Source organism: Melanerpes formicivorus, unplaced genomic scaffold (genome assembly GCF_026170545.1).
Source record: "Melanerpes formicivorus ecotype bairdi unplaced genomic scaffold, bMelFor1.0.p_v2 SCAF_316, whole genome shotgun sequence".
Lineage (NCBI taxonomy): Eukaryota > Metazoa > Chordata > Aves > Piciformes > Picidae > Melanerpes > Melanerpes formicivorus.
The window spans coordinates 26,294-92,174 of NW_027142668.1; the positions used below are offsets into that span (position 1 = coordinate 26,294).

At 60.3% G+C, this 65,881-nt stretch overlaps 1 protein-coding gene across 1 annotated transcript; it reads left to right on the forward strand.

The window, feature by feature from the left end:
* The first annotated feature begins 38,427 nt into the window (after window positions 1-38,427).
* Window positions 38,428-60,727, forward strand: LOC137459073 (uro-adherence factor A-like). Its single transcript, XM_068170300.1, has 3 exons — window positions 38,428-38,533; window positions 57,491-59,964; window positions 60,689-60,727. Exons 1-3 carry the CDS (start codon window positions 38,428-38,430, stop codon window positions 60,725-60,727), a joined length of 2,619 nt encoding a protein of 872 aa, XP_068026401.1.
* Window positions 60,728-65,881: the final 5,154 nt, after the last annotated feature.

The window sequence follows — 65,881 nt, forward strand, 5'->3', positions numbered from 1 at the left end:
AGCCCTGACCTCAGCCCAGCCCCACGCCTGGACCCAGCCCCAACCCTGCCCCGAACCCAGCCCATGCCCAGCCCCAGACCTGCCCCAGCTCCGGCCCTAGCCCTGTCCCCAGCCCTGGACCCGTCCCCAGCCCCATTCCTGCCCCATCCCCGCCCCCAGCCCCAGCCCTGTCCCCAGCCCAGCCCCAGCCCTGCCCCAGTCCCAGCCACAGCCCCAGCCCCAGCCACCACACAGCCCCAGCCCCAGCCACCACACAGCCCCAGCCCCATCCCTGCCCCCAGATCCAGCCCCAGCCCCACCCGTGGCCCCAGCCCCGGCCCCAGCCCTGCCCCAGCCCTGCACCAAACCCAGCCCCAGCCCAGCCCCAGCCCTGCCCCAGCTCGAGCCCCAGCCCTGTCCCAGCCCCAGTCCTGCCCCAGCCCGGGCCCCAGCCCTAGCCCCAGCCCTGCCCAAGACTTGGTTCCAGCCCCAGCCCCAGCCCTGCCCCCAGCCCAGCCCCAGCCCCGGCCTCAACCTCAGATCCAGCCCTGCTCCCAGCCCCGGCCCCAGCCCCGGCTCCATCCCTACCCCAGCCTTGCCCCAGCCTCGAGTCCATCCCTCTCCCAGGCCCAGCCCAGAACCCAGCCCAGCCTCAGCCCTGGCCCCAGCCCTGCCCCAGCCCCAGCCCTAGCCTAGCCCTGCCCTCAGCCCAGCCTCAGCCCTTCTCCAGCCCCAGCCCTAGCCAGGCCCTGCCCTCAGCCCAGCCCCAGGCCTGGACCCAGCCCCAGCCCTGCCACGAACCCAGCCCCAGCCCGGCCCCAGCCCTGCCCCAGCTCCGGCCCTAGCCCTGTCCCCAACCCCAGCCCAGCCTGAGCCGTGCCACAGCCCTGCCGCAGCCTCGAGCCCAGCCCTGTCCCAGGCCCAGCCCAGAACCCAGCCCAGCCTCAGCCCCGGCCACAGCCCAGCCCCAGCCCCACCCCAAGCCTAGCCCTGCCCTAAGCCCAGCCCCAGCCCTGCCACAGCCCCAGCCCCAGCCCTAGCCCAGCCCTGCCCTCATCCCCAGCCCCAGCCCTGCACCAGCCCAGCCCCAACCACAGCCCAGCCCCAGCCCTGAACCCAGCCCAGCCCAGCCCCAACCCCGGCCCCAGCCCTGCCCCAGCCCCACCCCTAGCCTAGACCTACCCTCAGCCTAGCCCTAGCCATGCCCCAGCCCCAGCCCCAGCCCTAGCCCAGCCCTGCCCTCATCCCCAGCCCCAGACCAGCCCAGCCCCAGCCCCAGCCCTGCACCAGCCCAGCCCCAACCACAGCCCTGCCCCGAACCCAGACCCAGCCCGGACCCAGCCCTGCCACAGGTCCTGCCCTAGCCCTGTCGCCATCCCTGGCCCCTGCCCCAGCCCCAGTCCTGCCCATCTCCGCCCCAAACCCCAGCCCTGCGCCAGCCCTGCCCTCAGCCCAGCCCCAGCCCCAGCCCTGCCCCAGCCCCACCCTCGTCCCCAGCCCAGCCCCTGCCCCAGCCCTACCCCAGCCCAGTCCCGGTCCCAGCCCAGGCCCCAGCCCTGCCCCAGCCCAAGCCCCAGCCCCATCCCCATCCGTTCCCCCAGCCCAGCCCATCCCCATCCCCATCCCTGCCCCCAGCCCAACCCCAGCCCCAGCCCTACTCCAGCCCTGCCCCTGCCTCAGGCCCAGCCCTGCCCCAGGCCCAGCCCAGACCCCAGCCCACCTCCTGCCACCACCCAGCCCCAGCCCTGGACCCAGCCCCAGCCCCAGCCCTGGCCCCAGCCCAGCCCTAGCCCAGCCCAGCTCCAGCCCCAGCCCTGGACCCAGACCCAGCCCCAGCCCAGCCCCAGCCCCAGCCCTGCACCGACCCCAGCCCCAGCCTGGCCCCAGTCCTGCCCCAGCTCGGGCCCCAGCCCTGTCCCCAGCCCCGTCCGATGCACCAGCCCTAGTCCTGCCCCATCCCAGCCCAGCCCCAGCCCTGGACCCAGCCCCAGCCCCAGCCCCACACCAGTCCTCAGCCCCGGCCCCAGCCCAGCCCCAGCCCCAGCCCTGCCCCAGCCCTGGACCCAGCCCCAGCCCCAGCCCCAACCCCGGCCTCAGCCCCGGCCCCAGCCCAGCCCCAGCCCCAGCCCCAGCCCCAGCCCCAGCCCTACTCCAGCCCTGCCCCAGCCTAAGGCCCAGCCCTGCCCCAGGCCCAGCCCCGGCCCCAGCCCAGCCCCAGCCCCACCCCTAGCCTAGCCCTGCCCTCAGCCCAGCCACAGCCCTGCCACAGCCCCAGTCCCAGTCCTAGCCCAGCCCTGCCCTCATCCCCAGCCCCAGCCCAGCCCTAACCACAGCCCAGGCCCGGCCCTGGACCCAGCCCAGCCCAGCCCCAACCCCGGGCCCCAGCCCTGCCCCAGCCCCACCCCTAGCCTAGCCCTGCCCTCAGCCTAGCCCTAGCCCCAGCCCTGCCCCAGCCCTGCCTTAGCCCCGGCCCCAGCCCTGTCCCCAGCCCCAGCCCCAGCCCCAGTCCCAGCCCCATTCCACCCTCAGCCCCGGCCCCAGCCCTGCCCCAGCCACAGCCCTAGCCCAGCCCTGCTCTTAGCCCAGCCCCAGCCCGCCCCCAGCCCTGTCCCCAGCCCCAGACCCAGCCCCTGCCCCAGCCCCACCCTCGTCCCCAGCCCAGCCCCTGCACCAGCCCTAGTCCTGCCCCATCCCTGCCCCATCCCCATCCCTGGACCGAGCCCCAGCCCCAGCCCCACCCCCAGACTCAGCCCCGGACCTAGCCCAGCCCCAGCCCTAGCCCAGCCCTGCCCTCAGCCCAGCCCCACGCCTGGACCCAGCCCCAACCCTGCCCCGAACCCAGCCCATGCCCAGCCCCAGACCTGCCCCAGCTCTGGCCCTAGACCTGTCCCCAGCCCTGGACCCGTCCCCAGCCCCAGTCCTGCCCCATCCCAGCCCCAGCCCTGCCCCAGTCCCAGCCACAGCCCCGGCCCCAGCCCCAGCCCAGCCCCAGCCCTATCCCTGCCCACAGCCCAGCCGCAGCCCCAGCCCTGCCCCAGCCCACGCCTAGCCCCAGACCAGCCCCTGCCTGGGACGAGCCCCAGCCCCACCCCAGCCTCACCCCCAGCCCTAGCCCCGCCCCAGCACCACCCTCGGCCCCAGCCCAGCCCCAGCCCCAGCCCTGGACCCAGCCCCAGCCCCAGCCCAGCCCCGGCCCCAGCCCTGCCCATGCCCAGCCCCAGCCCCAGCCCCAGCCCCAGCCCAGCCCCAACCCCAGCCCCAGTCATGCCCCTGCCCCACCCCTAGCCTAGCCCTGCCCTCCACCCAGCCCCAGCCCTGTCCCTGCCCCAGCCCAGCCCAAGCCACAGCCCAGCCCTGCCCTGAACCCAGACCCAGCCCGGACCCAGCCCTGCCACAGGTCCTGCCCTAGCCCTGTCGCCATCCCTGGCCCCTGCCCCAGCCCCAGTCCTGCCCATCTCCGCCCCAAACCCCAGCCCCGCGACAGCCCTGCCCTCAGCCCTGCCCCAGCCCCAGCCCTGCCCCAGCCCCACCCTTGTCCCCAGCCCAGCCCCTGCCCAAGCCCTACCTCAGGCCAGTCCCGGTCCCAGCCCAGGCCCCAGCCCTGCCCCAGCCCCAGCCCCAGCCCCAGCCCCATCCCTGCCCCCAGCCCAGCCCCAGACCCAGCCCTACTCCAGCCCTGCCCCAGCCTCAGGCCCAGCCCTGCCCCAGACCCAGCCCAGACCCCAGCCCACCCCCTGCCACCGCCCAGCCCCAGCCCTGGCACCAGCCCAGGCCTAGCTCAGCCCAGCCCCAGCCCCAGCCCTAGACCCAGCCCCAGCCCCCGCCATGCCCCAGCCCCAGCCCTGCACCGAACCCAGCCCCAGCCTGGCCCCAGCCCTGCCCCAGCTCGGGCCCCAGCCCTGTCCCTAACCGCAGCCCCTGCCCCAGCCCCAGTCCTGACCCATCCCAGCCCCAGACCCACCCCTGCCCCATCCCGGCCCCAGCCCCAGTCCTGCCCCAGCCCTGGCCCCAGCCCTGTCCCCAGCCCAGCCCTGCCCCTGCCCCAATCCCAGCCCCGGTCCCAGCCCCAGCCCCGGCCCCAGGCCAGCCCTAACCTAGCCCTGCCTCATCCCCAGCCCTAGCTCATCCCTGCCGTCAGCCCAGCCCCAGCCCTGGACCCAGCCCCAGTGTTAGTCCCAGCCCTACCATTAGTCCCAGCCCTGCCCCAGCCCTACCCCAGCCCAGGCCCCAGCCCAAGCAACAGCCTCATCCCTGCTCCCAGCCCAGCCCTAGCCCAGCCCTGCCCTCAGCCCAGCCCCAGCCCCGGCCCCAGCCCAGGCGCAGCCCTGCCCCTGCCCCAGCCCCAGTCCTGCCCATCTCCGCCCCAAACCCCAGCCCTGCGACAGCCCTGCCCCAGTCCCACCCTCGTCCCCAGCCCAGCCCCTGCCCAAGCCCTACCCCAGCCCAGTCCCGGTCCCAGCCCAGGCCCCAGCCCTGCCCCAGCCCAAGCCCCAGCCCCAGCCCCATCCGTTCCCCCAGCCCAGCCCATCCCAATCCCCATCCCTGCCCCCAGCCCAGCCCCAGCCCCAGCCCTGCCCCAGCCCTGCCTCAGCCCCGGCCCCAGCCCTGTCCCCAGCCCCAGCCACAGCCCAGCCCCAACCCTACCCCAGGCCAAGCCCCAGCCCCAGCCCCATCCCTGCCCAAGCCTTGGTTCCAGCCCCGGCCCCAGCACAGCCCCAGCCCTACCCCTAACTCAGCCCTAGGCCCAGCCCTGGCCAAACCCCGCAGCCCCAGCCCCAGCCCTGGACCCAGCCCCAGCCCCAGCCCAGCCCCGGCCCCAGCCCTGCCCATGCCCAGCCCCAGCCCCAGCTCCAGCCCCAGCCCCAGCCCCAGCCCCAGCCCTGCCCCTGCCCAGCCCAAGCCACAGCCCAGCCCCAGCCCTGGACCCAGCCCCAGCCCAGCCCCGGCCCCAGCCCTGCCCATGCCCAGCCCCAGCCTCAGCCCCAGCCCAGCCCCAGCCCTTGACCCAGCCCCAGCCCCAGCCCAAGCCCTGCCCCTGCCCAGCCCAAGCCACAGCCCAGCCCCAGCCCTGGACCCAGCCCCAGCCCGAGCCCTGCCTCAGCCCAGCCCAAGCCACAGCCCAGCCCTGCCCCGAACCCAGACCCAGCCCGGACCCAGCCCTGCCACAGGTCCTGCCCTAGCCCTGTCGCCATCCCTGGCCCCTGCCCCAGCCCCAGTCCTGCCCATCTCCGCCCCAAACCCCAGCCCTGCGCCAGCCCTGCCCCAGCCCCACCCTCGTCCCCAACCCTGCCCCAGCCCCAGCCCTGGACCCAGACCCAGACCCAGCCCCACCCCAGCCTCAGCCCCAGCCCTGGACCCAGACCCAGCCCCAGACCCAGCCCCAGCCCTGCCCCAGTCCCAGCTCCAGTCCCAGTCCCAGCCCCAGCCCTGGCCCCAGGCCAGCCCTAACCTAGCCCTGCCCCAGCCCAAGCCCCAGCCCCAGCCCCATCCGTTCCCCCAGCCCAGCCCATCCCCATCCCCATCCCCATCCCTGCCCCCAGCCCCAGCCCCAGCCCCTGCCCTACTCCAGCCCTGCCCCAGCCTCGGGCCCAGCCCCAGCCCCGGACCCAGCCCCAGCCCCAGCCCCACACCCAGCCTCAGCCCCGGCCCCAGCTCAGCCCCGTTCCCAGCCCTGCCCCAGCCCTGGACCCAGCCCCAACCCCACCCCCGGACTCAGCCCCGGCCCCAGCCCAGCCCCAACCCCATCCCTGCCCCCAGCCCAGCCCTAGCCCAGCCCACACCCAGCCCCAGCCCTACCCCGAACCCAGCCCCAGCCCGGCCACAGCCCCGGCCCTAGCTCTGTCCCCAGCCCTGGCCCCTGCCCCAGCCCCAGTCCTGCCCCATCCCAGCCCCCAGCCCCAGCCCTGTCCCCAGCCCAGCCCCAGCCCTGCCCCAGTCCCAGCCACAGCCCCAGCCCCAGCCACCACACAGCCCCAGCCCCATCCCTGCCCCCAGATCCAGCCCCAGCCCCACCCGTGGCCCCAGCCCCGGCCCCAGCCCTGCCCCAGCCCTGCACCAAACCCAGCCCCAGCCCAGCCCCAGCCCTGCCCCAGCTCGAGCCCCAGCCCTGTCCCAGCCCCAGTCCTGCCCCAGCCCGGGCCCCAGCCCTAGCCCCAGCCCTGCCCAAGACTTGGTTCCAGCCCCAGCCCCAGCCCTGCCCCCAGCCCAGCCCCAGCCCCGGCCTCAACCTCAGATCCAGCCCTGCTCCCAGCCCCGGCCCCAGCCCCGGCTCCATCCCTACCCCAGCCTTGCCCCAGCCTCGAGTCCATCCCTCTCCCAGGCCCAGCCCAGAACCCAGCCCAGCCTCAGCCCTGGCCCCAGCCCTGCCCCAGCCCCAGCCCTAGCCTAGCCCTGCCCTCAGCCCAGCCTCAGCCCTTCTCCAGCCCCAGCCCTAGCCAGGGCCTGCTCTCAGCCCAGCCCCAGGCCTGGACCCAGCCCCAGCCCTGCCACGAACCCAGCCCCAGCCCGGCCCCAGCCCTGCCCCAGCTCCGGCCCTAGCCCTGTCCCCAACCCCAGCCCGGCCCGAGCCGTGACACAGCCCTGCCGCAGCCTCAAGCCCAGCCCTGTCCCAGGCCCAGCCCAGAACCCAGCCCAGCCTCAGCCCCGGCCACAGCCCAGCCCCAGCCCCACCCCAAGCCTAGCCCTGCCCTAAGCCCAGCCCCAGACCTGCCACAGCCCCAGCCCCAGCCCTAGCCCAGCCCTGCCCTCATCCCCAGCCCCAGCCCTGCACCAGCCCAGCCCCAACCACAGCCCAGCCCCAGCCCTGAACCCAGCCCAGCCCAGCCCCAACCCCGGCCCCAGCCCTGCCCCAGCCCCACCCCTAGCCTAGACCTACCCTCAGCCTAGCCCTAGCCATGCCCCAGCCCCAGCCCCAGCCCTAGCCCAGCCCTGCCCTCATCCCCAGCCCCAGACCAGCCCAGCCCCAGCCCCAGCCCTGCACCAGCCCAGCCCCAACCACAGCCCTGCCCCGAACCCAGACCCAGCCCGGACCCAGCCCTGCCACAGGTCCTGCCCTAGCCCTGTCGCCATCCCTGGCCCCTGCCCCAGCCCCAGTCCTGCCCATCTCCGCCCCAAACCCCAGCCCTGCGCCAGCCCTGCCCTCAGCCCAGCCCCAGTCCCAGCCCTGCCCCAGCCCCACCCTCGTCCCCAGCCCAGGCCCTGCCCAAGCCCTACCCCAGCCCAGTCCCGGTCCCAGCCCAGGCCCCAGCCCTGCCCCAGCCCAAGCCCCAGCCCCAGCCCCATCCGTTCCCCCAGCCCAGCCCATCCCCATCCCCATCCCTGCCCCCAGCCCAACCCCAGCCCCAGCCCTATTCCAGCCCTGCCCCTGCCTCAGGCCCAGCCCTGCCCCAGGCCCAGCCCAGACCCCAGCCCACCCCCTGCCACCACCCAGCCCCAGCCCTGGACCCAGCCCCAGCTCCAGCCCTGGCCCCAGCCCAGCCCTAGCCCAGCCCAGCTCCAGCCCCAGCCCTGGACCCAGACCCAGCCCCAGCCCAGCCCCAGCCCCAGCCCTGCACCGACCCCAGCCCCAGCCTGGCCCCAGTCCTGCCCCAGCTCGGGCCCCAGCCCTGTCCCCAGCCCCGTCCGATGCACCAGCCCTAGTCCTGCCCCATCCCAGCCCAGCCCCAGCCCTGGACCCAGCCCCAGCCCCAGCCCCACACCAGTCCTCAGCCCCGGCCCCAGCCCAGCCCCAGCCCCAGCCCTGCCCCAGCCCTGGACCCAGCCCCAGCCCCAGCCCCACCCCCGGCCTCAGCCCCGGCCCCAGCCCAGCCCCAGCCCCAGCCCCAGCCCTACTCCAGCCCTGCCCCAGCCTAAGGCCCAGCCCTGCCCCAGGCCCAGCCCCGGCCCCAGCCCAGCCCCAGCCCCACCCCTAGCCTAGCCCTGCCCTCAGCCCAGCCACAGCCCCAGTCCCAGTCCTAGCCCAGCCCTGCCCTCATCCCCAGCCCCAGCCCAGCCGCAGCCCAGCCCTAACCACAGCCCAGGCCCGGCCCTGGACCCAGCCCAGCCCAGCCCCAACCCTGGCCCCAGCCCTGCCCCAGCCCCACCCCTAGCCTAGCCCTGCCCTCAGCCTAGCCCCAGCCCCAGCCCTGCCCCAGCCCTGCCTTAGCCCCGGCCCCAGCCCTATCCACAGCCCCAGCCCCAGCCCCAGCCCCACCCTCGGCACCAGCCAAGCCCCAGACTCGGCTCCAACCCAGCCCCAGCCCTAGCCCTGCCCCAGTCCCCACCCCAGTCCCAGCCCCATTCCACCCTCAGCCCCGGCCCCAGCCCTGTCCCAGCCACAGCCCTAGCCCAGCCCTGCTCTTAGCCCAGCCCCAGCCCGCCCCCAGCCCTGTCCCCAGCCCCAGACCCAGCCCCTGCCCCAGCCCCACCCTCGTCCCCAGCCCAGCCCCTGCACCAGCCCTAGTCCTGCCCCATCCCTGCCCCATCCCCATCCCTGGACCGAGCCCCAGCCCCAGCCCCACCCCCAGACTCAGCCCCGGACCTAGCCCAGCCCCAGCCCCATCCATGCCCCCAGCCCCAGCCCTAGCCCAGCCCTGACCTCAGCCCAGCCCCACGCCTGGACCCAGCCCCAACCCTGCCCCGAACCCAGCCCATGCCCAGCCCCAGACCTGCCCCAGCTCCGGCCCTAGCCCTGTCCCCAGCCCTGGACCCGTCCCCAGCCCCATTCCTGCCCCATCCCCGCCCCCAGCCCCAGCCCTGTCCCCAGCCCAGCCCCAGCCCTGCCCCAGTCCCAGCCACAGCCCCAGCCCCAGCCACCACACAGCCCCAGCCCCAGCCACCACACAGCCCCAGCCCCATCCCTGCCCCCAGATCCAGCCCCAGCCCCACCCGTGGCCCCAGCCCCGGCCCCAGCCCTGCCCCAGCCCTGCACCAAACCCAGCCCCAGCCCAGCCCCAGCCCTGCCCCAGCTCGAGCCCCAGCCCTGTCCCAGCCCCAGTCCTGCCCCAGCCCGGGCCCCAGCCCTAGCCCCAGCCCTGCCCAAGACTTGGTTCCAGCCCCAGCCCCAGCCCTGCCCCCAGCCCAGCCCCAGCCCCGGCCTCAACCTCAGATCCAGCCCTGCTCCCAGCCCCGGCCCCAGCCCCGGCTCCATCCCTACCCCAGCCTTGCCCCAGCCTCGAGTCCATCCCTCTCCCAGGCCCAGCCCAGAACCCAGCCCAGCCTCAGCCCTGGCCCCAGCCCTGCCCCAGCCCCAGCCCTAGCCTAGCCCTGCCCTCAGCCCAGCCTCAGCCCTTCTCCAGCCCCAGCCCTAGCCAGGCCCTGCCCTCAGCCCAGCCCCAGGCCTGGACCCAGCCCCAGCCCTGCCACGAACCCAGCCCCAGCCCGGCCCCAGCCCTGCCCCAGCTCCGGCCCTAGCCCTGTCCCCAACCCCAGCCCAGCCTGAGCCGTGCCACAGCCCTGCCGCAGCCTCGAGCCCAGCCCTGTCCCAGGCCCAGCCCAGAACCCAGCCCAGCCTCAGCCCCGGCCACAGCCCAGCCCCAGCCCCACCCCAAGCCTAGCCCTGCCCTAAGCCCAGCCCCAGCCCTGCCACAGCCCCAGCCCCAGCCCTAGCCCAGCCCTGCCCTCATCCCCAGCCCCAGCCCTGCACCAGCCCAGCCCCAACCACAGCCCAGCCCCAGCCCTGAACCCAGCCCAGCCCAGCCCCAACCCCGGCCCCAGCCCTGCCCCAGCCCCACCCCTAGCCTAGACCTACCCTCAGCCTAGCCCTAGCCATGCCCCAGCCCCAGCCCCAGCCCTAGCCCAGCCCTGCCCTCATCCCCAGCCCCAGACCAGCCCAGCCCCAGCCCCAGCCCTGCACCAGCCCAGCCCCAACCACAGCCCTGCCCCGAACCCAGACCCAGCCCGGACCCAGCCCTGCCACAGGTCCTGCCCTAGCCCTGTCGCCATCCCTGGCCCCTGCCCCAGCCCCAGTCCTGCCCATCTCCGCCCCAAACCCCAGCCCTGCGCCAGCCCTGCCCTCAGCCCAGCCCCAGCCCCAGCCCTGCCCCAGCCCCACCCTCGTCCCCAGCCCAGCCCCTGCCCCAGCCCTACCCCAGCCCAGTCCCGGTCCCAGCCCAGGCCCCAGCCCTGCCCCAGCCCAAGCCCCAGCCCCATCCCCATCCGTTCCCCCAGCCCAGCCCATCCCCATCCCCATCCCTGCCCCCAGCCCAACCCCAGCCCCAGCCCTACTCCAGCCCTGCCCCTGCCTCAGGCCCAGCCCTGCCCCAGGCCCAGCCCAGACCCCAGCCCACCTCCTGCCACCACCCAGCCCCAGCCCTGGACCCAGCCCCAGCCCCAGCCCTGGCCCCAGCCCAGCCCTAGCCCAGCCCAGCTCCAGCCCCAGCCCTGGACCCAGACCCAGCCCCAGCCCAGCCCCAGCCCCAGCCCTGCACCGACCCCAGCCCCAGCCTGGCCCCAGTCCTGCCCCAGCTCGGGCCCCAGCCCTGTCCCCAGCCCCGTCCGATGCACCAGCCCTAGTCCTGCCCCATCCCAGCCCAGCCCCAGCCCTGGACCCAGCCCCAGCCCCAGCCCCACACCAGTCCTCAGCCCCGGCCCCAGCCCAGCCCCAGCCCCAGCCCTGCCCCAGCCCTGGACCCAGCCCCAGCCCCAGCCCCAACCCCCGGCCTCAGCCCCGGCCCCAGCCCAGCCCCAGCCCCAGCCCCAGCCCCAGCCCCAGCCCTACTCCAGCCCTGCCCCAGCCTAAGGCCCAGCCCTGCCCCAGGCCCAGCCCCGGCCCCAGCCCAGCCCCAGCCCCACCCCTAGCCTAGCCCTGCCCTCAGCCCAGCCACAGCCCTGCCACAGCCCCAGTCCCAGTCCTAGCCCAGCCCTGCCCTCATCCCCAGCCCCAGCCCAGCCGCAGCCCAGCCCTAACCACAGCCCAGGCCCGGCCCTGGACCCAGCCCAGCCCAGCCCCAACCCCGGGCCCCAGCCCTGCCCCAGCCCCACCCCTAGCCTAGCCCTGCCCTCAGCCTAGCCCTAGCCCCAGCCCTGCCCCAGCCCTGCCTTAGCCCCGGCCCCAGCCCTGTCCCCAGCCCCAGCCCCAGCCCCAGTCCCAGCCCCATTCCACCCTCAGCCCCCGGCCCCAGCCCTGCCCCAGCCACAGCCCTAGCCCAGCCCTGCTCTTAGCCCAGCCCCAGCCCGCCCCCAGCCCTGTCCCCAGCCCCAGACCCAGCCCCTGCCCCAGCCCCACCCTCGTCCCCAGCCCAGCCCCTGCACCAGCCCTAGTCCTGCCCCATCCCTGCCCCATCCCCATCCCTGGACCGAGCCCCAGCCCCAGCCCCACCCCCAGACTCAGCCCCGGACCTAGCCCAGCCCCAGCCCTAGCCCAGCCCTGCCCTCAGCCCAGCCCCACGCCTGGACCCAGCCCCAACCCTGCCCCGAACCCAGCCCATGCCCAGCCCCAGACCTGCCCCAGCTCTGGCCCTAGACCTGTCCCCAGCCCTGGACCCGTCCCCAGCCCCAGTCCTGCCCCATCCCAGCCCCAGCCCTGCCCCAGTCCCAGCCACAGCCCCCGGCCCCAGCCCCAGCCCAGCCCCAGCCCTATCCCTGCCCACAGCCCAGCCGCAGCCCCAGCCCTGCCCCAGCCCACGCCTAGCCCCAGACCAGCCCCTGCCTGGGACGAGCCCCAGCCCCACCCCAGCCTCACCCCCAGCCCTAGCCCCGCCCCAGCACCACCCTCGGCCCCAGCCCAGCCCCAGCCCCAGCCCTGGACCCCAGCCCCAGCCCCAGCCCAGCCCCGGCCCCAGCCCTGCCCCATGCCCAGCCCCAGCCCCCAGCCCCAGCCCCAGCCCAGCCCCAACCCCAGCCCCAGTCATGCCCCTGCCCCACCCCTAGCCTAGCCCTGCCCTCCACCCAGCCCCAGCCCTGTCCCTGCCCCAGCCCAGCCCAAGCCACAGCCCAGCCCTGCCCTGAACCCAGACCCAGCCCGGACCCAGCCCTGCCACAGGTCCTGCCCTAGCCCTGTCGCCATCCCTGGCCCCTGCCCCAGCCCCAGTCCTGCCCATCTCCGCCCCAAACCCCAGCCCCGCGACAGCCCTGCCCTCAGCCCTGCCCCAGCCCCAGCCCTGCCCCAGCCCCACCCTTGTCCCCAGCCCAGCCCCTGCCCAAGCCCTACCTCAGGCCAGTCCCGGTCCCAGCCCAGGCCCCAGCCCTGCCCCAGCCCCAGCCCCAGCCCCAGCCCCATCCCTGCCCCCAGCCCAGCCCCAGACCCAGCCCTACTCCAGCCCTGCCCCAGCCTCAGGCCCAGCCCTGCCCCAGACCCAGCCCAGACCCCAGCCCACCCCCTGCCACCCGCCCAGCCCCCAGCCCTGGCACCAGCCCAGGCCTAGCTCAGCCCAGCCCCAGCCCCAGCCCTAGACCCAGCCCAGCCCCCCGCCATGCCCCAGCCCCAGCCCTGCACCGAACCCAGCCCCAGCCTGGCCCCAGCCCTGCCCCAGCTCGGGCCCCAGCCCTGTCCCTAACCGCAGCCCCTGCCCCAGCCCCAGTCCTGACCCATCCCAGCCCCAGACCCACCCCTGCCCCCATCCCGGCCCCAGCCCCAGTCCTGCCCCAGCCCTGGCCCCAGCCCTGTCCCCAGCCCAGCCCTGCCCCTGCCCCAATCCCAGCCCCGGTCCCAGCCCCAGCCCCGGCCCCAGGCCAGCCCTAACCTAGCCCTGCCTCATCCCCAGCCCTAGCTCATCCCTGCCGTCAGCCCAGCCCCAGCCCTGGACCCAGCCCCCAGTGTTAGTCCCAGCCCTACCATTAGTCCCAGCCCTGCCCCAGCCCTACCCCAGCCCAGGCCCCAGCCCAAGCAACAGCCTCATCCCTGCTCCCAGCCCAGCCCTAGCCCAGCCCTGCCCTCAGCCCAGCCCCAGCCCCGGCCCCAGCCCAGGCGCAGCCCTGCCCCTGCCCCAGCCCCAGTCCTGCCCATCTCCGCCCCAAACCCCAGCCCTGCGACAGCCCTGCCCCAGTCCCACCCTCGTCCCCAGCCCAGCCCCTGCCCAAGCCCTACCCCAGCCCAGTCCCCGGTCCCAGCCCAGGCCCCAGCCCTGCCCCAGCCCAAGCCCCAGCCCCAGCCCCATCCGTTCCCCCAGCCCAGCCCATCCCAATCCCCCATCCCTGCCCCCAACCCAGCCCCAGCCCCAGCCCTGGCCCCAGCCCAGCCCTAGCCCAGCCGAGCCCCAGCCCCAGCCCTGGACCCATACCCAGCCCCAGCCCAGCCCCAACCCCAGTCCTGCACCGACCCCAGCCCCGGCCTGGCCGCAGCCCTGCCCCCAGCTTGGGCCCCAGCCCTGGACCCAGCCCCAGCCCCAGCCCCATCCGTTCCCACAGCCCAGCCCATCCCCATCCCCATCCCTGCCCCCAGCCCAGCCCCAGCCACTGCCCAGCCCCAGCCCTGGACCCAGCCCCAGCCCCAGCCCTGGCCCCAGCCCAGCCCTAGCCCAGTCCAGCCCCAGCCCCAGCCCTGGACCCCAGCCCCAGCCCTAGCCCCGGCCCCTGCCCCAGCCCCAGTCCTGCCCCATCCCAGCCCCCATCCCCAGCCCTGCCCCATCCCCAGCCCCCAGCCCCAGCCCTGGCCCCAGCCCATCCCTAGCCCAGCCACCGCCCAGCCCCAGCCCTGGACCCAGCCCCAGCACCAGCCCCTGCCATGCCCCAGCCCCAGCCCCTGCACCGAACCCAGCCTCATCCCTGCCCCCAGCCCAGCCCTAGTCCAACCCTGACCCAGCCCCAGCCCTGCCCCAGCCCCAGCCCTAGCCCAGCCCTGCTCTCAGCCCAGCCCCAGGCCTGGACCCAGCCCCAGGCCTGCCCCGAACCCAGCCCCAGCCCGGACCCAGCCCAGCCCCAGCTCCGGCCCTAGCCCTGTCCCTAGCCCTGGCCCCGGCCCCGGCCCCAGTCCTGCCCCATCCCAGCCCCCAGCCCCAGCCCCTGCCCCAGCCCCAGCCCTGTCCCCCAGCCCAGTCCTGCCCCTGCCCCTGTCCCAGCCCCCAGCCCCAGCCACAAGCCCCAGCCACAGCACAGCCCCCGCCCCATCCCTGCCCCCAGCCCCGCCCCTGCCCCAAGCCCAGCCCCAGCCCCGGCCCCAGGCCGGCCCTGGTCCCAGCCCCAGCCCCGGCCCCAGGCCGGCCCCTACCCTAGCCCTGCCTCATCCCCAGCCCTAGCTCATCCCTGCCGTCAGCCCAGCCTCAGCCCGGGACCCAGCCCCAGCAACAGCCTCATCCCTGCTCCCAACCCAGCCCTAGCCCAGCCCTGCCCCAGCCCCAGCCCTAGCCCAGCCCTGCCCCAGCTCCGGCCCTAGCCCTGTCCCCAGCCCCGGCCCCTGCCCCAGCCGCAACCCAGCCCTGCACCGAACCCTGCCACAGCCCTGCTGCAGCCTCGAGCCCAGCCCTGTCCCAGGCCCAGCCCAGAACCAAGCCCAGCCCCAGCACCAACCCTAGCCTAGCCCTGCCCTCAGCCCAGCCCCAGCCCTGCCCCAGCCCAGCCCCAGCCACTGACCAGCCCCGGCACTGGACCCAGCCCCAGCCCCCAGCCCCTGGCCCCAGCCCAGCCCTAGCCCAGCCCAGCCCCAGCCCCAGCCGTAGACCCAGCCCCAGCCCCAGCCCAGCCCCAGCCCCAGCTCTGCACCGACCCCAGCCCCAGCCTGGACGCAGCCCTGCCCCAGCTCGGGCCCCAGCCCTGTCCCCAGCCCCGGCCGCTGCCCCCAGCCCTAGTCCTGCCCCATCCCAGCCCAGCCCCAGCCCTGGTCCCAGCCCCAGCCCCAGCCCCACACCCGGCCTCAGCCCCGGCCCCAGCCCAGCCCCGGCCACAGCCCAGCCCCAGCCCTGGACCCAGCCCAGCCCCAGCCCTGCCCCCAGCTCGGGCCCCCAGCCCTGTCCCCAGCCCCGCCACCTGCCCCAGCCCCAGTCCTGCCCCATCCCAGCCCCCATCCCCAGCCCCTTCCCAAGCCCTGCCCTCAGCCCAGCCCCAGCCCCAGCCCAGCCCCAACCCTGCCCCAGCACCAGCCCCAGGCACGGCACCAACCCTGCCGCAGCCCCGGCCCCAGCCCCAGCCCTGCCCACAGCCCTTGGTTCCAGCCCCCGGCCCCAGCACAGCCCCAGCCCTACCCCTAACTCAGCCCTAGCCCCAGCCCTGTCTGCAGCCCCAGCCCCAGCCGCAGCCCCACCCTCGGCACCAGCCCAGCCGCAGCCCCAGCCACAACCTTGGCCCCAGCCCAGCCCCAGTTCCATCCCTGCCCCAGCCCTGCCCCAGCCCCGGCCCCAGCCCAGCCCCAGCCCTGCCCCCAGCTCCGGCCCTAGCCCTGTCCCCAGCCCCAGCCCGGCCCGAGCCCTGCCACAGCCCTACCGCAGCCTCGAGCCCAGCCCTGTCCCAGGCCCAGCCCATAACCCAGCCCAGCCTCAGCCCCGGCCACAGCCCAGCCCCAGCCCCACCCCAAGCCTAGGCCCTGCTCTCAGCCCAGCCCCCAGCCATGCCACAGCCCCAGTCCCAGCCCTAGCCCAGCCCTGCCCTCATCCCCAGCCCCAGCCCAGCCCAAGCCCAGCCCCAACCACAGCCCAGCCCCAGCCCTGGACCCAGCCCTGCCCAACCCCAGCCCCGGCCCCAGCCATGCTCCAGCCCTACCCCTAGCCTAGCCCTACCCTCAGCCTAGCCCTAGCCCTGCCCCAGCCCCAGCCCCTAGCCCAGCCCTGCCCTCATCCCCAGCCCCAGCCCAGCCCCAGCCCCAGCCCCAACCACAGCCCAGCCCCAGCCCTGGACCCAGCCCAGCCCAGCCCCAGCCCAAGCCCCAGCCACAGCCCAGCCCCAGCCCTGGACCCAGCCCAGCCCTGGACCCAGCCCAGCCCTGCCCCAAGTCCAGCCCCAGCTCTGTCCCAGTCCCAGCCCCGGTCCCAGCCCCAGCCCCCAGCCCCAGGCCGGCCCTAACCTAGCCCTGCCCCATCCCCAGCCCTAGCTCATCCCTGCCGTCAGCCCAGCCCCAGCCCTGGACCCAGCCCCAGTGTTAGTCCCAGCCCTAGCATTAGTCCCAGCCCTGCCCCAGCCCTACCCCAGCCCAGGGCCCCAGCCCCAGCAACAGCCTCATCCCTGCTCCCAGCCCCAGCCCTAGCCCAGACCCTGCCCAGCCCAAGCCACAGCCCAGCCCCAGCCCTGGACCCAGCCCCAGCTCCAGCCCTGCCCCAGCCCAGACCAAGCCACAGCCCAGCCCTGCCCCGAACCCAGCCCCAGCCCGGCCCCCAGCCCTGTCACAGCTCTGGCCCTAGCCCTGTCCCCAGCCCCAGACCCTGCCCCAGCCCGAGCCCTGCCCCAGTCCCAGCCACAGCCCCGGCCACAGCCACAGCACAGCCCCTGCCCCATCCCTGCCCCAGCCCAGCCCCACCCCCAGCCCAGCCCCAGCCCTGCCCCAGGCCCAGCCCCCAATCCCAGCCCCAGCCCTGGCACCAGGCCAGCCCTAACCTAGCCAGGCCCCAGCCCCAGGCCTAGCCCAGCCCTGCCCTCAGCCCAGCCCCAGCCCTGGAACCAGGTCCAGCCCTGCCCCGAACCTAGCCCCAGCCGGACCCAGCCCTGCCACAGCTCGGGCCCCAGCCCTGTCCCTAGCCCCGGCCCCTGCCCCAGCCCCAGCCCCAGTCCTGCCCCATCCCAGCCCCCCATCCCCCAGCCCTGCCCCAGCCTCGGGCCCAGCCCCAGTCCTGGACCCAGCCCAGACCCAGCCCAGTCCTAGCCACCGCCCAGACCCTGCCCTGGACCCAGCCCCAGGCACCAGCCCCTGCCATGCCCCAGCCCCAGCCCTGCACAGAACCCAGCCCCATCCCTGCCCCCAGCCAAGCCCTACCCCAGCCCTGCTCTCAGCCCAGCCCCAGCCCAGCCCGAGCCCTGCCACAGCCCTGCCGCAGCCTCGAGCCCAGCCCTGTCCCAGGCCCAGCCCAGAACCCAGCCCAGCCTGAGCCCCAGCCCCCGCCCTGCCCCAGCCCCTGCTCTAGCCCAGCCCTGCTCTCAGCCCAGCCCCAGGCCTGGACCCATCCCCAGCCCTGACCCGAACCCAGCCCCAGCCTGGACCCAGCCCTGCCCCAGCTCCGGCCCTAGCCCTGTCCCTAGCCCCTGTCCCCAGCCCAGCCCCCAGCCCTGCCCCTGTCCCAGCCACAGTCCCAGCCACAGCCACAGCACAGCCCCCACCCCATCCCTGCCCCCAGCCCAGCCCCAGCCCCAAGCCCAGCCCCAGCTCTGCCCCAGTCCCAGCCCCGGTCCCAGCCCCAGCCCCGGCCCCCAGGCCGGCCCTAACCTAGCCCTGCCCCATCCCCAGCCCTAGCTCATCCCTGCCGTCAGCCCAGCCCCAGCCCTGGACCCAGCCCCAGTGTTAGTCCCAGCCCTAGCATTAGTCCCAGCCCTGCCCCAGCCCTATCCCCCAGCCCAGGCCCCAGCCCCAGCAACAGCCTCATCCCTGCTCCCAGCCCCAGCCCAGCCATAGCCCAGCCCTGCCCCAGCCCCAGGCCTAGCCCAGCCCTGCCCTCAGCCCAGCCCCAGCCCTGGAACCAGCCCCAGCCCTGCCGCAACCTCGAGGCCAGCCCTAGCATTAGTCCCAGGACTGCCCCAGGCCTACCCCAGCCCCAGGCCCCAGCCCCAGTTTCAGCTCTGGCCCAGCTCGGGCCCCAGCCCGGTCCCCAGCCCTGCCCCCTGCCCCAGCCCCAGTCCTGCCCCAGCCCAGCCCCCATCCCCAGCCCTGCCCCAGCCTCGGGCCAGAACCAGCCCTGGACCCAGCCCCAGCCCCAGCCCCTGCCATGCCCCAGCCCCAGCCCTGCCCCCCAGCCCAGCCCTAGCCCAGCCCCTGCCCTAGCCCAGCCCCAGCCCCAGCCCCAGCCCCGGACCCAGCCCCAGCCCTGCCCCAAACCCAGCCCCAGCCCGGACCCAGCCCTGCCCCAGGCCCAGCCCCAATCCCAGCCCCAGCCCTGGCACCAGGCCAGCCCTAACCTAGCCAGGCCCCAGCCCCAGGCCTAGCCCAGCCCTGCCCTCAGCCCAGCCCCAGCCCTGGAACCAGGTCCAGCCCTGCCCCGAACCTAGCCCCAGCCGGACCCAGCCCTGCCACAGCTCGGGCCCCAGCCCTGTCCCTAGCCCCGGCCCCTGCCCCCAGCCCAGTCCTGCCCCATCCCAGCCCCCATCCCCAGCCCTGCCCCAGCCTCGGGCCCAGCCCCAGTCCTGGACCCAGCCCAGACCCAGCCCAGTCCTAGCCACCGCCCAGACCCAGCCCTGGACCCAGCCCCAGCCCCAGCCCCAGCCTTGCCCCAGCCCAGCCCAAGCCACAGCTTAGCCCCAGCCCTGGACCCAGCCCCAGGCCCAGCCCTGCCCCAGCCCAGACCAAGCCACAGCCCAGCCCTGCACCGAACCCAGCCCCAGTCCGGCCCCAGCTTTGCCACAGCTCCGGCCCTGGCCCTGTCCCCAGCCCCAAACCCCAGCCCTGCTCAGCCCTGCCCTCAGCCCAGCCCCAGTCCCAGACTTGCCCCAGTCCCACCCTCAGCCTCGTCCCCAGCCCCAGCCCCCTGCCCCAGGCCTACCCCAGCCCAGTCCCCGGTCCCTGCTCAGGCCCAGCCCTGCCCCAGCCCCAGCCCCAGCCCCATCCGTTCCCCCCAGCTCGGCCCATTCCCCATCCCCATCCCTGCCCCCAGCCGAGCCCCAGCCCCAGCCCTACCCCAGCCCTGCCTCAGCCTCGGGCCCAGCCCCAGCCCTGGACCCAGCCCAGACCCAGCCCAGGCCCAGCCACCGCCCAGACCCAGCCCTGGACCCAGCCCCAGCCCCAGCCCCAGCCCAGGCCCCAGCCCAGCCCTAGCCCAGCCCAGCCCAGCCCCAACCCCAGCCCTGGACCCAGCCCCAGCCCCAGCCCCCACCATGCCCCAGGCCTGCACCAAACCCAGCCCCATCCCTGCCCCCAGCCCAGCCTTAGTCCAGCCCTGCCCCATCCCCCGCCCTGCCCCAGCCCCAGCCCTAGCCCAGCCCTGCTCTCAGCCCAGCCCCACGCCTGGACCCAGCCCCAGCCCTGCCCCAAACCCAGCCCCAGCCCGGACCCAGCCCTGCCCCAGCTCCGGCCCTAGCCCTGTCCCCAGCCCCGGCCCCTCCCCCAGCCCCAGTCCTGCCCCATCCCAGCCCCAAACCCCAGCCCGGCCCCAGCCCGGCCCTCAGCCCAGCCCCAGCCCCAGCCCTGCTCCAGTCCCAGCCCCAGCCCCGGCCACAGCCACAGCCCAGCCCTGCCCCAATCCCAGCCCCAGTCCCAGCCCCAACCCTGGCCCCAGGCCAGCCCTAACCTAGCCCGGCCCCAGCCCAGGCCCTAGCCCAGCCCTGCCCTCAGCCCAGACCGAGCCATGGAACCAGGCCCAACCCTGCCCCGAACCGAGCCCCAGCCCGGCCCCAGCCCTGTCACAGCTCTGGCCCTAGCCCTGTCCCCAGCCCCGGCCCCTGCCCCAGCCCCAGCCCTGCCCTCAGCCCAGCCCCAGCCCTGCCCCAGGCCCAGCCCCAATCCCAGCCCCAGCCCTGGCCCCACGCCAGCCCGAACCTAGCCAGGCCCCAGCCCCAGGCCTAGCCCAGCCCTGCCCTCAGCCCAGCCCCAGCCCTGGAACCAGGTCCAGCCCTGCCCCGAACCTAGCCCCAGCCCAGACACAGCCCTGCCCCAGCCCAGACCAAGCCACAGCCCACCCCTGCCCCGAACCCAGCCCCAGCCCGGCCCCAGCCCTGTCACAGCTCCGGCCCTAGCCCTGTCCCCAGCCCCGGCCCCTGCCCCAGCCCCAGCCCTGCCCTCAGCCCAGCCCCAGCCCTGCCCCAGGCCCAGCCCCAATCCCAGCCCCAGCCCTGGCCCCACGCCAGCCCGAACCTAGCCAGGCCCCAGCCCCAGGCCTAGCCCAGCCCTGCCCTCAGCCCAGCCCCAGCCCTGGAACCAGGTCCAGCCCTGCCCCGAACCTAGCCCCAGCCCAGACCCAGCCCTGCCCCAGTTCCGGCCCTAGCCCTTTCCCTAGCCCTGGCCCCGGCCCCAGCCCCAGTCCTGCCCCATCCCAGCCCCCAGCCCCAGCCCTGTCCCCAGACCAACCCCAGCCCTGCCCCAGTCCCAGCCACAGCCTCGTCCTCAGCCCAGCCCCTGCCCCAGCCCTACCCCAGCCCAATCCCGGTCCCTGCTCAGGCCCAGCCCTGCCCCAGCCCAAGCCCCAGCCCCAGCCCCATCCGTTCCCCCAGCTCGGCCCATCCCCATCCCCATCCCTGCCCCCAGCCGAGCCCCAGCCCCAGCCCTACCCCAGCCCTGCGCCAGCCTCGGGCCCAGCCCCACCCCTGGACCCAGCCCAGACCCAGCCCAGGCCCCAGCCACCGCCCAGACCCAGCCCTGGACCCAGCCCCAGCCCCAGCCCTGGCCCCAGCCCAGCCCTAGCCCAGCCCAGCCCAGCCCCAACCCCAGCCCTGGACCCAGCCCCAGCCCCAGCCCCTGCCATGCCCCAGCCCCAGGCCTGCACCAAACCCAGCCCCATCCCTGCCCCCAGCCCAGCCTTAGTCCAGCCCTGCCCCATCCCCCCGCCCTGCCCCAGCCCCAGCCCTAGCCCAGCCCTGCTCTCAGCCCAGCCCCACGCCTGGACCCAGCCCCAGCCCTGCCCCAAACCCAGCCCCAGCCCGGACCCAGCCCTGCCCCAGCTCCGGCCCTAGCCCTGTCCCCAGCCCCGGCCCCTCCCCCAGCCCCAGTCCTGCCCCATCCCAGCCCCAAACCCCAGCCCGGCCCCAGCCCGGCCCTCAGCCCAGCCCCAGCCCCAGCCCTGCTCCAGTCCCAGCCCCAGCCCCGGCCACAGCCACAGCCCAGCCCTGCCCCAGTCCCAGCCCCAGTCCCAGCCCCAACCCTGGCCCCAGGCCAGCCCTAACCTAGCCCGGCCCCAGCCCAGGCCCTAGCCCAGCCCTGCCCTCAGCCCAGACCGAGCCATGGAACCAGGCCCAACCCTGCCCCGAACCGAGCCCCAGCCCCAGCCCCAGCCCTGCCCCAGCTCGGGCCACAGCCCAGTCCCCATCCCCGGCCCCCACCCAGCCCCAGTCCTGCCCCATCCCAGCCCCCCATCCCCAGCCCTACCCAAGCCCTGCCCCCAGCCCTGTTCCCAGCCCCAGCCCCAGCCCCAGCCCCAGCCTTGCCCAAGCCTTGGTTCCAGCCCCGGCCCCGGCCCCGGCCCCATCCCCAGCTACAGCCCCAGCCCCCACCCTCGGCACCAGCCCAGCCGCAGCCCCAGCCCCAACCTTGGCCCCAGCCCAGCCCAGGTTCCAGCCCTGCCCCAGCCCTGCTCCAGCCCTGGCCCCAGCCCCAGCCCCGGACTCGGCCCCAGCCCGGCCCCAGCCCTAGTCCTGCCCCAGTCCCCGCCCCAGTCCCCGCCCCAGCCCACCCTCAGCCCCAGCCCCAGCCCTGCCCCAGCCCCCGCCCCAGTCCCCGCCCCAGCCCACCCTCAGCCCCAGCCCTGCCCCAGCCCTGTCCCCAGCCCCTGCCCCAGCCCCCAAACTCATCCCCAGCCCAGCCCCTGCCCAAGCCCTACCCCAGCCCAGTCCCGGGTCCCAGCCCAGGCCCAGCCCTGCCCCAGCCCAAGCCCCAGCCCCAGCCCCAGCCCCATCCGTTCCCCCAGCCCAACCCATCCCCATCCCCATCCCTGCCCCCAGCCCAGCCCCAGACCCAGCCCTACCCCAGCCCTGCCCCAGCCTCAGGCCCAGCCCTGCCCCAGGCCCAGCCCAGACCCCAGCCCAGCCCCAGCCACCACCCAGACCCAGCCCTGGCCCCAGCCCAGCCCTAGCCCAGCCCAGGCCAGCCCCAGCCCCAGCCCTGGACCCAGCCCCAGCCCCAGCCCCCGCCATGCCCCAGCCTCAGCCCTGCACCGAACCCAGCCCCAGCCCAGCCCCAGTCCTGCCCCATCCCAGCCCCAGCCACATCCCAGCCCCAGCCCTGGACCCAGCCCCAGCCCCACCCCCAGCCTCAGCCCCGGCCCCAGCCCAGCCCCAGCCCCAGCCCTGCCCCCAGCCCAGCCCCAGCCCCAGCCCTACTCCAGCCCTGCCCCAGCCTCAGGCCCAGCCCTGCCCCAGGTCCAGCCCAGACCCCAGCCCAGCCCCAGCCACCGCCCAGCCCCAGCCCTGGACCCAGCCCCAGCCCCAGCCCTGGCCCCAGTCCAGCCCTAGCCCAGCCCCAGGCCAGCCCCAGCCCCAACCCTGGACCCAGCCCCAGCCCCAGCCCCCGCCATGCCCCAGCCCCAGCCCTGCACCGAACCCAGCCTCAGCCCAGCCCCTGTCCTGCCCCATCCCAGCCCCAGACCCAGCCCTGCCCCTGCCCAGCTCCAGCCCCAGCCACTACCCAGCCCCAGCCCTGGACCCAGCCCCAGCCCCACCCCTGGCCTCAGCCCCGGCCCCAGCCCAGCCCAGCCCCAGCCCCATCCCTGCCCCTAGCCCAGCCCTAGCCCAGCCCATACCCAGCCCCAGCCCTGCCCCTAACCCAGCCTCAGCCCGGCCCCAGCCCCGCCCTAGCCCTGTCCCCAGTCCTGGCCCCTGCCCCAGCCCCAGTCCTGCCCCATCCCAGCCCCAGCCCCAGCCCTGTCCCCAGCCCAGCCCCAGCCCTGCCCCAGTGAAGCCCCAAAACAGATAGCTTTCGAGAAATAATGGGTTAAAACATAGAATGTGGAGCATTTGAAGAAAGCATAAACCAGATAGAGCAATAAATCGGCTAAGGCATGGAACACTGTGACAGAAAAAGGAGATAGGGAATAGAAACTGATAAGAGCTGTTGGACTAAGCATGATTCAGAGCCAACAAGGTCAAACTGACCCTAAGAGCCTTGTCAAGCCAGGGGAACCAAGCCAGGTACACCGGGAATTGACCAAATTAGGAAAGGAGTTCAAAAGTTTAAGGAGGAAGACTCATCAGGAGACCCCTGCCCATGATGAAGGCCACCGGAATGACCACCAAGAAGATCCTCAAAAGAGATGTCCCCGCCCACGCTCCGCCTAAACCACGCCCCATATGAATATGCATGCAAAGATATGATTATGTATATGATCTGATGTAATACTACATCCAAAACTGTATAAAAGGCATGCTTTTGTTACGGGAAAGGGAGAAATCCATTTAGTGATTTCTCCAACGCGTTGCCAATAAAAATACCTCCTGTCTCTCTGACTTAAACTGAGTCTCTTAGGCAGTTATTCTCGCCTTTTGGGGCAAAATTCGGCATCACCAGTCCCAGCCACAGCCCCCGCCCCAGCCACAGCACAGCCCCTGCACCATCCCTGCCCCCAGCCCAGCCCCAGCCCAGCCCCAGCCCAAGCCCCAGCCCCATCCTTGCCCTCAGCCCAGCCCCAGCCCGGCCCCAGCCCCAGCCCCAGCCCCGGCCCCATCTCAGCGCTAGCCCAGCCCTGCCCCCAGCCCAGCACCAGCCCTGCCCCAGGCCCAGCTGCAGCTCCAGCCCTGCCCCATCCCCAGCCCTAGCCCATCCCTGCCATCAGCGCAGCCCCAGCCCAGCCCCATCCCTGCCCCCACCCCAGCCCCAGACCCCAGCCCAGCCCCAGCCACAGCCCAACCCCAGCCCTGGACCCAGCCCCAGCCCCAGCCCTGCCCCAGCCCAGCCCCAGCCCTGTCCCCAGCCCCAGCCACAGCCCAGCCACAGCCCTGCCCCAGCCCTGGCTCCTGCCCCAGCCCCAGCCCCAGCCCCAGCCTTGCCCAAGCCTTGGTTCCAGCCCCGGCCCCAGCACAGCCCCAGCCCTACCCCTAACACAGCCCTAGCCCCAGCCCTGTCGGCAGCCCCAGCCCCAGCCCCAGCCCCAGCCCCACCCTCGGCACCAGCCCAGCCGCAGCCCCAGCCCCAACCTTGGCCCCAGCCCAGCCCCAGTTCCAGCCCTGCCCCAGCCCTGCTCCAGCCCTGGCCCCAGCCCCGGCCCCAGACTCGGCCCCAGCCCAGCCCCAGCACTGCCCCAGCCACAGCCCTAGCCCAGCCCTGTCCCCAGCCCCTGCCCCAGCTCCAACCTCGTCCCCAGCCCAGCTCCTGCCCAAGCCCAACCCTAGCCCAGTCCCGGTCCGAGCCCAGGCCCAGCCCTGCCCCAGCCCAAGCCCCAGCCCCACCCCTGGCCTCAGCCCCGGCCCCAGCCCAGCCCCAGCCCCATCCCTGCCCCCAGCCCAGCCCTAGCCCAGCCCATACCCAGCCCCAGCCCTGCCCCGAACCCAGCCCCAGCCCGGACCCAGCCCCGGCCCTAGCCCTGTCCCCAGCCCTGGCCCCTGCCCCAGCCCCAGTCCTGCCCCATCCCAGCCCCCAGCCCCAGCCCTGTCCCAGTCCCAGCCACAGCCCCGGCCCCAGCCACAGCACAGCCCCTGCCCCATCCCTGCCCCCAGCCCAGCCCCAGCCCTGCCCCAGCCCTACCCCAGCCCCAGCCTCAGCTCAGCGCTAGCCCAGCCCTGCCCCCAGCCCAGCAACAGCCCTGCCCCAGGCCCAGCTGCAGCTCCAGCCCTGCCCCATCCCCAGCCCTAGCCCATCCCTGACCCCTGCCCAGCCCCAGCCCCAGCCGAGCCCCAGCCCTGCCCCAGCCCAGCCCCAGGCACAGCCCAGCCCCAGCCCTCGACCCAGCCCCAGCCCCAGCCCAGCCACAGCCCCAGCCCTGCCCCAGCCCAGCCGCAGCCCCAGCTGAGCCCCAGCCCTGCCCCAGCCCCAGCCGTGCCCCAGCTCCGGCCTTAGCCCTGTCCCCAGCCCCGGCCCCTGCCCCAGCCCCAGTCCTGCCCCACCCCAGCCCCCAACCCCAGCCCAGTCCCAGCCCCAGCCCCAGCCCCAGCCCTGCCCCAGCCCAAGGCCCAGCCTCCAGCCTAGTACTGCCCCAGCCCCGGCTCCACCACAGGCCCTGCCCTGTCCAAGATGTGGTTCCAGCCCCAGCCCCAGCCCTACCCCAGCTCCAGCCCTGCCCCAGCGCAGCCCCAGACCCAGCCCAGCCCCTGCACTGGACCCAGCCCCAGCCACAGCCCCAGCCCTAGCCCAGCCCTGCCCTCAGCCCCAGCCCCACCCTTGGCCCCAGCCCTGCCCCAGCCCCAGCCCTGCCCCAGCCCAGCCCCAGCCCCAGGCCTGCCCCAGCCCTGCCCCAGCCACAGCCCAGCCCCAGCCCTGGACCCAACCCCAGCCCAGCCACAGCCCTACCCCAGTCCAGCCACAGCCACAGCCCAGCCCTAGCCCTGGACCCAGCCCCAGTCCCAGCCCTGCCCCAGCCCAGCCACAGCCACAGCCACAGCCCAGCCCCAGCCCCAGCCCCAGCCCCAGCCCCAGCCCTACCCCAGTCCAGCCACAGCCACAGCCCAGCCCTAGCCCTGGACCCAGCCCCAGCCCAGCCCCAGTCCCAGCCCTGCCCCAGTCCAGCCCAAGCCACAGCCCAGACCGAGCCCTGGACCCAGCCCCAGCCCCAGCCCAGCTCCAGCCCAGCCCTGCCCCGAACCCCAGCCCTGGCCCAGCTCCGGCCCTAGCCCTGTCCCCAGCCCCGGCCCCTGCCCCAGCCCCAGTCCTGCCCCATCCCAGCCCCAAACCCCAGCCCTGGCCCAGGCTCAGCCCTTGCCCAGCCCTGCACTCAGCCCCAGCCCCAGCCCCAGCCCCACCCTCGGCCCCAGACCAGCCCCATCCCCAGCCCTGCCCCAGCCCAGCCCAGCCCCTGCCACAGCCCTGCCCCAGCCCAGCCCCAGCCACAGCCCAGCCATAGCCCTGGACCCAGCCCCAGCCCCAGCCCAGCTCCAGCCCCAGCCCTGCCCCAAACCCAGCCCCAGACTGGCCCCAGCCCTGCCCCAGCTCCAGCCCTAGCCCTGTCTCAGCCCTGGCCCGTGCCCCTTCCCCAGTCCTACCCTCAGCCCAGCCCCAGCCCCAGACTGGCCCCAGCCCTGCCCTAGCTTTGGCCCTAGCCCTGGCCCCAGCCCTGGCCCCTGCCCCAGCCCCAGCCCTGCCCCAGCCCTACCCCAGCCCCAGCCTCAGCTCAGCGCTAGCCCAGCCCTGCCCCCAGCCCAGCAACAGCCCTGCCCCAGGCCCAGCTGCAGCTCCAGCCCTGCCCCATCCCCAGCCCTAGCCCATCCCTGACCCCTGCCCAGCCCCAGCCCCAGCCGAGCCACAGCCCTGCCCCAGCCCAACCCCAGGCACAGCCCAGCCCCAGCCCTCGACCCAGCCCCAGCCCCAGCCCAGCCACAGCCCCAGCCCTGCCCCAGCCCAGCCGCAGCCCCAGCTGAGCCCCAGCCCTGCCCCAGCCCCAGCCGTGCCCCAGCTCCGGCCTTAGCCCTGTCCCCAGCCCCGGCCCCTGCCCCAGCCCCAGTCCTGCCCCACCCCAGCCCCCAACCCCAGCCCAGTCCCAGCCCCAGCCCCAGCCCCAGCCCTGCCCCAGCCCAAGGCCCAGCCTCCAGCCTAGTACTGCCCCAGCCCCGGCTCCACCACAGGCCCTGCCCTGTCCAAGATGTGGTTCCAGCCCCAGCCCCAGCTCCAGCCCTGCCCCAGCGCAGCCCCAGCCCCAGCCCAGCCCCTGCCCCGGACCCAGCCCCAGCCCCAGCCCCAGCCCTAGCCCAGCCCTGCCCTCAGCCCCAGCCCCAGCCCCAGCCCCACCCTTGGCCCCAGCCCTGCCCCAGCCCCAGCCCTGCCCCAGCCCAGCCCCAGCCCCAGGCCTGCCCCAGCCCTGCCCCAGCCACAGCCCAGCCCCAGCCCTGGACCCAACCCCAGCCCAGCCACAGCCCTAGCCCAGCCCTGCCCTCAGCCCCAGCCCCAGCCCCAGCCCCACCCTTGGCCCCAGCCCTGCCCCAGCCCCAGCCCAGTCCCAGCCCCACCCCAGCCCCAGGCCTGCCCCAGCCCTGCCACAGCCACAGCCCAGCCCCAGCCCTGGACCCAACCCCAGCCCAGCCACAGCCCTACCCCAGTCCAGCCACAGCCACAGCCCAGCCCTAGCCCTGGACCCAGCCCCAGCCCAGCCCCAGTCCCAGCCCTGCCCCAGCCCAGCCACAGCCACAGCCACAGCCCAGCCCTAGCCCTGGACCCAGCCCCAGCCCAGCCCCAGTCCCAGCCCTGCCCCAGTCCAGCCCAAGCCACAGCCCAGACCGAGCCCTGGACCCAGCCCCAGCCCCAGCCCAGCTCCAGCCCAGCCCTGCCCCGAACCCCAGCCCTGGCCCAGCTCCGGCCCTAGCCCTGTCCCCAGCCCCGGCCCCTGCCCCAGCCCCAGTCCTGCCCCATCCCAGCCCCAAACCCCAGCCCTGGCCCAGGCTCAGCCCTTGCCCAGCCCTGCACTCAGCCCCAGCCCCAGCCCCACCCTCGGCCCCAGACCAGCCCCATCCCCAGCCCTGCCCCAGCCCAGCCCAGCCCCTGCCACAGCCCTGCCCCAGCCCAGCCCCAGCCACAGCCCAGCCATAGCCCTGGACCCAGCCCCAGCCCCAGCCCAGCTCCAGCCCCAGCCCTGCCCCAAACCCAGCCCCAGACTGGCCCCAGCCCTGCCCCAGCTCCAGCCCTAGCCCTGTCTCAGCCCTGGCCCGTGCCCCTTCCCCAGTCCTACCCTCAGCCCAGCCCCAGCCCCAGACTGGCCCCAGCCCTGCCCTAGCTTTGGCCCTAGCCCTGGCCCCAGCCCTGGCCCCTGCCCCAGCCCTGCCCCAGCCCTACCCCAGCCCCAGCCTCAGCTCAGCGCTAGCCCAGCCCTGCCCCCAGCCCAGCAACAGCCCTGCCCCAGGCCCAGCTGCAGCTCCAGCCCTGCCCCATCCCCAGCCCTAGCCCATCCCTGACCCCTGCCCAGCCCCAGCCCCAGCCGAGCCCCAGCCCTGCCCCAGCCCAGCCCCAGGCACAGCCCAGCCCCAGCCCTCGACCCAGCCCCAGCCCCAGCCCAGCCACAGCCCCAGCCCTGCCCCAGCCCAGCCGCAGCCCCAGCTGAGCCCCAGCCCTGCCCCAGCCCCAGCCGTGCCCCAGCTCCGGCCTTAGCCCTGTCCCCAGCCCCGGCCCCTGCCCCAGCCCCAGTCCTGCCCCACCCCAGCCCCCAACCCCAGCCCAGTCCCAGCCCCAGCCCCAGCCCCAGCCCTGCCCCAGCCCAAGGCCCAGCCTCCAGCCTAGTACTGCCCCAGCCCCGGCTCCACCACAGGCCCTGCCCTGTCCAAGATGTGGTTCCAGCCCCAGCCCCAGCCCCAGCCCTACCCCAGCTCCAGCCCTGCCCCAGCGCAGCCCCAGACCCAGCCCAGCCCCTGCACTGGACCCAGCCCCAGCCCCAGCCCTAGCCCAGCCCTGCCCTCAGCCCCAGCCCCAGCCCCAGCCCCACCCTTGGCCCCAGCCCTGCCCCAGCCCCAGCCCTGCCCCAGCCCAGCCCCAGCCCCAGGCCTGCCCCAGCCCTGCCCCAGCCACAGCCCAGCCCCAGCCCTGGACCCAACCCCAGCCCAGCCACAGCCCTAGCCCAGCCCTGCCCTCAGCCCCAGCCCCAGCCCCAGCCCCACCCTTGACCCCAGCCCTGCCCCAGCCCCAGCCCAGTCCCAGCCCCAGCCCCAGCCCCAGGCCTGCCCTAGCCCTGCCCCAGCCACAGCCCAGCCCCAGCCCTGGACCCAACCCCAGCCCAGCCACAGCCCTACCCCAGTCCAGCCACAGCCACAGCCCAGCCCTAGCCCTGGACCCAGCCCCAGTCCCAGCCCTGCCCCAGCCCAGCCACAGCCACAGCCACAGCCCAGCCCCAGCTCTGGACCCAGCCCCAGCCCCAGCCCTACCCCAGTCCAGCCACAGCCCTACCCCAGTCCAGCCACAGCCACAGCCCAGCCCTAGCCCTGGACCCAGCCCCAGCCCAGCCCCAGTCCCAGCCCTGCCCCAGTCCAGCCCAAGCCACAGCCCAGACCGAGCCCTGGACCCAGCCCCAGCCCCAGCCCAGCTCCAGCCCAGCCCTGCCCCGAACCCCAGCCCTGGCCCAGCTCCGGCCCTAGCCCTGTCCCCAGCCCCGGCCCCTGCCCCAGCCCCAGTCCTGCCCCATCCCAGCCCCAAACCCCAGCCCTGGCCCAGGCTCAGCCCTTGCCCAGCCCTGCACTCAGCCCCAGCCCCAGCCCCACCCTCGGCCCCAGACCAGCCCCATCCCCAGCCCTGCCCCAGCCCAGCCCAGCCCCTGCCACAGCCCTGCCCCAGCCCAGCCCCAGCCACAGCCCAGCCATAGCCCTGGACCCAGCCCCAGCCCCAGCCCAGCTCCAGCCCCAGCCCTGCCCCAAACCCAGCCCCAGACTGGCCCCAGCCCTGCCCCAGCTCCAGCCCTAGCCCTGTCTCAGCCCTGGCCCGTGCCCCTTCCCCAGTCCTACCCTCAGCCCAGCCCCAGCCCCAGACTGGCCCCAGCCCTGCCCTAGCTTTGGCCCTAGCCCTGGCCCCAGCCCTGGCCCCTGCCCCATCCCAACCCCAAACCCCAGCCCTGCCCCATCCCAACCCCAAACCCCAGCCCTGCCCCAGCCCTGCCCTCAGCCCAGCCCCAGCCTGGCCCCAGCCCCGGCTCCAGCCCTGAACCCAGCCCCAGCCCCAGCCCTGGACCAAGCCCCAGCCCTGGGCCGAACCCAGCCCCACACTGGCCCCAGCCCTGCCCCAGCTCCAGCCCTAGCCCTGTCCCCAGCCACAGCCACAGCCCAGCCCCAGCCCCAGCCCCAGCCCCAGCCCAGCACGAGCCCTGCCCCAGCCACAAGCCCCGGCCCCTGACCCAGGCCTGGCTCCTGCACCAGCCTCAGCCCCAGCCCCAGCCCCAGCCCTGCCCCATTCCCAGCCGCAGCCCCAGCCCTGCCCCAGCCCTGCCCCAGCCCCGGCCCCAGCCCCAGCCCCGGCCCCAGCCAGCCCCAGCCCATGGCCCAGCCTCCAGCCTAGTCCTGCCCCAGCCTCAGGCCCAGTCCTGTCCCAGGCCCAGCCCTGTCCCCAGCCCCGGCCCCAGCTCAGTGCTAGCCCATCCCCATCCCTGAACCCAGCCCCAGCCCCAGCCCAAGCCCTGCCCCAGTCCCCGGCCCAGCCCCAGCGCTACTCCCAGCCCTGCCCCAGCCCTACCCCAGCCCAGTCCCGGTCCCAGCCCAGCCCCATCCCGGACCCCAGCCCAGCCCAGCCCCATCCCCATCCCTGAACCCAGCCCCAGCCCCAGCCCAGCCCCAGCCCTTCCCCAGCCCCAGCCCCGGCACCAGCTTAGCCCTAGCCCAGCCCTGCCCCAGCCCCAGCCCTAGCCCAGCCCCAGCCCTGCCCCAGCTCTGGCCCTAGCCCTGTCCCCAGCCCCAGGCCTAGCCCAGCCGTGCCCTCAGCCCAGCCCCAGCGCTGGACCAAGCCCCAGCGCTGAGCCGAACCCAGCCCCCGACTGGCCCCAGCCCTGTCCCCAGCCCCAGCCTGTGCCCCTGCCCCAGTCCCAGTCCTGCCCTCAGCCCAGCCCCAGACCCAGCCTGGCCCTAGCCCTGCCCCAGCCCCTGCCCCAGCCCTGTCCCCAGCCCCAGCCACAGCCCAGACCCAGCCCCAGGCCCTGCCCCAGGCCTGCCCCAGGCCTGGCTCCTGCACCAGCTCCGGCCCCAGACCCAGCCCCAGCCCTACCCCAGCCCCAGCCTCAGCCTCGGCCCCAGCCCAGCGCCAGCCCAGCCCTGCCCCCAGCCCTAGCCCAGCCCTGCCCCAGGCCCAACCCTAGCCCAGCCCTGCCCTCAGCCCAGCCCCAGCCCGGCCCCAGCCCAGCCCCCAGCCCCAGCCCTGCCCCAGCAAAATGCCCAGCCTTCAGCCTAGTCCTGCCCCAGCCTCGGCCCCAGCCCCAGAACCAGCCCTACCCCAGCCCCAGCCTCAGCCTCGGCCCCAGCCCAGAACTAGCCCAGCCCTGCCCCCAGCCCTAGCCCAGCCCTGCCCCAGGCCCAGCCCCTAGCCCAGCGCTGCCCTCAGCCCAGCTCCAGCCTGGCCCCAGCCCAGCCCCCATCCCAGCCCTGCCCCAGCAAAAGGCCCAGTCTCCACCCTAGTCCAGCCCCAGCCCCAGCCCCACCCCAGACCTAGCCCTGCCCAAGATTTGGTTCCAGCCCCAGCCCCAGCCCTGCCCCCAGCCCAACCCCAGCCTCCAGCCTAGTCCTACCCCAGCCCCGGCCCCAGCCCCGGCTCCAGCCCTACCCGAGCCCTGCCCCAGCTCAGCCACAGCTCTGACCCCAGCCCAGTCCCAGCCCAGTCCCCAGCCCCATCCCTGCCCCCAGCCCAGCCCCAGCCCCGGCCCTGCCCCAGATCCGGCCCTAGCCCTGTCCCCAGCCCCGGCCCCTGCCCCAGCCCCAGTCCTGCCCCACCCCAGCCCCCAACCCCAGCCCTGCCCCAGCCCCAGCCCCAGCCCCAGCCCTGCCCCAGCCCAAGGCCCAGCCTACAGTCTAGTACTGCCCCAGCCCCGGCTCCACCACAGGCCCAGCCCTGTCCAAGATGTGGTTCCAGCCCCAGCCCCAGCCCTACCCCAGCTCCAGCCCTGCCCCAGCGCAGCCCCAGCCCCAGCCCCAGCCCAGCCCCTGCCCTGGACCCAGCCCCAGCCCCAGCCCCAGCCCAGCCCTGCCCTCAGCCCCAGCCCCAGCCCCAGCCCCACCCTCGGCCACAGCCCTGACCCAGCCCCAGCCCTGCCGCAGCCCAGCCCCAGCCCCAGGCCTGCCCCAGCCCTGGACCCAACCCCAGCCCAGCCCTGCCCTGCCCCAGCCCAGCCACAGCCACAGCCACAGCCCAGCCCCAGCCCTGGACCCAGCCCCTGCCCCAGCCCCAGTCCTGCCCCATCCCAGCCCCAAACCCCAGCCCTGGCCCAGGCCCAGCCCTTGCCCAGCCCTGCACTCAGCCCCAGCCCCAGCCCCAGCCCCACCCTCGGCCCCAGACCAGCCCCATCCCCAGCCCTGCCCCAGCCCAGCCCCAGCCACAGCCCAGCCATAGCCCTGGACCCAGCCCCAGCCCCAGCCCAGTTCCAGCCCCAGCCCCAGCCCTGCCCCGAACCCAGCCCCAGACTGGCCCCAGCCCTGCCCTAGCTTTGGCCCTAGCCCTGGCCCCAGCCCTGGCCCCTGCCCCAGCCCTGGCCCCTGCCCCAGCCCCAGCCCTGCCCCATCCCAACCCCAAACCCCAGCCCTGCCCCAGCCCTGCCCTCAGCCCAGCCCCAGCCCGGCCCCAGCCCTGCCCCAGCCCCGGCTCCAGCCCTGAACACAGCCCCAGCCCCAGCCCTGGATCAAGCCCCAGCCCTGAGCCGAACCCAGCCCCTCACTGGCCCCAGCCCTGCCCCAGCTCCAGCCCTAGCCCTGTCCCCAACCACAGCCACAGCCCAGCCCCAGCCCCAGCCCAGCACCAGCCCTGCCCCCTGCCCAGCCCCAGCCCCAGCTCAGCCCCAGCTCTGACCCCAGCCCAGTACCAGCCCAGCCCCAGCCCCAGCCTAGCCCCAGCCCTGCCCCAGCCCCAGCCCTAGGCCAGCCCTACCCTCAGCCCCGGCCCCAGCCCCAGCCCCAGCCCTGCCCTCAGCCCCAGCCCCAGCCCCAGCTCCACCCTCGGCCACAGCCCTGACCCAGCCCCAGCCCTGCCGCAGCCCAGCCCCAGCCCCAGGCCTGCCCCAGCCCTACCCCAGCCACAGCCCAGCCCCAGCCCTGGACCCAACCCCAGCCCAGCCCTGCCCTGCCCCAGCCCAGCCACAGCCACAGCCACAGCCCAGCCCCGCCCCAGTCCTTGCCCCAGCCCAACCCTAGTCCCAGCCCAGCCCTAGTCCCAGCGCAGCCCCAGCCCCGGCCCCAGCTCAGTGCTAGCCCAGCCCTGCCCCCTGCCCAGCCCCAGCCCCTGCCCCAGCCCCATCACTTCCCAGCACCCAGCACCAGCCTCAGCCCCGGACCCAGCTCCGGACCCAGCCCAGTCTCCAGCCCCAGCCCCAGCCCCAGCCCAAGCCCTGCCCCAGTCCCCGGCCCAGCCCCAGCGCTACTCCCAGCCCTGCCCCAGCCCTACCCCAGCCCAGTCCCGGTCCCAGCCCAGCCCCATCCCGGACCCCAGCCCAGCCCAGCCCCATCCCCATCCCTGAACCCAGCCCCAGCCCCAGCCCCAGCCCCAGGCCTGCCCCAGCCCTGCCCCAGCCACAGCCCAGCCCCAGCCCTGGACCCAACCCCAGCCCAGCCCTGCCCTGCCCCAGCCCAGCCACAGCCACAGCCACAGCCCAGCCCCAGCCCTGGACCCAGCCCCTGCCCCAGCCCCAGTCCTGCCCCATCCCAGCCCCAAACCCCAGCCCTGGCCCAGGCCCAGCCCTTGCCCAGCCCTGCACTCAGCCCCAGCCCCAGCCCCAGCCCCACCCTCGGCCCCAGACCAGCCCCATCCCCAGCCCTGCCCCAGCCCAGCCCCAGCCACAGCCCAGCCATAGCCCTGGACCCAGCCCCAGCCCCAGCCCAGTTCCAGCCCCAGCCCCAGCCCTGCCCCGAACCCAGCCCCAGACTGGCCCCAGCCCTGCCCTAGCTTTGGCCCTAGCCCTGGCCCAAGCCCTGGCCCCTGCCCCAGCCCCAGCCCTGCCCCATCCCAACCCCAAACCCCAGCCCTGCCCCAGCCCTGCCCTCAGCCCAGCCCCAGCCCGGCCCCAGCCCTGCCCCAGCCCCGGCTCCAGCCCTGAACACAGCCCCAGCCCCAGCCCTGGATCAAGCCCCAGCCCTGAGCCGAACCCAGCCCCTCACTGGCCCCAGCCCTGCCCCAGCTCCAGCCCTAGCCCTGTCCCCAACCACAGCCACAGCCCAGCCCCAGCCCCAGCCCCAGCCCAGCACCAGCCCTGCCCCCTGCCCAGCCCCAGCCCCAGCTCAGCCCCAGCTCTGACCCCAGCCCAGTACCAGCCCAGCCCCAGCCCCAGCCTAGCCCCAGCCCTGCCCCAGCCCCAGCCCTAGGCCAGCCCTACCCTCAGCCCCGGCCCCAGCCCCAGCCCTGCCCAAGACTTGGTTCCAGCCCCAGCCCCGCCCCAGTCCTTGCCCCAGCCCAGCCCTAGTCCCAGCCCAGCCCTAGTCCCAGCGCAGCCCCAGCCCCGGCCCCAGCTCAGTGCTAGCCCAGCCCTGCCCCCTGCCCAGCCCCAGCCCCAGCCCAGCCCCAGCTCTGACCCCAGCCCAGTCCCAGCCCAGCCCAGCCCCAGCCCCAGCTCCTGCCCCAGCCCTGCCCCAGCCCCAGCCCTATGCCCAGCCCAGTCGTGCCCCAGCCCTGGCCCGGCCCCCAGCACCGCCCTGCCACAGTACTGCCCCAGCCCCGGCCCAGCTCCAGCCTAACCCCCAACCCAGCCCCAGCCCTGCCCCAGCCCCATCACTTCCCAGCACCCAGCACCAGCCCCAGCCCCGGCCCCAGCTCAGTGCTAGCCCAGCCCTGCCCCGTGCCCAGCCCCAGCCCCAGCCCAGCCCCAGCTCTGACCCCAGCCCAGTCCCAGCCCAGCCCCAGCCCCATCTCCTGCCCCAGCCTTGCCCCAGCCCCAGCCCTATGCCCAGCCCAGTCGTGCCCCAGCCCTGGCCCGGCCCCCAGCACCGCCCTGCCACAGTACTGCCCCAGCCCCGGCCCAGCTCCAGCCTAACCCCCAACCCAGCCCCAGCCCTGCCCCAGCCCCATCACTTCCCAGCACCCAGCACCAGCCTCAGCCCCGGACCCAGCTCCGGACCCAGCCCTAGCCCAGCCCTGCCCTCAGCCCAGCCCCAGCCCTGGACCCAGCCCCAGCCCAGCCCCAGCCCTGCCCCAGCTCTGGCTCTAGCCCTGTCCCCAGCCCCAGGCCTAGCCCAGCCATGCCCTCTGCCCAGCCCCAGCGCTGGACCAAGCCCCAGTCCTGAGCCGAACCCAGCCCCAGACTGGCCCCAGCCCTGCCCCAGCTCCAGCCCTAGCCCTGTCCCCAACCCCGGCCTGTGCCCCGGCCCCAGCCCCAGTCCTGCCCTCAGCCCAGCTCCAGACCCAGCCTGGCCCTAGCCCTGCCCCAGCCCCTGCCCCAGCCCTGTCCCCAGCCACAGCCACAGCCCAGACCCAGCCCCAGCGCAGCACCAGCCCTGCCCCAGCCCTGCCCCCAGCCCTAGCCCAGCCCTGCCCCAGGCCCAGCCCTAGCCCAGCCCTGCCCTCAGCCCAGCCCCAGCCCGGCCCCAGCCCAGCCCCCATCCCCAGCCCTGCCCCAGCCCTGCCCCAGCAAAAGGCCCAGCCTACAGCCTAGTCCTGCCCTACTGCAAGAAGGGGGCCGCTTTAACGACCAATTTGATCAGCGGATTCCACTTTATTGAGCATCAGACACATCTTATATACAGTTTGCTATAATTATGCCCACTTGGCAACATACTATTGGTTGCTCTCTAAAAGGTTACATCATTGTTTTCACAACTCTGTGGAATTCTTCTATCCGGCCTAATTGCTCTCTTTCCCAGATCTCGCCTCCTCCTTATCTTGCTTGCCTCCCATCTCAGGGGCAGCTGGACTTCAGCATACCAAGCAATCAGCACTTTCTCACATCTCCTACTCCGCCAGTATATTATCAACAGAGAATTCTTCAAGGCCTGAATTGCACAGGTGTTCCTGGGACCCATGTCCCCTCTTGCCTGACAACAATCCACAAATTATATAGTCATAGTTCTTCCCATAGGAAAATCTTCCTTTGGAATATTTTAAGATGGAAGCACAGGCCAATGTCAGCCCTCTTACAAGCTGCATACTAATGCAAGGAGGGGAAGGAAGGATTTCTTTGGAATCTTCTAATTGACCTCAGTGGAATTGGGCCTGGACCCATTGAAACAGTTATGAAAAGTAGTTATGAAGCATGAATAGTACCCAATCTAAAACATTAATGTCTAGGTAATATTAAAAGTAACTTGTTTAAAAATAGCAGGAAGGGGAGGAGCAGGAGCCCAGCTGCAGTAAGGACTAAATTACTCCGAGTTTCTGTTGGTCTTTTTTGTCATTAGTCTTTAAACAGTTGCAGAAACAGAAACTGCTGTTTTTCATCGGACTTCTTCTTCCCCAGCACTGAGCCAAGCATTAGTAATACACTTAATTTTCACCTCAGTACCACACTACCCTAGTTTTTAGACTAATGTGCCAGCATATCACAGCTTCATCCTTTCTCAGGAGTGACACAGGTAAGTAAAGACATTACAAAAATTAAAAAGAAAGCCTCTAAAATGAATGCATTTTGCAGGAAGCAAGCAGGAAGGTATCCAAAGCCAGAGGATGCGTTCAGAAGAAGGATTCAATCCCAAGATGTCACAAAATGTTCTCCATCAACACAGCATGGCAGAAACCTCTCCTTAATGCTACAACAGATGCTCTAAATACACCACTTAAGAGCTGGATCTGGGAACGTGCAAATCTACCCATAGTGCGAGAGCCCACACTGTGTGAAGGGCACAGCTACCAGAGAAGTTAAGAGCTTCTAAAAATCCTGTTTAATTTCTTACCAATCAAATCCAAGGAAGATAATAAGAAGCTCAACCAAGTCTTAAAAACACCTTCCTTCCACCCTTCCCGGACTTACCTTTACTCCAAACTTTTGTCTGCCTGCACCATTCCAACAGCACAACAGGACAGGGAACGGGGGGCTGCAGTCAGTTATCATTACAAGTTGCCTCTGCTGCTCCTGCCTCCTCAGGAGAAGAGCTCCTCAGACTCTCCCCCTGCTCAAACATAGCATCTCTTCCACAGCAGCCAGACCTCCACAAACTGCTCCAGCCCCACCAGTATACCTGTTCCAGCACAACTCCTCTCTCTATAAGTCCACAACTCTCACCAAGAGTCTGCTTCAGTGCAGACTTCCCTCAGAATCATGGCCTCCTGGGGTTCAGGCACCTGCTCCAACATTACATTCCCCACAGGTGCTGCTGATTTTCCCACTCTTAAATAGATGGTGCTACCCCCATCACTGATTGGCTCAGCCATGGTCAGATCTGCTCCAACATTACATTCCCCACAGGTGCTGCTGGTTTTCCCCCTCTTAAATAGATGGTGCTACCACCCACCCACCCACCCACCCAGTTTCTAGCAACTTCTCCCAGGGTCCACCTCTGCAGCCTTCTGCCTGCTACCAAAACCCCACCACACAAACTCAACACACACCTTTGAACAGGTGAATGTTGTATTAGATCCTTTCAAAGGTGGAGGAGTCATCTCAGAACTAGAAAAGCCACCTTTTCAATAGGTAATGTTGCAGCTCAGCTTTTGACCAGAAAAGATCCTGCAAGAGTACATGATGCTAATGCTGCCTTCCCTGACTTTGGCTACCTGCACTTTTTTATGGATGCATTTAAGACAAGCCCTTAGGGAAGATGAAAAGCAAAGCATTTTGATTGGAGAATTTTGTTTCAGTGTCTCATGAAAGCTATACTCTCAATACCTTGTGTCCTTGTATTGAATTTGCACTCCTTGCTTGGGTTATATCATAAAGAGACCACTGCAACCTGTTGCTCACTCACATCAAGTGTTAATCAAACAGAACTGCTTTGCTTTCTTGTTTATTTTTCAGCCAAAGAAAGATTGTTTGGTTCCTTTTTTTGCAGGGGGAGATATTTGTCAGGAAAACACTAAGCCTCCACTAAAACATACCTCACAAACATTTGTCAAGTAGACTGCTTTTTATTTTTTAAGGTTTGTGCCTAGTCAAGAATCTTTGATGTAGTCAGCAAGACTTAGCTTCTGCTTAGAAGACCTACTGATAAATAGCCAAACACAGAGCAGAGGAAAAAAATCCTCTCCTGGATGGCACTGGACTCTTAATCTATTTTATGAGCCTTAAACACTACAATTCTTTGCACAGTAGACATTTCAGAAGATCTAGAAACTCCTTTTTTTCCAGCCTTATGTGGCATTTCTAAACCTCATGTTTTGCCCTTCATGAATATTTTGAACCAGCACAAACCTTTTGAGGCTTTTGCTTACATCTCTCCTTTGTCAAGGAAGAAGCAAACCTGTGAATCAGATCCCATGTGCATAATCACACACCTGTACGAACTAATCACATCCATACAAAGCATTCAGTTCAAACATTGCTGTACAGGGAATGCTCAGCCTTACAAACTATGCCATTAGGACTAGCAACTTTGAATACATCTCATGAGCAATCCAGCTGCACCAGTACCAGTTTTTTATTGTTTTTTAAGTAAAATCAGGGGACATGAACAACCTAACAGTGTCTGTAATCAGCCTGCTGTTTACTTCACCTTTTGTAACTACTTCTCATTTGGTTTCACATTTTTGTTCGAAGAAGATGTGTATTTCTTAAAGGTGTTTTTAAAAAATGGATCAAATCTTGGAAGTTTAGAGTAGTAGCCTCTCCCAAATTCGTTAGCCTGGACAGAGCCATCACCCATCCTAAATAATGACACTTGGGTGGGCTGGACTTGCCACTGAGCCTGGAAGGCCCCATTTACAGCACAAATTGGCCACCTTTGATTTTAGCCAGAGTCATGGCCAAACCCGGGGGCTCACCATGGAAGTGGAAGGCTGGTGGCGAGGGGTGAGGGGTGACGGAGGTGCTAGGGACATGAGGGACACTGGGGTGTGGGGCTACACAGGGTGGGGAAGCTGCAGGGAGTGGCCGGCCAGCCGTTATGACCGATGCCCCGCGGGGATGCGTAAGCGGCCGCGTTACCGTGGACACATCCAAACACTTGTGCCGACCACGGCAAGGGCCGCCGTCAGAGGGCGTCCGGATCGGTAAGGATGGAGCCGCCGCTCCGCTTCTCTCGGCACAGCTCTGCCCCTTGCGGGCTAACCAGGGTAATCTGCGTCTCCCGAGCTAGCGCTAGCCTCTCTCCTTCCAGGGGAGGTGGCCCTGGGAAGGAACGGAGGGCTCCTGCCCAATCCGTCTACCTCCATGTTTAACGGGTTGGGGAGTAACGACCGAGCAGCTTTTGCTTATCTTCACCTCACCCAAATTCACATCCCAGACACAGCACGTTCTAGGGAAACCAATACATTTAGTCCAATCATCTCCTCTGCCACCTAGCCCAAATCCCCTCTTCCTTTCTGTCGCCAAAATTCAACCGCTTTAGATGTCAGCCATACACTCAGCTGTCTCATCTCCAACTGCAGATTCCCAGGTTCACAGATTGGCTTGGAAGGGACCCTCAAAGATCACCTTGTCCAGCCTGCTGCAGCAAGCAGGGACACCTCCAAATAGATCAGGCTGTCCCCTCCCTGCAGCTTCCCCACCCCATGGAACCGCACATCCCAGTACCTCCATGGCCCCAGCATCTTCCCCACCGTTTGTCCCTAGCAACCACTGCCTGCCACCGCCCCTCCACTTGCAATGTGCTCAGCGATTCAGTCTCGTGACAAATGAGTAAGGACCTTACCTAAAACCCTTTTCTAAACCTATTTTACAATTTCATTTTATTTTTTTAAATCATGTGCATCAGGTTGTGTTTGGGTCCTGCTGAACAGCAGGGGTCCAAGGTGGGCAGAAATTACTCCTTGCACTCAGTGGTCTTAGATACAAGTGGTAGCAAGAAGGGTTATTATGAATAGGGACTTCCCTTCTGGTATTATATACAAGTAAGACACCTTCCAGCAGGTTCAGTTTCTTCTGTTTGGGAAATATTGAACTAAAAGTATTCTCAGGGAGGTGAGTAAGGTCTGAGCTGGAATTACTAAGATGCTGTGAAACTCTGGAAGTGAGAAGCTGATCTGCCGTGGGCATCCTTTATGTCTCTGAGCAGGATGCATTTCTCTGTGCCTCATTTCCTCATCCACATTTTCATGCAAAGGATACTTCTGTCCTCTGCTTGGCCTATTTCAAAATGTCTTTGACAATGAACATGTAGAAGTATAATAGCAACCTGGTCTCAGACTGCATCATTTCATTCTATTGCAATAACAGTAATAAATGTGCTAAGCACAAACAATGTGCTCGCTGTAGAAATAGATTTAATACATTTAACTGGGTTTTGAAATTGGTTCTCCACGGATGGACACCCATTCTTGTTTAGACCAGAAGTGGCAGCTCAGATGGTGCTTTGGAAGATGATAGAATACCTGTCATCATCCTACTAGGACAAAGTGGAGAAGGAACATTAGATTCCCACTCCAGGCTGTGAAAAGAATATTCTTTGTTTTTTTCAGGTACTTGAATTTTATTTCATTGTTTCCTTCTCTTAATTTAATTTAATAATACCTTCCAAATCTATTTATCCAAATGTGTCTGTTTTGTGCTCGGGGAAATACAATCTGAAAAGAAAATGTAACTTTGGTTTTTTTTCTCCAGTAAAGTTAGAAGAATGAAAGGCAACTGATTGTAAAAAACTGCCACTTAATGTCATCTTGTTTCCTGATAAAATACCTGCTAAAGCATTTCCAGTAATCATTCCTTGAAACAAAGCAGAGCTTTCCTGGCTAATGAATAGAGATACATTTATTCATATATAGGATGTTCATCCTTCTGATTCCTTTGTGGTTCACAAATATTAGTAAGCTGATCCGTGTGGCACTGAAAAGAAGTGAAGTCATATTAGCCCCAAGAGGCACAGAAATCGCATGATCTGCCCAGTTTTACCAGACAGATCCATGTCAAGTGTCATTAGAATGAAAACATTTCAGCAGTTGTTCTTATCACAGTACCTCACCGATAAAAACCTGCCTGTGTCACCCAATATTACTAACCTTAGACATTAAACATCCTCAGGCAGGCAACAGGAATATCTAACTAGATGAAAATGGTATCCTGTTCATTTACAAACACATTCTTTGACTTCTTTCCCTTTCATTTCCTGAGCCTTTATATGATACTTGAGTTATATTTCCAAGCATTTGCCTGCAGCCATGTTATTTTAAACTAACACTGAGGTTGTCATCTAATTGCATACCTTCAAGAACCGGAATTGTAAGCAGCCTGCTAAACAAGATGAGGGCTGCTGCATTTCAGGGTGGCCACACTGCTCATTTTGTCCCTGCACTGGTTTCAGGAACTAGAATACTGTATTACATTACATTAGAATCAATACATGAAGTCTTTTATCAGGTATGTTCTCTTTATGGTGCCTAGGCCTTAAAAGGTCATTAGTGACATCTGTGCAAATTGGTGGCATTGCCAGGACATCCAAGCTTAAGCTTGCAAAACTATTTAGGAATCACAGATGAAACCCTGGGGTGACCGTATTCAGATGTGACCCCTGACAAACTTTTAGGGGCATTCTCTGGACACCAGTAAAAGTGAGGCCTTTAGAATGTTTTGCATCAGCTTTTCTCTAACAAATTCATTAGGGCTTTTGCCAGCTGACTGAAATGCTAAGCATGGCCAACAATATGCAAACTCCAATTTTCTTGCTGTTTTGAAAGAATATGCAGAAAATTGAATGTAAAATATATGCTGCATTTGCATTTCCTCATCCTAACTATAAGCTCCAGCTCTGTAACTGCTTGTTTGCATGGCTAATGTTATGTGACTCGGATACTACTCACTCCTATAAAATGCAGAGGCTGCATGTGTGTGTTTGCAGGACTGTGACCACGAGGAATACTCGCTCAATGTAGTAACTACCAGCTGAAAAACCAAATAAAAATCCACTCTAATTGTGCCCATTTAGAGTCAAAGATTGAAAAATAGCTTAAATATGGTATTTTGGAATGGAAATTTTATACAAAGTCTGCAGGCTGTGGAATTCTGTTAGCTCTTCAGTCCCTCTGTAACGAGGCTATTACACAGCATCACTCAGAATGAGGTTGAAAATAATGCAGCTGCTCTTGCAGCTGCAGCAAGAACTCAGAGAAGCCAGGATGCAAAGCAGGCCTTGCTCAAAGTCCCTGCCTTTGGCCTTCTCTTGTGGGCTTTTTCTTCCCCTTATTTATTAGCTTCATTCCAGCATCCTCTGAGATGATGTCTTGCTGGAAATAACTGAGGGGTAAAGCTTTAATGGCTTTACTTAGCCTCACCAATGAAAAACCTGAAATCCACTGCTTTCTGCAAACTCTGACAGCAGCAAGTGCTGGGTTTGTTGGGTTTTTTTCCCAAATGAACTCATCAGGGTTGGTTCACAATAAGACAGTAATGGTCAAAACTAAAATACAGCCATAAAAAAGGCAGCAAGGTATTTGACAGTTAGGTATACAGGTATGCAAGAGCACCTTCCTGCTCCTGGGATTTAAAAAGACATTTATGCCCTTGGGCAGGAACTGATGAACTGTTGGGCTCCCACCTCAAAATGTTTGTCTGTCAGGTGGCTTGCAGGCAGGTTTGCAGAGAGGTACAAGTGCAGCACTCAGCCTTAGGCTTCCTTTTTCACAACATATGGACGGTGACAGGAATGGACTGCAGCAGCAGATTGCTGAGCCCTGGCTAAACCCACTTTGGGATTTTGGTAACCCCAGAGAGATTTGCAACCATCCTCACCCCGTTTCCTAACTCTCAAGTTTGGGGTGAATAACTGACACCTTGGTTCTTGTTGGTTCTTTCATGGACAGGTTGATACTGGGTAAAACCAGTTTTAAATCATTTTGAAACAAAGCTTTGCACACAACTGAAAACCAAGGTGAATAAATGACGTCACCCAGCCTTTCACAGACACCTTGCAAGACCTTCAGAAGCATAGCTCCCAGGGCAATTGACAACAGCAGATGATACAAAGAAGTAAAGCACCATCATTCACCTCCCAAATCTGGATGTACCATAGACTGTTAATTCAATAGATCTGGTTAGTGGCCCAAAGTGACACATCCTCAGGATACAAAAGCAATGGTAAACCTTTCCTCCTGCTCATATCTAAATTTCAGAGCTAAGAGAACCCCTTGGAAGGTCTCTTCTAATGGCAAGGTTCCTAACGGGATGTTTGCATCCCAGATGGACCATACCAAACAATTCCCAAGTTTCTCCTGCCAAAATCAACTGGATCAAAGGAATTTGAGACAGTTTTCTTTCGACTGATGTAACGTCTTCACCACCTTAACACACATCAATATTCAGGTTGCAATACCTTGCATCCATTGGAGCTTTGCAGAATTTTCTCAGGGAGGTCATCAAAGCAAACATGAGAGTAGTGTAACTGAAAGGTTACAAAAGCATGGGCTACAGAATCAGCGTTGGTCTGTGGCAGCATTGGCTCCTGCCCCAATGCAGTTTACAGGAAATAAAGGTGAGAAGCAACCACACATTTCATAAAATGGACAAAAACATCTCAGAAGCAGCTGCTGGATCAGACTTTTTGTGGTTGTTTTTCCAGGGGCTCAAAACTGCCACTGGGTTTTCCTTAGCTGTCACTGCCCTTACAGATGTCTGCTGTCACATATCAGCATGTCAAAGCCCACATTTGCTCACATGTCCTGAATGGGAGATTTGTACCCACAGCAATGGTGCTATGGACCTTTCTATTCATCAAGGCAAGGAAGAAAAATTTCCTTACTGTTCCTGTAGCACTCCAAGGTTAAATTTCATATAGACAAAAATAATGCAGCAGAGGTAAGAAACATTGCCAGAGATTACAAGCATTGCACAAAGGGCAATTTCTTCACTGTAAAATGAAGACACCAAGCTGAAAGAAGAAATTAAAACCAGAAGCCACACTAAAAAACCAAAAGCTGCCAAAGAACTGCCTTGAACGTTCATCTTGAGCTATTTCAGCCAGTCCTTTTTCACAACCTTTTCTTTCCTGCTAACTTTTATGCTACAGCTCTACTGCCTGCACAAAGTTGCTGAATTGAAGCTCTGCCTGTCAGGAGCTCTCATCTGTGCGTGCTTTAGCTCTCAGTTGTTAGTGGATCTGCTTCAGCTTCCACTATTAAACCATTGCATGTCAAATTACAAAGCCATTAGGGTGAAATGCACAGTTGTAATACACAGCTTAAAAAAAACCCATCAGAAACCTCTCTCTACATTTTCTAGGTTTGGAATGATGACTTTGGAAAGGGGTAAAATATTAATATAACCCTCCAATTACTGACATGTGCTTCACCTGGTGTCACAAGTGGTTTATCTTCCCTCCTTTCTTTTTTTCCCCCTTCTCAGGCTGTTTTAGCCTAGGAATATTTCAAGTTCATCATTCTACATGGTGAGAAATGGAATAAGCTTGAGTATTTGCTAAAGCAGCTAGTGAAATAAGGAGGTGGAGAGATTAACTATCCAAATGACTTAGCATTTATTCTGACCCCAAATTTTGCCTCATTCTGTCTAGCAGTATGGCAGAAACACTGCACCTAAACTAAACTCTTATTATGCCATTAACAGAAGGCAATCATAGTGGTGGTATGAAGAAGAGGACTGTAGTGGACAGGTCAATGATAGCTGCCACCATTGTGCTCTGAGTCAGGAGCCAAAGAGGGACTGATGGACAGCCATGACTAACTCCTTTAATATCTCTGCTTAATATCTCTGTGTCCCAGTGGGACTCATAACATTTAATTACTATCTAATGGGAAATTCACCCTCACCCTGTGAGGTATTGTGCCTCCTCAATTTCTCTCACATTGTAGAAGCACAGCACTTCACAGAACTAGTCCCTGCCATGAAAATGAATTAGTTTATGCCTAAATAGGGCTTTCAACATACAGATCATTCTGTATGACAGAGTAGTATTAGATAACAAACCAAGTTATTCAGCTGAATTATGGAGCCATAAGAAAATTATTGTCTCTTATTTTCAATCGAGCAGACTCCATGCCAGATCAGTCCCTGATGATGATGCTTAGGTGGTTTCAGCAGGCTTTACTGCCACCAGAGAAGTTGATTTCTCTTTTTGCTCCTGTGCACTCTGCAGTTTTCACTGCTGTGCAAGGATCTGCTCAATAAAGCCAGTTCTAGGTTTCAGGTTAGCCCTTACCTTTAGTGCACAGCAACTACTAAGACAGCTTGCTGAAGGCAGATAGACAGCCTTGTTGGGTTTTGCACAAACATCTGCTTTAACCATCACTCACTGCAGAGATACCCACGTCTAGAAACAGCTCTGAAAGTTTGAGAGAACTGAGCAGCAGCAGTTCTGCACTTTTTTCCCATGGCATCAGAAAAATCTCAGGTTACAGATGTGTGTATGATTTCACAGACTGTGTATGATTTCACATGCCTGACTGCTTCAGTGCCCTCCCACCAGCTATCAGATTCTTTATTAGCCTCCATAACCCAAGCAGAAGAATTTCAATACTGTTTTTAAGGGTCACTTCAGCAGAAACTTCAAGACAAGTTGTTGGCAGCACAGAAATTCTGTAGCTAACTTGGCAAAAGAGAACTTAGTTTTGTTTCCTGAGGTATAGAGGTATATTGTTTGTGTGGTTTTCTTTGCAAAGATTAATTTCTGACCATAGGAACCTGTTTGTAGTCAAAAGCTTAGAAGAGAATCATTGAATGATGAAGGTTGGAAAATACCTAGGATCAACAGTGATCAGTTTCCACCTTTGCAGACTTGCTAAAATCTTGGGGACAGTGTAAATTTATATCAGTGGAAGATCTGGACTAGGCCTTCAAGATTCCTCATTACTCATTTAGCTGTGGTCTCCACAGACCCCTGCTGCAAGAGCATCCTTATGACAAGAAGAGTGGGAGGTATTTGCCAGAAGCCGCTGTCTGCTCACTTGTTCTCTGCTCACTTGTTCCCTGCATTGTACTCTACCATTTCTACACTTCTTCTGCCATTTAGTGCTCTTACATTGGAAATCAGATACACCAATCATAAAGAATAGCAACACCAAAGAAATAAAAGCCACAACAATAAAAGCCAAGAAAAAAGGACAGTTAATGGCATCTATCTAGGGTGCTTTCCCCTACAGGGAAGCAGAGCAATATGGAAGGACATTCTGAAGGAAGAGAGCCCCTTAGTCCACTACAATTCACTTTGCAGCTTGATATGACGGCCTCTTAAAACCTTTTCTTATCTCAGAGCCCTACTTGCTGACTTCTTTTTCTTCTTTCCATTCTCATGCCTTCCTTTTCTTGCTGTTACTGCTTTTGGTTGACTTTGATTTGTTTTCTCTGTTGTTACCAGAGCAAAGAATTAGTTAAATGAAGAAAGATGTGAGATTTTTTTTATCAACTAAAATTAGTGACTTAGAAAGCCTGAGAACTGACTGGCCACATTTATGTACCACACACCTTCATTCTAGTTACATAGCTAGTGTAAATGAAAGGAAGGATTGCTACCAACATTGTATTTGTTCAGCTGGAGTGGTCCTAATTAGGAGGTTGGATGTGGCAGCTGATATTTTACTATAAAATTTTTACTGTTTACTATTTAATATATAAAACATCACAAGAGGCAGCAGTGGAATATTGCACAAGGGAAGCAGAAACATCTACAGCTACAATGGTAGCTCTCATCTAACACATCTCTTCTCGACTAACCTCAGCTAATGAGCAGAGCTTCAGGGACAGTAAGGTGACACCCACCACAGGTGGTGACCAGCAACTAGGGCTGGGTTAGATTGTGCTAACTGGTTTGTCTGATATAGCTAGAGCAAGAAGAGCATCTGTATCTTCAGACACATCTTCTTATGTGTTTCATCTACGTGCTGTGCAAGGTGTCAGGCACCTGCTTTGCTGTGGATCTGATGGCTGATCTATTTTGTGTACTGCATAAGAGGTAATAGAAGTCAGCACAGATCTGCTGATGCCTCCTTTAGGTTTGGGCTTTCCTACATTCTGGTCCCATAGGAGTGTGATTACTTTGTGAAGCGAGAGAGTGCTCTCTTCTGTACTGCAAGTTCTCCTTCAATTCCTGCCTCATCCTGGAAGCAGGACTGCCCAGAGCTGTTCTGAGATGCAGACCTCTTCATAGCACATTGGCAGATCTAATCAAGCCCACAGCAGTCTGAGGTAACCCTCCTAAACCAAACTTTGCCCCTCTGCACTCCTTCTTCACAAGTACTTAGCTCCTACCATTTCAAAGCAATCTTTTCAGAAAATCAAGAGTTCTTCATCTCCTTCAGAACGAGAACAAGTAGGGCACTTGGACATTTGCTTTGGAATCTCTTCCAAAATTGCCTTCTTGTCTTCCCAACAGCATTAGGAAATATTGCAGTTCCCCCCTAAAGAATCTCTCAAGCCTTTGCAGCACACCTCGGCTGCAGGACCGACCTCTGCACTCCTTGTCATTTAGGGATTACCCTAAACTCACTGCTCTGTTTCTGCCTTAGGCACACACACGCACCCTTGTGCCTCACACGGAGGAATTATTTGTTCCCACAACTCCAAGTTTCAGGAGCCTTCTGTAGCAACCTTTGCCATTTAAAAATCTCCGGGTTAGCTCCCTCTCTCCTCTCAGCGGCCCTTCCGCTATGAAAACGAGCTGCTCTGCTCCCGCCGTGCTGCTGAGCTGCTGAAGGCAGGGGAGGAAGGCTGGCCAGGCTTCACATCCCCGACAGACTCGGCGCTGACCTTTTTTTCCTCACTGACAATGCGGGGCTTTGTGCTAATGGCACGACATCATCACGCAGAGCTGAAATGCCTTCCCTGCTGTCTCTTTTGCCTCTCAGTAATTTTCTCCCACACTTCTGGAGGAAGTATTTCACTGGGAGGGAGTGCAAGGAAGACAGCTGCACAGTGCCTAAAAAAACATATGCAGAAAACAACCTCAATTTCTCTCCATTTTTTCCTCAGTCACTCTAGTTACCAACCACATACTCTGAGCCCTCACTATGTACTGCATTCTCCTTTTCTATCTTCCAAGCCGAGACCACTGATGACTCTTCTGTATTTGCTTTGCCTCACTGTCCTGAGATAGGCTGCTGAGAAGATTCTGTCTCCTTCTTGAGTTTGAATTCTAATCCTAGTTGTTAACCTACTCTCCTTTTAAGGCTCTAATGTGTTGGGTTTTTTTCCCAAAGAACTTGTTAGTAAGATCCTTGTGCATCTCCACAGCAATAAATATCTACCTGAGGTGCTTAATTTGGTGTTAAATTGCTTGCAGTTAACTATATTATTATCATCATAGTAAAAAAGTTTTGAAATAATACTTTAAAGAACACATGGAGGGGAAGAACCTCCAAAGAAATGGGGGGTTAGCTCTCTTGTGAGATTGGCTCAGCTGTTTCAGTGAGTACTAAAACCTTTCAAGATGCTGCCTTGAAGCTTCAAACAACTGCCTTCATGCTGGTTATAGATTGGCAGCCATGTGCCAAAGCGCAGTCTTGACTAAATCAATGTCTATGATGGGATTTCTCCAGAGAAGTCAGGAAGAGCAAAATTTTCCATGTTCTGCCCATCTTCTTCTCCTTTCCTGTGCCTGACATATTGTGTACTCCTGGCTCATGGTACCTATTGCCAGCCTGCTTCAGTGCCTAATGAAATGGATTAGCTCAGACCCCAGGTATTTCTGGGAAACTGCTTACCCTAAGCTGGTTTAGTTCACAGAGAAATGCAGTAGGAGCTGGAGAAGTAGAGGAGAAGGGTGGCATGGAGCAGCTGGGGGAAGCAGCCTCTAAAATCACTCAAGCTAGATCTATAGGTCCAGGGCTGTCTATATCCTTACTTCAAGAAAGGCAAGCAAGAAGAGTAAGACAGACAAAACATGGAGTGAAGAATGGGAAAAGATTCAGCAAAGCAAGGAAGCAGAGCTCATTACTGTTCAAGACTACCCAAAATTGGCAGATACAGGCATTTATCTATTTTCTTCCCCCTCTCCCCCAAATCAATGCCCAACTATTTCATGGAAGACTTCCTGGACAGAGCAGTGATCTTCATGCTGGTCTTTCTTTCCTGCATGTAAGCAGTGTTCAAGAAGGAAATAACGACCACTTCATTAATGTCTTGTGAAAACTTCTCTTGATTATTTTAATTGCATTTCCTATTTCTTTTTGCACATTATCCCTACAGACATTGTGTCTTCCAACCCAGATTTGTTTCTTACATTGTGTTTCTGTCATATTTGGCCTTCATTCCAGTTAACTTCCATAAGCTATAGAATAATAGAAAACAAAGAGTGTTGTGTTACTCTGCACAACAGCAAGCCAAAGCTTACTGCCTCTGTGTAAGTGCCCAGGGAATTGCTTATCTGATAGCTGTGAACAGTAATTAATAATACAGTTTAAGATTTCTCTTATGCCTATAGCCTAATGAGATTAGTGCTCTGTTGTACTCAGCACCACATAAACAATTAAAATGTTGAGTTTCAGCCTCCAAGAGCAATTAGGACTAGATGGTTAAATCCCTGCAAAGTGCTATGAATAAACTGTAATTACCCTTGCCAAATTTCAGCCCAGAGCCCAACTGATTATGATTGTTTTTATAAACAAGTTAAATATAGTGAGGGGAAACTAGTGTTTAGAGAGGAAGTGCTGACAAAACCTTTACTGCAGCAATGTGGACAATGCAGCTGGAATAATGGCAAGTGTGCCCTTATCACAGCAAGAGAAATGGAAGGAGTTCAGATCTTGCACTGAATGAGCCATTACAGTCAGCATGGCTTTGCCAAGGGCAAATCCTGCCTGACCAACCTGGTGGCCTTCTATGAGCAGGTGACAAAATTAATAGATGAGGGGAGAGCAACTGATGTCATTTACCTGGACCTGAGCACAGCCTTCGACACTGTCCCACACCACATCCTGGGCTCCAGGCTGGTGACACATGGGTGTGAGGGGTGACCACTAGATGGATAAGGAACTGGCTTGATGGCCACACCCAAAGAGTGGCTGTCAATGGCTCCATGTCCCAGTGGAGGCCAGGGACAAGCAGAGTCCCTCAGGGATCAGTCCTGGGACCAGGCTTGTTCAACATCTTTGTGGCTGCCATGGACAGTGGCACTGAGTGCACCCTCAGCAAGTTTGCTGATGACACCAAGCTGTGTGGTGCAGCAGACAGCTGGAGGGAAGGGAGGCCATCCAGAGGGACCTGGACAGGCTGGAGAGGTGGGCACAAGCCAACCTCATGAAGTTCAATAAGAGCAAGTGCAGGGTCCTGCATCTGGGTCGAGGCAATCCCAGGCACAAATACAGGCTGGGCAGGCACTGGCTGGAAAGCAGCCCTGAGGAGAGAGACTTGAGGGTACTGGTGGACAAAAAGCTCAACAGGAGCTCTCAATGTGCACTTGCAGCCCACAAAGCCAATCAGATCCTGGGCTGCATCAGGAGAAGTGCGGCCAGCAGGTCGAGGGAGGTGATTCTCCCCCTCTGCTCAGCTCTGCTGAGACCCCACCTGAAGGTTGTCTTAGATATCTAAGGAAATCAACAGACAAAGGCAGATTTCAAAATACAAATGACTGATCTCACGTCCCTTTGGCATCTATATTCGCTGTCAGGCAAGCCTCTCCATTGGAAGAGATGTGGTTTCCTTACTGACAGCCTGTGACAGTCTAATAAGTTTGTCTCTCTCTATGTGAGTCAACAAAGATAAAAGTGATAGCAGAGCCACTGGAAAGAAGGTGGAAAGAATCCTGTCCACCAATCCTGGATGCAAATCAGCTTGTGATTGCATCGTGATAACACGGGACTACAACAATGGACCCAAGGAATTCCTGAGGGACAATACTACATACCTAAGGACTAAAAAACTGTATAAAAGACTTGAGCAACTACTGGTTTGTAGAGAGAAACAAAGGAGAGAAACAGAGGAGAAAAACGGGGAGAAAAATGGAGATGAAGAAAAACACAGGAGACGGGCCAGGCCGCTGAGAAGCCGGGACAATGCTGCTCCGGAGAACAGAAGCTGCCCGGAGGACCACAGCTCCAGCCCTCTACAGACCCAGGCTGCCCAGAGGAGCCTCAGCACTGTTCCTGTATCAACCCAACATCTCCCCAGAGGACCACAGCTGTTCTCCAGCAAAAGCCTCACCACGGTGTCTCTACAAACCCAACATCTCCTGCAGCACCTTTCCTCCACAGACTTTATCTTGGGGGGGATGAGGGGTGTGGTAATATAATTCCTTTCCTCTTCTATCTCTCGTCCCTCTCTCTCTCTCTCTCTTTATTTTCTCCCTCTCCCTTTCTTATGTCCACTTTCTCTATTTTCTCCCTCTTCCTTTCTTATGTCCACTTTATTTATGTAATAAATAGTCTAGCTGTTGATACTTTGGCCTCGTTTGTGCCATTAATTTCACAACACGGGAATATTTAAAAGAACTGTGTCTCCGGACCGAGACATCTAATGTCTCCGGACCGTGACATTTAAATGGCGTAGTCGGCAGGATTCCCGTGCAGTGAAAAGTATCACAGCAAAATTATTGCATTTCTGAGAACCCCGAAATGTGTGTGTGTGCCTGAGACGTACTTTTAGTACGAAGCGAGAGTGGAGTCCAGATTCGCGTTTCCACTCGCCCGCGAGGGAAGTGGCCGGAGAAGGACGAAGCGAAATTTTCAGAGAGACTGTGTGGGAGTTCTCAAAAGCTTTAAATGTGTGTGCTTTCTCGGGGAAGATTATCTGGGGTACAACTGTTGGTTTTATAGTGTGACCTCCTCGAGAATCCTCTGTACCCTGCTTTAAATGTGCGTGCTTTCCCGGGGAAGATTATCTGGGGTACAACTGTTGACTTTATAGTGTGACCTCCCCGAGAATTCTCAGTACCCTCTTTTAGGGAACCCAGTGTTGGTGATATTTGTAAAGTGTGGCTTTCCCGAGAAGCCCAGTATTGAAGCAAAAGTTGAGAAACTTCTGCTGGTGTGTGTTCGCTCAGGGAAACAGAGTAACTCTTCCCTAAGAATTACAAGGTTGTTCTAGTGTAACAAAAAAAAATTGAGGTACAAAAGCTAAGAAGCTTTTGCAAGTGTGGGTTCTCTCAGGGAAATAGTGTGACTTCCTTGAGAAGCCCAGGTTGTTGTTGTTTTTTCTTGTGTGTGACCTCTCCTGAGAAATCTATTGTGCATTTTTCCTGGAGAAGATTATTTTGGAGTAAGCCTTTTAAAAGTGTACGTTTTTTCCAGGGATGCTTTTGTTGGTACAAATAGTGTTTTGATCTGACTTCCCCGCGAAACTTAGTGCCCTATTAAGAAATGCTTTCTGAAACAAAAGAGATGGCCGGGAGTGAGAAGCTTTTTAACCTTTTAGAAGTTCACGGTGCCCGCCCCTCTGTACAGGTACTTGACTGGGCCCGTGAAAATTGGCATAATTTCCAGAGTGTGGCTGATAGAATTGTGGCCCTGCAGAAAGATGCACGAGCAAAAGCCGGGAAAGGCAAAGGCTTTATTTGTGCGGTTTTAGGTGCCTGTTTAGCCGCCTCAGTGAAGGAGAAAGATGAATGGCATGAACAGGAGAATATAACTATTTCCTCTTTGCAGGACTTAGTTTCGTCACTACAAAGCCATGTTGCCACTTTGAAAGACGTAGTGGCAGATCTTAAAATTCAATTGGAAAAGGAGAGGAGGCAAAATTCGTATTTGGACTCAAAAGAGGGTGTGAATTACTTGGAGTCTGCCCCTATGTGCCCTCGGGCAGAATTGACAGCAGCTAAGGAAGCTGCTGCGCATATCAGACCTCTCATTAAAACTGAAGTTTTATATGAGGATGGGGAGGTTACCCCCACTATCACAACCAAAGAAATGCCTTTCTCCTACACTGAATTGGCCAAAATTCGTAAAGAATTTGCACGCTCTGCTGAGGAATCTGAGGTGGAATATGTCTGGCGAGTTTCAAAAACTGGAGGTGATCAGATTATGTTAACAGAAGCTGAAGCCATGGGCTATTGGGGTGATAATGTTTTTCTAACTACAAAAAACAGAAGTGGACCCTGGAGTCTTACGCAAAGAGCTGCCTATTGGGCAGGGGGGTTTGATCCAAAGGAGAGGGGTGAACCCCTAATTCTGCGGGGAGGGATGAATCAGATAATGGAGAATGTGCAAAAAGCTGCATGCCTGCAGATGATATATGAAAGGGAACTAAAACATCATTTTGAATCCCCTCTTTCTATCCTGGTGGATGCAAACAGAATGACTCCTTTGATCAGAGGCCTCTCTGACTTGCTTAAAATAAGAGGTATCCAGCTTCAAAAAGAAATAGCTAATACCCCACTTTCTTCCAGGACATGGCAAGATGTGGGGAGGGAATTATTAGATTATGCTAGGCAGTATAGTGTACCTGAGGAAATGAAAAAACCTCAAACTAGAGGCTTGAGACATGTGAAAATGACTCACCCACCAAGCCCCCAGGGCCAGATGCGCTGTATTCCTAGTAGGCACCTGGCTGGGGGCAGGGAACACTTGAATACCCGGCAATATTGGTGGGGCGTGGGTCGGGAGAAAGGTATTCCAAAAGAAGTGGTTGATGGGGTAGCCACGAGACAATTACGAATCATTGTGCAATGTTGGCCCGAGCCTAAAAAGAGGGCTGAGGTCACTGCTCCCCTCTTGGTGGGACCATTTGATGAGGGGAGGGATATGGCCCCCAGGGCAACTAAGGGCTTCACTTCCCAGCGGTGAATTGGGGGGTGAAGCATGAGTCAGGAGATCACCAAAAAATTGTACTTGGTTTGGAAAAAGGCCTTTGTTTGTGTTTAGCTTGGCTTTGAGAGAACCTGAAACAATCAACGATACTTACAGGCCCATTCAAAGTAATTATCACCTGAGAGATACTTACAGGCCCATTCAAAGTAATTATCACCTGAGAGGGTGGCTCTGAATGGTAACCTGGAAATACCAGTTTTGTATGTTTCAAGGTTGTGTTTCTTATTTGTGTTTCTTATTTAAGTTCTAATGCTAAATTTAAGTTCTAATGCTGAAGACTACCTGATGTATTGTCAGAAGGACTTGTCTTGCTACAATATGGAAGACTTCTCAAGTTTTGCATCACAGAAGACATCTCTTCAAGGACTGTACTTTCCATAACCCCGCAGACATTCAGATCTGGACTGAAGCTCTCACTTCAATTCCAAACTGAAGGACTGACGGGGTGGGGGGGTATGGGTTTGTTTGTTCTCCTGGCTTCCAGGAGGAACAAGGATGCTTTCACCTTGTGTAATTACCTGGTTTAATTTTGTTATATTTTCTTAGCATTGTCAATCTTGTATAAATCCCTGTTGTATACAGTGATTCAACATGTAGTGTCCAACATGCAGTTTGTGTCTAATGATGGTGTACAACAGATTTGTGCTGTTAGCCAATCAAAACTTATGTCTATTGCAAAAATTGTTTAAAACTTCTTTCCTTCCTTTTCCACTTCTTTCCTTTCTTTCCTTTCTTTCTTCCTTTTATCTTTGATTGACGGGGTGGTGTGACAGTCTAATAAGTTTGTCTCTCTCTATGTGAGTCAACAAAGATAAAAGTGATAGCAGAGCCACTGGAAAGAAGGTGGAAAGAATCCTGTCCACCAATCCTGGATGCAAATCAGCTTGTGATTGCATCGTGATAACACGGGACTACAACAATGGACCCAAGGAATTCCTGAGGGACAATACTACATACCTAAGGACTAAAAAACTGTATAAAAGACTTGAGCAACTACTGGTTTGTAGAGAGAAACAAAGGAGAGAAACAGAGGAGAAAAACGGGGAGAAAAATGGAGATGAAGAAAAACACAGGAGACGGGCCAGGCCGCTGAGAAGCCGGGACAATGCTGCTCCGGAGAACAGAAGCTGCCCGGAGGACCACAGCTCCAGCCCTCTACAGACCCAGGCTGCCCAGAGGAGCCTCAGCACTGTTCCTGTATCAACCCAACATCTCCCCAGAGGACCACAGCTGTTCTCCAGCAAAAGCCTCACCACGGTGTCTCTACAAACCCAACATCTCCTGCAGCACCTTTCCTCCACAGACTTTATCTTGGGGGGGATGAGGGGTGTGGTAATATAATTCCTTTCCTCTTCTATCTCTCGTCCCTCTCTCTCTCTCTCTTTTCTCCCTCTTCCTTTCTTATGTCCACTTTCTTTATGTAATAAATAGTCTAGCTGTTGATACTTTGGCCTCGTTTGTGCCTTTAATTTCACAACACGGGAATATTTAAAAGAACTGTGTCTCCGGACCGAGACATCTAATGTCTCCGGACCGTGACACAGCCCCAACAAAATACTGAGCTAGAGTAGCTGTCAGTGCCGTGGACAGACATCTCTTAGCAAAGATTAACCCTCAAATATGCAGAAAGCTGAATCTGCTTAGGACTGATCAGGAAGATCATTCCTGAGAGCTCACAAATTCAGAGCCCCTGACCATAGTGCTGAATTGCCTACCTAGATCCTCCAGCACAGCCATTCATTAGAAGCATTTGACAGGAAATGCTTCCATAAGAAAACCTAGACATTTGAACCAAAGCCTCAGGAAAATACTTAACTGACAAAGAGAATGATTTTCTAAAAGCTTTTCCCTGCAGGTTTTTTTATTGAGGCAGTGATCAGAGTGAGCCTGCCTGAGTTATAACAGTGCTTCCCTTGCACAGCCCAAAGTCACCTTAATCAGTTTGAATACCCAAAAATACAATAGCAGCAGTATGAATCTAGTTGATAGAGCAAAGTTCATTTCAGGTGTTGGTCCACCAGAGAGAGTCCATAAGTGATTAAAGAATTATTGGTCTGTATTTTACAGTTGGTTCTCTGCTACTTTTTACTCCATGGTGGATTATTTTAAAGTTCTTCAGACAGCCTCACAGCAAAACTCTTTGCTCCAGAAAATTTCCCATTCACACTGATATCAAACACACACACATCAGGCATAGGCCTTTGCCTTTGTCAGCCTTCTGGTAAGGAGAAGAGACCACTTCTCTCCTTCAGGGCTCCTCAGTACTATACCACTGCTCAGAGGAAAATTCCTGCAACTTCTACCTGATGTAGACACACAAATCTCATTGTTCTATAGGGCATTCAGTCAACAGCCCATCCAAGGGGCTGTGAAAATCTCCTGTTCCTCCTCCAGAACACAGTCTAGCTATATACTGCAGGACCACATGGAGGGCCATCACAGATCCCCTATGTGACAGCTATGCTGGCATGACATGGCACCAAAATCATCATGGTCACTCCCTCAGCTGGTGCTGGGGCTAGCTGCACTATGTCTGTTGCACTGCACAGTGAAGAGAAATCATCATTTCCTCAATTACCTAGTGCTGAAGCCAGCACTGAAAAATGCAGCTTCCAATCTTTAGGCCATGCTATGGTTTGTTTTAACAAGGGATTGAATGGCTTACAAACAGGTAAAATTGCTGCCAGATGCAAGGACATTAGCCTTTCCCAGCTGCTTTAGTGCTGCCATTCAAAAGAGTTTGCTATCAATAGGATTCCTTTGAGCTCTATTCTGACAAGTGCTGAGCACTATCTGGGAAGGGCCAGTGGTTTTCCATCCCCATTGAACTCAGTAGGAGTTTTGATTGCTCAGCACATTGCTGGAAACATTCTGCTGAAATTCCCTTCAATCACACAATTATCCCCTCACCTCTTGCTCCTTCTTTTACAGTTGTAGAAGGAGGAATAAGTTACTGTAGCAGAACTGCCTGTGGAGAAAAGTTTTCAGCCTGAGGATTGTGAACAAACATCAAAAATCAACAAGTTCCCTGAGTCAGAGCTGGAGACAGCCCTGGCTTAGCCAGGTAAGGGGACAAAGCATGACAAAGATTTGAAAGATTTACACTAAAATTCAGTAGTGATGTGGCCTAAAATGCCTTTGCCTCCTCCCTTTACCCCTTTGTATACATTTCTGCCCACTGCCTAATGTCCCTTGCTGTAACCAGTACAGGTTCACTGCAAGAAACATTCCATCAGCATCTAGGACACCTTCTGGCAGCTTTTACCAGCACAGTAACACATACTGTAGGCTCCTCAATAAAACTCAACAAGTTGCTTATCGTTTCAAACCTGTTTCTGGCTGAACAGAAATGCATTCCTCATGTATCTTTCCTTTGTACAGTCTGTACCTGTAGCCAAGGACATTAAACTGGTGCCAAATGGAGGTCTACTGAACAATACCACAAGGTTAAAGGCCGAGTACTTATGCTTAACAAACCATTCTGAAAGATGACCATCATTAAACTCCTTACAATTAAACTTTTTAGAAGTGATGGAAACACTGAGAATTACCTGTGCCTTCCACCTTTTCACTCTGGAGTCAGCAGAGGCAGATGAAAGTCAACATTTGCTTTGACTCTCAGCACAATTAGGAGTTTAAAATGCAGGTCATGTCACCTTCCCTATTGTACTGGAACGGATGTTGAGAAGAGGTTTATGGACCTAATTCTGCACCTTGTTATGCCAGTCTGGATCTGCTACAGGTTCCCCAAACTGAAAACTAGGCTGTTCATTACTAGGGGAGGGGTGGCTTGCTTCTGAGTAGCAGCACTTCAGTATACTTTGCAGACAGTTTAGGAAGAAATGGCTTTGAACCCAAATTCCCAGCTGAAGCTGGGACTCCACTTGCAGCTCTTCCTACTCTGTAATAAAAATCTGCCTGTTTTTTTAATACCCTCCCCCCCTCCTCTGATGGCAGCTCCTGTGCTTACCAGCTCTCAAAACTCAGGCCATAATGGTTTTTCTACACCCTGCAACAACACACAATGCAAGTCAAAGAGTCACAGAGGTGTGGTTGGGTTTTTCCTTTTTTATTGAAAGCCAGCTTTTTCCTCTCTTGTTGCAGGTGTAAGAGACTGGTACACTGGCACTGCTTAACACAAACAAACAGCCATTACCAAGAGCTACCAAAAATATTTAAGGGGCTTTAACATTTACACAGGAAAGAGTAATTACAGCAAGTCTGATAATTACTAACTATTGAAGAGCTTTCTCTCAGCATGGTGTCCACAATCTGCATGCTTATTCTGGGCATTGCACAGTAGGAGCATTCTTAATTTTCTCTGTTTTCTCCTAGGGCACTTTCATGTTCCAGTGATGGCAGCAATAAGGAAATATAAACTCAGAGCTGCTAGAGTAGACATAGATGAAAAAACACTTGAGAATAGAGAAAACACAGCATCAGAGACGGGCAATGAGTCCATCCCAACACATCTGCCTCATACTTCCATACTGCACCCACAGATTGGAGCAGCAGAAAATAAGGAGAGCATGGAAGTGGCAGAGAAGAGGACAAATGAAAGAGGTGACAATGACAGAGGACAAATGAGGACAAAGCAGAGTGATGACACAGTCCAAGCGAGTCGTAAACGGAAATTAGACGACAGTGAAACTCCAACTGAGCAAAAGGTACAAAAGTTAAACACTGGCAATGAGTCCATCCCAATACCTGGATCTCATGCTCCAATACTTCATCCTGGGGGTGAAGCACCAGAAAACAAGGAGAGAATAAAAATGGCAGAGAAAAGGAGGACAAATCAGAGTGACAATGCAGTCAAAGGGAGTCCTAAACAGAAATTAGACAACAATGAAAAAACAGCTGAGAAAAAAGAAAACACTGCATCAGAGACTGGCAATGAGTCCATCCCAACACTTCTGTCTCATACTCTCATACTTAACCCTAGAGGTGACACATCAGACAATGAGGCGATAATAAAAACGTCAGAGACAAAAAGGACAAATGAAAGAGATGACAATGATGTAAACACATTAGGTCATAGTTTAGAATTAGACAACAATGAAAAAACAGACGAGAAGAGTAGCAATGAGTCCATCCCAAACCCTCCATCTAACACTTTCATATTCATAAAAGAGGAACCTGAGTTAAGAGAAATGTCAGAGGAAAAGGCAACAAGCGAAAGCAGTGATGATGACAACATGACCAGAGCAAATCTTCCATGTGAATTAGTAAACGATAAAACTATGGCTGAACAGGAAGAAATCACTACAGCAGAGAGTGACAATGAGTCCATCCCAACATCTCTTTCTCATACTCTCATACCTTCTCCTGGAAGTGGAGCAGCAGAAAACAAGGAGGTAGCAGAGAAAACGAGCACCAGTGAAAGTGATGAGGATGTAATCTTAGTAAGGGTTACATGGGACTTACAAAACTATAAAAATCCAGCGAAGGAAAAAGAAAACACTACAGCAGAGATGGGCAATGAGTCCATCCCAACACATCTGCCTCATACTTCCATACTGCACCCACAGACTGGAGCAGTAGAAAATAAGAAGAGCATGAAAAAGGCAGAGAAGAGGACAAACAAAAGAGGTGACAATGACAGAGGACAAATGAGGACAAAGCAGAGTGATGACACAGTCCAAGCGAGTCGTAAACGGAAATTAGAAGGCGATGAAACTCCAACTAAGAAAAAGGTAAAAATGTTAAACACTGGCAAGGAGTCCATCCCACCACCTGTGTCTCATACTCCAATACTTTCCCCTGGAAGTGGAGCAGCAGAAAACAAGGAGATAGCAGAGAAAAAGAGGACAAACGAAATAGATGACAATGATGTAAACACATTAGGTCATAATTTTGAATTAGAAAACAATGAAAAAGCAGATGAGAAGAGTAGCAATGAGTCCATCCCAAACCCTCCATCTAACACTTTCATATTCATGAAAGGGGAACCTCAGTTAAGAGAAATGTCAGAGGAAAAGGCAACAAGCGAAAGCAGTGATGATGACGACATGACCAGAGCAAATCTTCCCTGTGAATTACTAAATGATAAAACTATGGCTGAACATGAAGAAATCACTACAGCAGAGAGTGATAATGAGTCCACCCTAACATCTCTTTCTCATACTCTCATACCTTCTCCTGGAAGTGGAGCAGCAGAAAACAAGGAGGTAGCAGAGAAAACGAGCAGCAGTGAAAGTGATGAGGATGTAATCTTAGTAAGGGTTACATGGGACTTACAAAACTATAAAAATCCAGCTAAGGAAAAAGAAATCACTACATCAGAGAGTGATACTGAGTCCATCCCAACATCTCCTTCTCATACTCCGACACTTTCCCCTGGATTTGGAGCAGCAGAAAACAAGGAGGTAGCAGAGACAACGAGCCCCAGTGAAAGTGATGAAGATGTAGGCATAGTAAGTCATAGATGGGAATTACCGAAAACCAAAACAACAGCTAAGGAAAAGGAAATCACTACATCAGAGAGTGATAATGAGTCCATCCCAACAGCTCTTTCTCACACTCCCATACTTTCCCCTGGATGTGGAGCAGCAGAAAACAAGGCAATAGCAGAGAAAATGAACCCCAGTGAAAGTGATGATGATGTAATCTTAGTAAGTGTTACATGGGGCTTACAAAACTATAAAAATCCAGCTAAGGAAAAAGAAAACACTACAGCAGAAAGTGATACTGAGTCCATCCCAACATCTCCTTCTCATACTCCCATACTTCCCCCTGGAAGTGGAGCAGCAGAAAACAAGGAGGTAGCAGAGAAAACGAGCAGCAGTGAAAGTGATGAGGATGTAATCATAGTAAGTCATAGATGGGACTTAACAAAACTATGAAAATCCAGCCAAGGAAAAAGAAAACACTACAGCAGAGAGGGATGATGAGTCCATCCCAACATCTCTCTCTCATATTCCCATACTTCCCCCTGCAAGTGGAGCAGCAGAAAACAAGGAGGTAGCAGAGAAAACAAGCCCCACTGGAAGTGATGATGATGTAATCATAGGAAGTCATAGATGGGGATTACAAAACTATGAAAATCCATCCAAGGAAAAAGAAAACACTACAGCAGAGAGGGATGATGAGTCCATCCCAACACCTCTGTCTCATAATATCACCTTCCCCCTTGGGGGTGGAGCACCAGTACATAAGGAGAGTACACAAATGGCAGAGAAAAAGAGGTCAAATCACAGTGGCGATGCGGACAAAGCAAGTCGTAAACGGAAATCAGAAAACAATGAAACACCACCGAAGAAAAAAGACCTTTGGCATTTTAGAAAGCCTTGAGTTTTATCAGTATCCTGCAAGAAAAGAGTAAAAGAGAGATGCTAAAAAGATGCTTCCTGCAAAGATTTTAAAAGCCAGCATCTGCTGCTCAAATAAAGGACAAGGAGATAACCTCTTCCTACTCCTTTTTCCCTCTACAATATTGAGGGGATTTTATTTGAAAACAATAAATATTCTAGCACTGAGTGAGTAAGATTAGAAAGTGCCATTCTCTTTCGGCTTTGTTTCTCCCCCTACATTCAGGAACGAGGCTTGATGGGGACAAAAACACTTGACACCTGAAAGGAAAAGAGTACTTGTCTCCTAACAGGAAATGGAAAAGCTAGCTAATAGGCATCCTAGTGAAAGAATAAATAGATATTAAATAACTCCTTTTCGGGTTTGTGGGCAGAGCGCTTGGGAAATCACAGAATTGTAGAGCTGGGGCTCCTCAGCAGAAGCAAAGACCAGAATATCCCTGAAAGACACTTCTGTACTCATGACTAAAAATCTGCAGGAAGTAGGACTTCTCACCCATATTAGCAAGCTGACACAAAGTTTTTCCACATCTTCTATGCTGCAAAATAGCCCATACATTTGTTTTGGTATCCTTACTTGACACGAAGAGCCACTAACCACCCTGCGCTCTCTGTACTTGCAACCTCTTAGCTTGCCTCTTTTCAGTCTCCTCTAAATGAAATTAATTCAATCCTCTCAGGATTTTCTCCTGGGTCATGTTTTCTAAACCTCTCTATTCTTTTTGTTGCTTTTCTTTGGATCATTTCCAATTTCTCTCTGCTCAGATATAGGCAAATTTGAGATGGTGCAGAGGAAAGCAGAAAACTTAAGCTGCTGAGATTGGAACCCTGGCTGTTTTGCCCACAGCTTTTTGCAAGCTCAAAGATCAGGAAACTCAAAGTCATGGTTTCTAGTGTAAAATGTTTACAGATATTTTTTTCAGATGTAAGGAAATCAAACCTTTAGTCTGATATTGCACCGCTTGGAGTTAGACACTCTGATCCAGAAAAGTGTGTGCATAGCACTGGATGTGAACAGTACCACTAAAGTTAGTGCTACCTTACCCGTTGTAAATATCATACACTGCTTGGCTCTACTCTAAGCAAAAGATGTCTGTTCTAGATCCATCCACATATTCAGGTTGTATTCTTTAGATCATGTTTTTCAGATATGCAAATAACAGGCAATTATGAAAGCCTAGCACCAAAGTGATCGAACTTGATAACAACCATGAAAAAAGGGAGCTAATGCAGGCAAGTGGTGGTCAGAGAAGGTGTGCTGTTAAATATTTTCTATCTGAAATGTCTTTAAATCATGCTGCTGCATACCAACATAGACTGCAGAGGAAAGAGAGGGAGAAGCAGGCTGAAGTGGGCACCAAATTGGAAACTGGTCATGGACTGATTTGAAAGTAACTTTATCCATGAGGACAGCTTAGAGAAAATGTGTTATTAAAGTACTTTATTTCCATTGAGAGATTCACACAGGCATACACAGACAGTAGGTGGTGACAGCTGCTACCAGAACCATTTGTTATCTTACTCCTATTCAGCTTTTGACAGTGTAAAATGAATATAAATGCTGAAAAGCTTTACAGAGGTGAACCAAACAATAACAAGTAGGGGAGAATGAATTCTGGTTAGGTTACTTTAGGGAAGAGCTCTACTTCTGTTTATTCCTGAGGCATAGATATAGGCTGTGTTTCTAATGCTGACAATCGTGTTGAGAGGATTCTTGGTTGAGTTTGCCACCTCCACACCATCCTGAGGTGGGAAGAGAGGGGAGAGCTGGCCTTGCAGCTAACTTTAATGCCATCTATAGAAATGGCATGTAAATAAGGCTTCAGCAAATTATTGCTTTTCCCTAATAATCCTGTCCATCAAAATGGGAGTGAACCTTTCCCACAGTTTGCCTTAAAAGTGCTGGTGAGATAGCTTGTATTTGGACTTAGCAGTAGCCAATCTCTTGGCATCAAAAGGATTATATTAGTTGGCTTGAAATTATATTGCTTTTCCCAAGCAATCAGGACAGCTCTCAAAATCTTGCTCCAATATAGTCACATCACACCAGCTGACAGTTGCCTCCAAAAACCCATTCATTTTGGCCAGCTCCTCCTGCAAACACTATCAACATACTGAGGCTCGTGCTTCAAAGTGCAATAGGCATTTCAAACTACAATCCTCTGAGGAGGAGGTACTGGTATCAGTTTGGGCTTTTGTCTGATTGTTTGGTTATCACATGGAATATTTACACCATTCTCAGTTTGCTTTGATTTTGGAGGGACTCAGGAGTGGAGGACTGACAAATTTTGTATTACAAAGGCAATCTATGAAGGAGATTTCAGTACATTGTCCAGAATATAGAGTTCCTGGCAAACTATTGCAGTATATTGATTCCACAATAGATGTTTTATTAGAAAGCTTTGGGGCTGGGTGGGTGGGTTTTTTTTCTTTTGGCTGCTGTGACTCCTCCTCTCACCCTGGCAGTACTGATAATGGGGACACTCCATAAAGCAGGGTTGGTAATGAGAGGCACAGATTTCTAGTGCAGCACACAGATGTAGCTGAAGTCAGACAGCTGATACTTTCCGAAAACCTTTCTTCCCCATTTAATGTTTTCTAAGCAAATTATTTACAAGGAGAAAGACCCCTAAGTTTGCACTGGAGGGAGGTAAAGCCTTTAGCTGAAGTTGGGCCAATAAACAGGAATGACTTAGGTTTAGGAGTGCTGCAGGAAACATCGTTAGCTTCTGTGGGAGGGAAAGAGTCACATCAAGTTTGTTTTTATAAAGCAGCATCCACCTAGAAATCAGCACAAACTAAAATGCTATCTCCTCTGAATTTGGTGGGCCACTTGTAATCTCACTTTTGCAGAGAGCTCAATCTCCCAAAAAGGCCAGAACAGTGATAGAGATGTAAAACCTGCCAGCCTCCAGGGAGCATAAAACTTGGGTTTGAACCTCTCTAATCTTCTGCCCTACCAGGAACCAAATCCTTTCCACATACCTATGGTTCCTGCAAAAAGGCTCATTGTAGGCAAAGAAGGAATTTCAGCCTAGACATAGACAGATTTGAAGAGAAACTCACTGAGAAATGTGGGGAGAGCAAGCTCAATCCCACCCCACGCTAAGGGCATGCAGCCTGGTAAGTTCATCTGGTAACAAGTCAATACTCCCCAGATTCAACGTGTTCTGGCAAGCACTGGCTTTCAGAATAGAAATAAGGATCATTTCTTGTAAGTTAGCATATCTGAGGGATATCTGGCTCTCAGTCAGTACTGTATAACCAATAATATGCCCAAGATAGCAAACATGCCCTGCATACACATTCCTATTACAGAACCCAGTGCTAACACTGCAGAGAGAAGCTAACATGCCAAAAATATCCTACGTACAGATTATTTGACTTATCCACTGCAGAGCACACTGCAGGAAGCCTAGTAAAATTTAGTTCTTACCTGACATCTGCCTTCATATTTAGCAGGGAATTATGTATCTTCAATATGTTTTCTAGCAAGTTATTGACACAAATCTCATGAGCAATACAGACAGGGGGTTTATATACAGTTCCTGCACTGCTGACTGAAACTGCCTACCAGGATGTCAGTATGACTTTGAAGAGAAGCTGGAAAGTTATGCTGCATGAAATCATATCGAGAGAAAATCTTCTTTTATGCTCCATACTGACTTTTTTTCCCTCTTCACCGAGACAAACCCACCACTAAATGGCTCTTTGTTGCACTGTTCTCCTGCAGTATTTTTGACAGTGCCTAATAGCTGCAAGGACTGGATTACAGTGCAAGATACAAAGAGCAGTTTGCTTTCAGCCCTGTGTGAGGCTTGCTACCAAGTTTGAAAGTTATTTTCAGTAGTAGCCTTCCTTAGCAGACATTTTCTGGGATGCAGTTAGTATGCAACGTGTCAGGTACCTGATGTGCAATGCAGTGACACTATGAGGCTGATTACTTGGATGGCTTGGTTAGGACTGTTGACTAGTTGTATGAAAAGGTGCTGCTAAATATCTCTTGCCTTTTCAGGTCTGTCCCTCTGATTAGCCACTTTAAAAGAACTAAATAAATAACTCCAGCTTAAAACCACAAAGTTGTCTTTAAACCAGAGAGGTAGGATTCAGTATCGCTCTGCTGACAAACACCACAACAAATAATAAGAGAAGAAACAAAGCAATCATCTCCAGCAAGGCCAGCAGGTGCTCTAGTCAAACTAACTCTTTAACCCCTTCAGCCAGGCAGAGAATGGCATGTGTGATCTTATGGAACTTGCCAAAGAATCTCATTGCCACACACTATCTGACCAAATTTACTTATTCTGCCCAAGAGAAATTTGCTATCTCTGTCCACACATGTAGAGAGATACCTCTTGAGCATCTTCTTCGAGGCAAACCATATTCCTGAATTTAATGCACACCAAGCCTCTGCCAGTGCTTAGCAAACCCTCACCATGGCCAGTTTCTCACACCTGAACCTTGTTTTCAGTGAAAACAGTGACAACATACAGATCACCAGAGCTCAGATTTGATTCTTCCAGCTTACACACATACTAACCAGGAGCTACCTTAAGGATCAGCATTTCCACTGGTCTTTTACCAAAGGCAGGAAGGGTTTGGGAAGCATCTTCCCTTCCCTTTTTTATTAGCTACTGCCTAGGAGGTCTTTACTCATAAAATGTCCTTGCTTGCTACTGCCAAAATTTAAGCCCTAGTACTGCAACAAGATCTATGCTGAGTTCACAGTGTCACAGACTTGTTCTGTGACCTCTGACAGAGTACTGTATCACAAGCATTTATACAACTGGGGTTTCAGCAGCATATTTATAAGGTCCTATATGTTTAATTCCTTACATTGCATTTCTATACATGCTAACTCTTTGACTGGGATAACTCAGCAGTCCACAAAAGGATGCATGGATACAACCTGCATGATGGCCTCCAGTTCTAACAAAAGCCCCTGGGAAAAAAGAAATATCCTTTGGCAAGGTTTTTTTTTCAAATGAACTATTACTTCAGGGAAAATTCTCCTTTCTGCTGACAGGAGTATTCTCAGCTAGACTAGCTCTGACAGTAAAACAAGAAAATAAACAAACACATTAGATTTGCTAGCTATGGTAAAGGACATAAAATGGTACACTGCAGTTTTTAAGCTCAGATTGGCTGTAAACTTCAAATGTTTGTTTGCTTCAATCTTGTCTCTAACACATTGGCAAGATTTCAGCAGACCAACAGCTCAGCCTTAAGACATACCCCCAGATATCCCAGTTTGGAATTCAAATAACATTCTGTAAGATAGCTCTGGGAAAAGAAACCCTCAGTGGGACAAAATGCAACTGTCTCTCCAAGCCCACATTTATATGTCCTTGTGACAAGACCTTAAGGTATTGAGAGAAGTCAGATGGAGGTGCTTTTACCTTTTACTTCAAGCACTCCA

What these genes read in the sequence shown, in the direction of transcription:
- LOC137459073 (XM_068170300.1), top strand. Translation starts at nt 38,428, where the DNA reads ATGACCGATGCCCCGCGGGGATGCGTAAGCGGCCGCGTTACCGTGGAC. An exon ending in GTCAGAGGGCGTCCGGATCG is followed by an intron (nt 38,534 to 57,490) that starts GTAAGGATGGAG and finishes GTTTTCTCCTAG; the next exon opens with GGCACTTTCATGTTCCAGTG. An exon ending in GTGATGAGGATGTAATCATA is followed by an intron (nt 59,965 to 60,688) that starts GTAAGTCATAGA and finishes CCCTACATTCAG; the next exon opens with GAACGAGGCTTGATGGGGAC.